The sequence below is a fragment of the Triticum urartu genome, chromosome 5A (assembly GCF_056163025.1).
Source record: "Triticum urartu cultivar PI428250 chromosome 5A, HENAU_Tu73, whole genome shotgun sequence".
Classification (NCBI taxonomy): domain Eukaryota; kingdom Viridiplantae; phylum Streptophyta; class Magnoliopsida; order Poales; family Poaceae; genus Triticum; species Triticum urartu.
The window spans coordinates 177,025,087-177,097,175 of record NC_141877.1 but is presented as its reverse complement, the minus strand read 5'-3'; the positions used below and the strand labels follow the sequence as shown (position 1 = coordinate 177,097,175).

At 46.2% G+C, this 72,089-nt stretch overlaps 1 pseudogene across 1 annotated transcript; it reads left to right on the top strand.

Annotated features, from left to right (window-relative positions):
• The first annotated feature begins 18,861 nt into the window (after positions 1-18,861).
• On the top strand, positions 18,862-67,311 carry LOC125508219 (cyclin-T1-4-like; annotated as a pseudogene). The gene is made up of 11 exons (XR_015603503.1): positions 18,862-19,089; positions 20,536-20,779; positions 40,573-40,666; positions 41,395-41,409; positions 58,096-58,184; positions 59,522-59,714; positions 60,309-60,390; positions 61,182-61,316; positions 62,399-62,574; positions 62,667-62,821; positions 66,169-67,311. The product of XR_015603503.1 is annotated as a cyclin-T1-4-like (transcript).
• Positions 67,312-72,089: the final 4,778 nt, after the last annotated feature.

The window sequence follows — 72,089 nt, the reverse complement described above, 5'->3', positions numbered from 1 at the left end:
TGGTAATTCATAACAACATATAGCTCATTGAGCTAATGCTATTCCAAGATGACTATTTCAGGAAAGCTCAATGATTGGCATGGCATGGATGTGAAAGTGGAACCCTCAAAATGCTAAGGACAAAGGATTGGCTCAAGCTCAAAAGCTCAAGACTCTTCATTTTATATTTTAGTGATCCAAGATCACATTGAGTCTTTAGGAAAAGCCAATACTATCAAGGAGGGATGAGGTGTTGCTTAATGAGCCTCTTGCTTCATGTGCTTAGTGATATGCTCCAAAACCCTCAACTACTTTCCCATATCCACATATGACCTAAACCCTAAGCCAAACTCGGTCCTACCGATTCTTTCTATCCGGCGCCACCGAGTTTCACTTGTCATAAGCCACTGCCAAACCCTAGCAATTCGGTTCTACCGATAGGGATCTCGGTCTCACCGAGATGGGATTGCAAACTCTCTGTTTCCCTTTCGTAACTTTTTGGTCTCACCGAAAGAGCGAATCGGTCCCACCGAGATTGCAATGTAAACTCTCCATTTCCCTTTTGTAACTTTTCGGTCTCACCGAAAGAGCAAATCGGTCCCACCGAGTTTGCCTGACCAACTCTCTGGTTAGCTTATTACCAAACTCGGTCTCACCAAGTTTTTGTAATCGGTCTCACCGAGATTATGTTATGCCCAAACCCTAACCATATCGGTCCTACCGAGTTGCATGTCAGTCCCATCGAAAATCTCTAACGGTCACTAGGTTTACCTTTTCGGTCCGACCGAGTTTGTTGATTCGGTCCCACCGAGATTGGAAAACTGTGTGTAACGGTTGGATTTTGTGTGGAGGCTATATATACCCCTCCACCTCCTCTTCATTCATGGAGAGAGCCATCAGAACACATACACAATTCCAACTCATATGTTCTGAGAGAGAACCACCTACTCATGTGTTGAGACCAAGATATTCCATTCCTACGATATGAATCTTGATCTCTAGCCTTCCCCAAGTTGCTTTCCACTCAAATCTTCTTTCCACAAAATCCAAATCCTATGAGAGAGAGTTGAGTGTTGGGGAGACTATCATTTGAAGCGCAAGAGCAAGGAGTTCATCATCAACACACCATTTGTTACTTCTTGGAGAGTGGTGTCTCCTAGATTGGCTAGGTGTCAGTTGGGAGCCTCCGACAAGATTGTGGAGTTGAACCAAGGAGTTTGTAAGGGCAAGGAGATCGCCTACTTAGTGAAGATCTACCGCTAGTGAGGCAAGTCCTTCGTGGGCGATGGCCATGGTGGGATAGACAAGGTTGCTACTTCGTGGACCCTTCGTGGGTGGAGCCCTCCGTGGACTCGCGCGACCGTTACCCTTCGTGGGTTGAAGTCTCCATCAACGTGGATGTAGGATAGCACCACCTATCCGAACCATGGGAAAAACATCCGTGTCTCCAATTGCGTTTGAATTCTCCAAACCCTTCCCTTTACATTCTTGCAAGTTGCATGCTTTACTTTCCGCTGCCAATATACTCTTTGCATGCTTGCTTGAATTGTGTGATGATTGCTTGACTTGTCCTACAATAGCTAAAATCTGCCAAGAACTAAAATTGGGAAAAGGTTAAGTTTTTATTTGGTCAAGTAGTCTAATCACCCCCCCTCTAGACATACTTTCGATCCTACACCACTGTTGATGCCATTGTGATCAACTACGTCGTCGACGACCCTTCTTCCCTTTCAGCGGAGCTTCCAGGCAAGCCCCCCTTTGATCATCCCGATATCGCCCATTCCATTCTCTCATGCTTGCATTAGATTTTGCTACTATAATTGATTGCTCCTATTCTGATGCATAGCCTGCTTCTGTAACCTTCTATCGTACCTTACCTGCTTATCCTAAACTGCTTAGATAGGTTGGTTAGTGATCCATCAGTGACCCACCTTGTCCTTGCTGCCCCTACTTCATCATGGATGACTCGATCAACGTGATCGGCGACCAGAGCCCGACACCTCACATCACATCACGCCCCTTTTGTTGCTCAACTCTATAGAGCTACTATCGAGTACCGAGGGTGATACCTCATAACACACTCCTGATGATTGTCGGTGTTCTGGGAACGGGGGTCCCCAGACTTGCCTGCTTGCGGCCTGCGACATGGCTCAAAGGGGGCCCAGCACGGCCCGTCTTCACCAACACAAACCCAAGACCCTCGCGAGGGGCCAAGCCTCGCGGGGCGGACAACGCGGAGCTTCCTCAGGCACGGCCTCGTCAGGCTGGCTCACAAGGAGGCGGAGAGATCAAGGTGGGGTACCTCGCGAGGTGCCCGTGACGCAAGCCATGACGACTCAGGGCGCCAGGCGGGTGCCAGCCCGCGCAGCGTCCTCCTTTCCTCTTTGGTGCGAAGGGGGCAAGCGCAGCCGCGGAGTACCGAGGCATCAGGCAAAGGTTGCCATTTCGGTGCAATGAGACCACGACCAGGAGGACTACGAGATGGAGGTCATCATGGAGCCCAAGACGGCGTCATCACCAGAGCTTTGCACAGGGGAAGACTACTTCTGTCAGGATAGCTGATACTTGCTGTCCCCCTTCAAATTAGCCCGCCATTGTTGGCTCCCTTCCCGCTCGATATTTGGGAAGAGGACCAGGGCCTCTATAAATAGGACCAGCCACCCACATAGCAAGGGGGTTCGGTCGGTTGGAGGAAGCAGAGAAAGAGAGAGAGAGAGAGAGAGAGAGAGAGAGAGAGAAAGGTGACTGAACTCCGCCGAGCAGTTCATCACCCTAGCCAAGAACAGACCTTCGCGAGGCTGTTCTTCCTTGTATTGTTCATCATCATCAGCCCAAGAGGCAATCCACCACACCACACAATGGAGTAGGGTATTACACCACAACGGTGGCCCGAACCAGTATAAACCCTGTGTCTCTTGTGTTGTTCTTTCCGTAGTTTTAGATCCTAGCATGGCGGAGGGGTGCAGGTAGGTAGGAGGCGACATCTCCGCACGCACCCCAGTGTTCGAACCTCAAGGGTCTGCCGGAACCCGAAATCCGACATTTGGCGCGCCAGGTAGGGGTGCGCCGGAATTCGTCTTCCACCACCCCGTTCTCCTCCGACCATCACGCCCATGTCTGACGCTCGTCGGGCCTGCGCCGAGCGCCGGGCCGCACTCGCTTCCCACGTCGCCCAGATGGCCCCTGTCGGCGGGCATCCACACCGTTCCCCGTCACCTGCCGTCAACGCCGCCACCGGCCCGGCGGGGGACGAACAGCAAGCATCGTCTCAGCATCCGTCCGTGCGGCAAGACGGCCGCACCGCAACTCCCTCGCTCACCCCAGCTGGTTCTTCGTCCAGCACGCTCCGCGCGCCCATGGAGCCCCGCAACCTCTCCCCCACCTATCGCGCTGCACCAACACCCCCGGTCATCGCGACCCTCTTGGGTGGCTCGCAGGCGCCGCCTACAAGTCACCACGTCAAGCCGTTCAGCCGCCGGGTCAGCGCCGCTTCCACGCGGCAGGGGGCTCCCCTGGATCGGGCGGCGCCCGAGACCGGCCTGACCTTCAGTTCGGAGGACCACCCCTCCAACTCGGCCTGCTCGGGTGCGCTCCCCATGCTGTGCACCCCCACCATCTGCCAGGTGGCCTTCACCAAAACCCTCATTGATGGCGGCGCGGGCCTCAGCATGCTCTTGGTCGAGGCCTTCAATCTCCTCTGCATACCCCAGGAACGGCTGTGACCCAGCCGGCCCTTCTCAGGCGTTGGGGGCGGATCGTCCAGCTCCTTGGGACAGATCCGGCTCCCAGTAACCTTTGGCACCTACGACAACTTCCGCACGGAGCTGGTCGACTTCGACATCGCCCCCATCGGCCTCCCCTACAACGCCATCCTCGGCTACCTAGCGCTGGCCCAGTTCATGGCAGCGACGCACCCGGCGTACAACCTCATGAAGATGCCCGGGAGCAGCGGTGTCCTCACCGTGCACGGGGACACCGGGGACGCTCTGCAGGTGCTCAAGCTCATCTTCAAGACAGCGGTGTCGGCACAGCCCGCCGACTTGGAGGCCCCCGAGCCCAAGGGAGCTATGCCCGCCAAGAAGAAGTAGTTGTTCACCCAAGACAAGGCAGAAACCAAGCAAATACCCGTCGATGAGGACGGGTCCACCAACGCCACTTTCACCATAGGCGCCCACCTCAAACCCGAGCAGGAAGAGGCCCTGGTCGGGTTCCTGCGCGCAAACAAGAAGGTATTCGCTTGGGAGCCAGACCAGTTGGCAGGGATCCCCAGGAGTGTAATCGAGCATCACCTCAACGTGTGCCCCAACGTGCGCCCTATGAAGCAGAAGGCCAGGCGGTAGTCCACAAAAAAGCAGGCCTTCATCGTCCAAGAGACCCGCAAATTAGAGGCCGCTGGGGTCATTCACGAGGTCCGATACCCAGATTGGTTGGCCAACCCTGTCATTGTGCCAAAGAAGGGAGGGAAGGAGCGCATGTGTGTCGACTTCACCAACCTCAACAAAGCGTGCCCGCAAGATCCCTTCCCGCTCCCCCGCATCGACCAGATCGTCGATTCCACTGCGGAATGCGACCTGTTATGCTTCCTGGATGCCTTCTCTGGGTATCACCAGATCAAGATGGCAGTAGAAGACGTCGTGAAGACATCCTTCCTAACCCCGTGTGGGGTGTACTGCTACACATGCATGCCATTCGGGCTGCGTAACGTAGGGGCGACCTTTCAGCGGCTGATGCACATCACCCTGGGCCTGCAGCTCGGGAAGAATGTCGAAGCTTACGTCGATGACATCGTGGTAAAATCTCGGGAGGCCAGGACCTTGATACAAGACCTGGAGGAAACCTTCGCGAGCCTCAACGTAGTGAACCTACGGCTCAACCTAGAAAAGTGTGTGTTCGGAGTCCCCTCGGGCAAGCTCTTGGGTTTCCTCGTGTCCCACCGAGGCATCGAGGCTAACCCGGAGAAGGTCAAGGCAGTGGAAGACATGAGCCCGCCAAAGACCCTCAGAGAAATGCAGAAGCTCACGGGGCGCGTGACCGCGCTAGGGCGCTTCATCTCCAAGTTAGGGGAGCAAGCGCTACCCTTCCTCCAGCTAATGAAGAAAAAGGGGCCCTTCGAGTGGACTGAAGAGGCCGACAAGGCGTTCCAGGATCTCAAGAGGTACCTGACCAGTCCACCGGTCATGGTGGCTCCGCGCCCTCAAGAGCCCCTGGTGCTTTACCTTGCCGCCACTCCCTACTCCGCCAGCGCGGCCTTGGTGGCAGTCAGAGAGGAGCGTTGAATCAAAACCGTAGCAGCGGCCCGGGACGAGGCGGAACAGGAACGGGGAAGGCCCACAGAAACCGCTATAGTGGCTGAGGAGGATCAGCCGTCGCAGAGGGGCGCACCGGAAGCAGAAGAAGCCCCACTCCCAGATGGCCAGTCTCAGGAATCCTCATTGCCTCAAGAGGCGCCAAGGTCTCCGAAGGGATCCACCAGCACTGACGCACTCCACCTTGTTGAGCACCCAGTGTACTTCGTCAGCACGGTGTTGTGGGATGCAAGGGCACGGTACCCCATGCCTCAGAAACTTCTCCTCGCGCTACTGGTGGCCTCGCGCAAGCTACGGCACTATTTTCAGGGTCACCCCATCAAGGTCGTCTCGTCATACCCCCTGGAGAGAGTGCTCAGGAGCCCCAATTCAGCTGGGAGGGTCGCTGAGTGGAACATAGAGCTGCAAGCGTTTCAGCTCGAATTCAGCACGACCAGAGTCATCAAGGGAGCAGCGTTGGCGGATTTCGTGGCAGAATGGACAGAGGCGCCAGGCCTCAAGGCCGATGAGGATCGGTCCCTGTCCCCGGGAAGCGAGGCGCCAGAAGGCTGGGTCATGTACTTCGATGGGGCGTTCTCCAGGCACGGCGCTGGGGCTGGGGCGGTGCTTATATCGCCAACTCAGGACAAGCTCTATTACGCCGTGCAGCTCTGTTTCCAGCAAGGTGAAAAGGTCTCCAACAACATAGCGGAGTATGAAGGTTTAATAGCAGGCTTGAAGGCCGCAGCTGCCCTGGGGGTGAAATGCCTCACCATCAAGGGCGATTCGCAGCTCCTTGTCAACTTCTCCAACAAGGTGTACGAGCCGAAGGATGAGCACATGGAAGCCTACCTTGCGGAGGTCCGCAGGATGGAGAAGCAGTTATGGGGGTTGGAGTTGCAGCATGTGCCCCGTGGCACCAACCAGGAAGCCGATGACATCGCCAAACGCGCGTCTAGGCGGTTACCTCAGGAGCCTGGCATTTTCGAGGAGCGGCTCTTCAAGCCTTCAGCCCTGCCGTCATTATCAAACACGGCTCAGCCCCAGGAGGAGCTCCCCCAGCGACCTGCCTCAGGAGCTCCGGCCTGTGGCCCGGCCTCGGGAGCACGCCTGCTCTTAACGATGGAACCTCAGGAGGGATGTTGGATCGCGGAGCTCCGGAGCTACTTAATGCAAGGGACCCTACCAGAGAAGGAGGAGGAAGCAGAGCGAGTGGCACACCAGGCCACGGCATACTGCATCAAAGATGGAGAGCTCTACCGGAAGTGACCAAACAATGTATCCCTGCACTGCATCTCCAGGGAGCAAGGGAAGGAACTACTGGAAGATATACACGGCAGAGATTGCGGACATCATTCATCATCACGGACCCTCGTCGGCAAGGCGTTCCTCAGTGGGTTTTATTGGCCCACCGCGCTCAATGACTCCGTGGAACTAGTGAAAGCTTGTGAAGCCTGCCAGTTCCACGCCAAGCAGATCCATCAGCCAGCAGGAGGCTTGCAGACTATCCCCCTTTCGTGGCCATTCGCAGTCTGGGGGCTGGACATCTTGGGCCCGTTTCTTCGGGCGCCAGGGGGCTACCGCTACCTTTACATTGTCGTGGACAAGTTCACCAAGTGGGCTGAAGTAGAGGCTGTTCGCACCATTCCCGCGGGTTCCGCAGTCAAGTTCATCAAGGGCATTGTGAGCCGGTTCGGGGTGCCGAATTGCGTCATCACGGACAACGGTTCGCAGTTCACCAGTAACCTATTCAAAACATACTGTACTAACCTTGGAACGCAGATATGCCATGCTTCAGTGGCGCACCCCCGAAGCAACGGCCAGGCCGAGCAGGCAAACGCGGAGGTCCTGAGGGGACTCAAGACCAGGACATTCAAGAAGAAGCTGGAGGCCTGCGGCAAAGGTTGGTACGACGAGCTTCAGTCCGTGCTGTGGTCCATCCGCACCACCGCGACCAAGCCGACTGGAGAGACCCCGTTCTTCCTGGTCTACGGAGCGGAAGCGGTCCTCCCTCATGAGGTGTGACGTCGCTCGGCGCGGGTCCTGGCGTTCGACGAGGCGTAGCAGGACGCCACGCGGGGGATGGACCTCGTGCTGGGGGAGGAACATCGCCGAGAAGCCGCACTGCGAGTGGCAAGGTACCAACAAGCGTTGCGGCGATATCACTGTCGCAACATCCGCCCCAGGACTCTTGAGGTAGGAGACCTCGTGCTCAGGCGGGTTCTCTCCAGGGAGGGACTGCACAAGCTCTCTCCCATGTGGGAGGGCCCGTTCAAGGTTGTTCATGTTTCCAGGCCCGGCTCCGCGCGCTTGGAGACTCAGGAGGGAGTGCCGGTCCAGAATGCATGGAACATCCAGCACCTCCAGAGGTTCTACCCCTAAAAAGGCCCAGAGCCTGTGAAGCAAGGCGAGTGCCTGTGAAGCTATCGCGTTTTGGAAAAGGCCCAGAGCCTGTGAAGCAAGGCGAGTGCCTGTGAAGCTATCGCGTTTTGGAAAAGGCCCAGAGCCTGTGAAGCAAGGCGAGTGCCTGTGAAGCTATCGTGTTTTGGAAAAGGCCCAGAGCCTGTGAAGCAAGGCGGGTGCCTGTGAAGCTATCGCATTTTGGAAAAGGCCTAGAGCCTATGAAGCAAGGCGAGTGCCTGTGAAGCTATCGCGTTTTGGAAAAGGCCCAGAGCCTGTGAAGCAAGGCGAGTGCCTGTGAAGCTATCGCATTTTGTAAAAGGCCCGGAGCCTGGGAAGAAGGCCAACGCCTGTGAAGCTCGCCGCCCGTGACACTCTCACATAATAATGAGTTGGGGATGTACATGCCCCAAAGTCTCAGGAGCGCCGGCCTCAAGCCCTGGGGCTCCCTCCCACGCCCAGTGGCAGCACTTAGCTCTGCGCTGGTGAGAAGACGTCGAAGACTAGACTAGGTGCCGGACGCGGCTTTTCATTTGCTTTCCGCAGTTGGCTTGTTCCTTCTCATTCGAAGTTTTATTGAAGTTGTTGCCGTCTTTGGCTTGTGGTTCTTCAGCTTTTCATTCTCATGCCTCGATTTCTCTTGAGCAAGGCCTCGCGAGGGAGGCAGCCCAGCGCCCTCGCGAATGTTCCTATCCTAGTCATTCAAAGGGTTCGCGACCTGGGCCCCTTGCAGGAGCACCCCTCCAGTCCGTGCCCCTCGGGCACCGCGACACAGACACGGGGCCTGGGTCGGTCACCCCCACGGCTGGGGCCGGGAACCATCCACGCATGGGCACGTAGCCAGAAGGTACGATAAAGAAAGCAAAACGATGATTAACAGCAATAACCCATACATGCCCCCGTGGGGCTCCACACTATTGTCCTTTTACGCAGGAAAAAGGGAAAAGGAAGAACAAATCTGGTGCAGCTCGCCTCGCACCGGCCCGCAGGGAAGCCCGAGCTGCCTCCGGAGCTCAGGCGGACTCCCTCCCGCGCTTCACCAGGGCGCGACGGTGGGCGGACACGCTACCACCTCCCAAGCAGATACGACGGCGTGGAGGCTGACCACAGCCACCGCTAGAAGAGTCGCCGCCTGAAGAAGAACCGGAGAAGCTTGAAGAACCCTGAGCGTCGCCTGCCGCGTGAGCACTGCCCTCTCCGTCATCGCTGGAGCCGGGTTCCCAGCCGCGGTCGTCACCCTCGGGGCAACACCTTGCGCGGCGACCATCTTCCCCAAACACCCTCACGTAGAGGGTGGCATCACCGTCGAACTTGAAGTGTAGGGTGCACCAACGGCCCAGACCACGCGCGCGGGCAAACGACTGCCAACCGCGGGCTAGGGCCAGGCTCCCGGCTGCGGAGACCTCCAGTGAAACCCATGAGGCCCGGCTGCAGCAGCCGTCGGCCTGAAGCCAGAGGCCGCCCGGGGCGCCGGCCGGGAGTTCGCCAAGGAGGAAGCGAGGAAGAGGAAGACGGGTGCTAGTCGGCTCCGCCTACCACACGACAAACTCCGGCAGCACCTCGGCAGCACGGAAGCATGGCATGGGGGGACGCGTAGCCGGAGCGCATCCCCCGGTCGCAGCAATCCGCCCGCCACCGCGCTGGGAAGCGTCTCCGCGGCCGTGGGAAGCTGCCATGGTGGCCACAGGATGTTTGCGGGGGCGCCCTCGGCCGCGCTTGGGCGGAGGGGAGGCACGCCCAACCTGGCAAGCCTTCCCCTTCTCCGCGGCCGAAAACCTCCTCGACGGGGCCATGAAGAAGAAGGAGAAGCGAGGGGAGATAAACTGGAAGGGCGCGCGTCGATCAGTACTTATAGCTGGCGAGGACCAACCGACGGCCCCCACGATCGCAGGTAATCATGACCCGCTTTGCATGCAGGGACTTGTCTAATCCGTGCAGTTGCCGAGGCGCCATGGGGAAGTGGAGACGCCCACGTCCAATCAACCGCCACGCGGCGCCCAAGGCCGCAGGCTGTTAGGGCCCGCGGCGCTTCGCTCTTGCCCTTTCGCCTCCCTGCATGGCCAAGTCCGGGCGCGCCTTGGGCCCGGGGGCTACTGTCGGTGTTCTGGGAATGGGGGTCCCCAGACTTGCCTGCCTGCGGCCTGCGACGTGGCTCAAAGGGGGCCCAGCACGGCCCGTCTTCACCAACACAAACCCAAGACCCTCGCGAGGGGCCAAGCCTCGCGGGGCGGACGACACGGAGCTTCCTCGGGCACGGCCTCGTCAGGCTGGCTCACGAGGAGGCGGAGAGATCAAGGCGGGGTACCTCGGGAGGTGCCCGTGATGCAAGCCATGACGACTCAGGGCGCCAGGCGGGTGCCAGCCCGCGCAGTGTCCTCCTTTCCTCTTTGGTGCAAAGGGGGCAAGCGCAGCCGCGGAGTACCGAGGCATCAGGCAAAGGTTGCCATTTCGGTGCAACGAGACCAAGACCAGGAGGACTACGAGATGGAGGTCATCATGGAGCCCAAGACGGCGTCATCACCAGAGCTTTGCGCAGGCGAAGACTACTTTTGTCAGGATAGCTGATACTTGTTGTCCCCCTTCAAATTAGCCTGCCATTGTTGGCTCCCTTCCCGCTCAATATTTGGGAAGAGGACCAGGGCCTCTATAAATAGGACCAGCCACCCACATAGCAAGGGGGTTCGGTCGGTTGGAGGAAGCAGAGAAAGAGAGAGAGAGAGAGAGAGAGAGAGAGAGAGAGAGAAAGGTGACTGAACTCCGCCGAGCAGTTCATCGCCCTAGCCAAGAACAGACCCTCGCGAGGCTATTCTTCCTTGTATTGTTCATCATCATCCGCCCAAGAGGCAATCCACCACACCACACACTGGAGTAGGGTATTACACCACAACGGTGGCCCGAACCAGTATAAACCGTGTGTCTCTTGTGTTGTTCTTTCCGTAGTTTTATATCCTAGCATGGCGGAGGGGTGCAGGTAGGTAGGAGGCGAAATCTTCGCGCGCACCCCAGTGTTCGAACCTCAAGGGTCTGCCGGAACCCGAAATCCGACAATGATAATTCTGTAGTGTAGCTATTCGGTCGTGGTCATCGAGGGTGATTCCTCTTTCACCATTCCCGATACGACTCTGTCGTGCAACCCCTCAAGTGTGGACCTTGAGGGTGATTCCTCCTACGTTCACCTTGATGATTACATCGAGTGGAATCCACCGAGGGTGATTCCTCGGGTTTTCCCCCTTGATGTTTTTGGCACACGGTTACCCGGACTTTACTTGAGACCATTAATGAAGTCGGGTCGGCCATGAGGGGTACCCGCAAGTTGATGTGAAAGTCGGGCGGGCCCGGGGAGCACCCGCGAGATAATTACATGGCACGACCGGGCATTCTGGGCCCTCATCGTAAGTCCACGAGACAGGGCGACGGGGTCACATCGATCGTGAGTCTCTACTCGTCTTCGCGAGCTCCTAATACACTAACGATTTGGGTATTTTTTCTAAGTTGGCATCTGGCCTTTGCGCACTAACCACCAAACGAGAATAGTTATGGGTCTTGACGTCACAGCATCAGCCGAAGCTTTGTCAGACATCCAGTTCAGCATTATGGCATGGCCTGGTCGGCGCCCCAGTGGAGGTGGCCTGGATCGCCCTGCGCGCAAGGACCCGGAGTGCAACGGGCGATGGGCCCAAGACCCCGGAGTGCTTAGGATGTAGACCGGCGGGGACCTCTCTACTAAGCTTAGGTAGGGCTGTGACGTGTTGATCTTCTAAGGTCGGGCATTGACTCAGAAAAGTGTGTCCGGCCAGAGTAATCAAGCATGTTGGGTAACGTGGTGCACCCCTGCAGGGAAGTTATCTATTTGAATACCATGTCCACGGAAATGGATGTTCATACTTGTATCCTGATCTATTACAACTAGAACTGGTTACTTGAGACATGTAATGGATATGTGGCTTTGGGATTACTTTCTTGGAGGGAGATGAGGAAGGATCGCTGGGCGTTATTATTACGACATGCTTGTTAAATATAAAATGCTATGCTTTACTCTTGTACATGCCGCAAGATGCTTGGATTTGCTTGAAAATGCTAGTCTTCGATACGCTAGGCCTTCCCTCTATTATTGCATCATGTAGTTCAGTCCACAGATACTTACCTTCCTTTGATACCAATGCATACTTAGTATAGATCTGATGCTTGCGAGTACTTTGGATGAGTACTCACGGTTGCTTTGCTACCCCTTTTTCCCCTTCTTCCTTCTTTCCGGTTGTTACAACCAGATGGTGGATCCCTGGAGCCAGATGCCACCGCCGATGGATGCTACTACGTGGAGACCGCCGACGACCAGGAGTAGTTAGGAGGTCCCAGGCATGATGCCTTGCCTCTTTGATCGTTGTTGCTTTTCCGCTAGCCTTCTTAAGGCATTCTTGTTTAACTTATGTCTGTTCTTACATATTGTTGCTTCCGCTGACTCTATGTATCTAGCTTTTGTATTCGAGCCCTTGAGGGCCCTGGCTTCTAATAAAAATATTGTATTATTTTATTTGTGTCTAGAGTTGTGTTGTGATATCTTCCCATGAGTCCCTGATCTTGATGGTACACATTTGCGTGTATGATTAGTGTGCGGTCGAATCGGGGGCATCACAGACACTTGATTGCATTTCATAAACCGATGATTGTTCATCGGGTGTCACCTTGCTGATGTCTACTACACAACCTTCTTCTTGTAGACGTTGTTGGGCCTCCAAGTGCGGAGGTTTGTAGGACAATAGAAAATTTCCCTCAAGTGGATGACCTAAGGTTTATCAATCCGTGGGAGGCATAGGATGAAGATGGTCTCTCTCAAACAACCCTGCAACCAAATAACAAAGAGTCTCTTGTGTCCCCAACACACCCAATACAATGGTAAATTGTATAGGTGCACTAGTTCGGCGAAGAGATGGTGATACAAGTGCAATATGCACTACAGGAATCAGCTACTTTGTCGTCCTCCAAGGCAGACGGCAAAAGCATGGATGGCGGACGGCAAAGGCCTTTGCCGTCTGCCGCGGACAGAAAAAGGCTCCGGCAAAGATTGGATCGGTAAAGACCTTCTTTGTCATCTGCTTTCTGAAGCATACGGCAAAGAGGCCTTTGCCATCAGCGGCTGACGGCAAAGAAAGCTGACGGCAATAAATTCGATGTTAGTCCGTTAGGTGGCTAATGGCAGTCTTTGTCGTCTGCCAGCTAACGGCAACAAGCATCAGGCCTTTGTCGTCTGCCAAATGATGTCATCTGCATGTCACTGCCCACCAAAGCTTTGTCGTCTGCCACTGTAGGCAAAGGCGGTGATCTTTGCCGTCTGCCACTGTAAGCAAAGGCTTTGTCGTCCCCCACTGTAGGCAAACTGACCAAATGGGTCAGCTCCCAGGAAGCACAGGTGGCTGCCACGTGGCTTCTTTGCCGTCCGCTACTGACGGCAAAGAGCCCGTTGTCGCCGGTGGCAGATGGCAAAGAGCCTGCATTGCCTCTTTTTCTGTTTTTTTAATCCAACAATTTTCACAGCAAATATATATGACATATATATATATATATATATATTTCACAGGGCTATTTAACAGCAAACATATGACATATCCAGCACATAAGTTTCATCGTACATACATATATAGTTCCATCCATTCATACAAAGCAAGTTGCACATACACATTGTTCCATCCATACATATTACAATGCAAAGTTTCATCAAGATAGCAAGTTTGATCATAGCAAGCTAGAAGAATACTAGAAGAGAATAAAAGAAAAAACAAGCACTCCATCATAGCAAGCTAGCTTCCGTGAAGTGAATGAAATCTGCAAAATGGCAAATAAGAAAGTTAGAAAAAGGTGACTAGAAGAAGAAAGACTAGAAGAAGAAGTATATGTCATTTATGAGCTAACTTAGGTGAAATGGATAACTTAGGTGAAATGGATCATTTATGAGCTAACTTAGTTGAAATGGATCGTTTATGAGCTAACTAAGGTGAAATGGATCATTTATGAGCTAACTTAGTTGAAATGGATCGTTTATGAGCTAACTAAGGTGAAATGGATCATTTATGAGCTAACTTAGGTGAAATGGATTGTTTATGAGCTAACTTAGGTGAAATGGATCGTTTATGAGCTAATTTAGGTGAAATGGATTGTTTGTGAGCTAACTTAGGTGAAATGGATTATTTATGAGCTAACGTAGGTGAAATGGATCGTTTATGAGCTAACTTAGGTAAAAATGCATCATTTTAGAGCTAACCTAGGTAAGATGGGTCATTTTGGAGCTAACCTAGTTAAAATGGATCGTTTGTGAGCTAACTTAGGTGAAATGGATCGTTTATGAGCTAACCTAGGTGAAATGGATCATTTATGAGCTAACTTAGGTAAAATGCATCATTTTAGAGCTAACCTAGGTAATATGGGTCATTTTGGAGCTAACCTAGTTAAAATGGATCGTTTGTGAGCCAACTTAGGTGAAATGGATCGTTTATGAGCTAATCTAGGTGAAATGGATCATTTATGAGCTAACTTAGGTAAAATGCGGTCTAATGGATCCCCCCACCACCCCCACCCCCTGGCGCTAGGCTCTCCGGTGATCTTCCATCTCAACCACTAAACCCCTCATCCAATCCACCCATCTTCTCCGGCGTCTTCCCCCCATCAAGGAGATTCCCATCTTTGATGGATTCTCCGTCTGGATCCACCCTTGTCTTGGACTTCTCCAAGGGTTTGGCTTTTGCAGATGCGATCTACAACTCTTTTGGTGTTACGGTCACCCCGTGGAGGATTCTGGTCATTTCATCATGGTTGTCTCATTTAGTAGGCATGATTTTTGCCTCTCTGTTGATTCGGTGGCCGCGGCTTTGGAAGCTGCCCTTGGGGGTTCAGCTATTGAGTTCTTGGTTTCACATATTCAAGGCAAGGTATTCTCCTTCCACGTCTCATGCAAAAAAGTTGGTCTTCAAATTTTAGCACTTCGATCTTTTGCGTGTTCGCATTTCAAGTGTTATTACCATATTTGGGGACATGGTGGCCCTAATTGGAGAAATGAAGTTTTAATCTGGAGAAAAGAATGTGATGTCGAATGGATTTTTGTTAGTCCCACAAAACATAGATATATGTTGGGCATGCTGGCCATGCATAAACCACCAGTCAAATCTGCTCTCAAATCTTCTGGTCAGTCTAGAAAGAAGATCTCGTTTGCTACATTCCAAACTTATCCTGTGTGCAAGGGATATAGATATCTGGCTACGGGGAATTGCATTCTGACAGCTCTTGATGGGGGTTACTCGGTTTCTTCTCATGAACGTGTCATCATTCATACGCCGTCGTCGTCGGAATTGCAATGGATGGCGGCGGTCCCTCCGATCACTTTCGATTCAGTGGATCCATCGTTTTCGCATGCCAAGTCTATTCATGTGGTATCTTCGGCACCTTCTTTGGGCAGGTCTAGTGTGATTTCAAATGCTTCTCCATCTGGCCCGTCATTTAGCTCTAGGCCTCCTCTTGGTTCCATAGGCCTAGGGCCTATACTAGAGCCCATTTGGGACACCCCAATTCCCCCCTATGTTTTATTCCCCGAGCAAGATATTGGGACGAACAACCTGCAAGACCCTAATGTGAGTCCAACTACCGAGCCTGGATTTCCTGAGGATGATCTAGAGGGATTTCATTCTATGGTTGAAGATATGGCGTTCCGTTATTGGAAATGTCAAAATTGTTTTTCTATGTCTCATCCTACGGCTGTGTGCACCAATCAAACGAGATGTAGACGATGCTTTAAGCAGGGCCATAGGGCTAAATCTTGCACCGGATTTGCGCCAGCTGAGGGTTTTAGATGGGTCCCACGCGTCAATGAGGCTACGACTGCCAACCCACCACCATTTTCCTCGCCCGGCGCCTCGATTTCCCTCCAAGTCTCTGCTCCATGCTCATTGAGCAGTCCCATCGAGCGTGCCCCTCCTGCAACTACTTCCTCACAATCGCCACCCCCGCCTCTGCAATCTCTACCAACGCCGCCACCATTGCATACACCACCTCCGCCTCCACCACCTGAACCGCGACCAAAAACCCCACCACCGCCGCCACCATTGCATACACCGCCGCCACCTGCATCGATGGCCAACTTTCCGCTCAATCCCTGGGAGTATGTTCCGCCGGGCTTCGACATCATCGACGGCGGCCCTCTTTGTTTGCCGCGCACTTTCTATGCTCCTGCCACCGCTCCGGATCGGAGGCATGAAGAGTATGCTATGGCCATCGTTGAGCCAGAGCCACTGCCTAAAGAAATCCAGCTGTACCGCAATATGGTGAGTGATTTCGTTGTCAATCAGCTAGGCAGAGATGTGCTAGATGTGCAGCCTTGGATTCAGGGGATGGGACTGTTCCGTTTTCGTTGTGTTGCATCCCTCTATGTCATGGTGGATCATCCTCCCTTTGATCTAGGCAATGATCGTTTTGTTCAATTTATTCCGCATGACGAGGGCACCAATTACAGAGCTACTCAGGGTTTCCGTAGAGGTTGGGTCATGCTTCTGGGTGTTCCTTTGGATTATCATCGCACGCAGTACATTGCGGATGTTGTCAGTACCTTTGGACGTTTTCATGTTTGGCATCAGGATGATCAGATGATGGTTCGTACTCTGGCATATGTTTCTTTTCCTGCGCCATCACTTGTCCCTCGTGGAGTGGTTTACCGTGAGTATGGAGATTTCGAAGCTGTTAGAGTGTCCTGGTCTGCCCATGTTTATGTTCTGTTAGCAGATTTTGCGGATGTTCTTCCTGGTGATGAGGATCTGATGCCTTTCAATGGCAATCTGCACCCTCTTCCTGGTCAGATGCAGTTAAATAATCACAATTGGGTTATGCCTGAGTATCCGGAGCTTGGTTGGAATGATGTTCCTCCGCCTGCTGAGAATTTTCATGCGCCTGCTGAGAACAATCATGCGCCTATAGATGCTGATATTCCTGACGAGCCCGCCGAAGAGGATGCACAATCGCAGGAGTCAATGATCTTGCAAGGTTCTGATGGCTCGTTCAACAATGTTGAAGATTTTGACCTTAATGAGGTGCCTGCTGACCTACCTGAAGATGATGTGGTGTTGTTTCAACCTCCTGTTGTTGCTCCTCAAGTTCAACAAGCTCCAGTTCAACAAGTTCTTCACATTGGTCAAGTGCTCACTGTCTTTGGACTAGTTCTCCCACCTGAGATGCAATGGACACGTACATTTTCCAGTATGATGCAGTGTTTTGACACCATTACAATCCCTAAGCCCATGATGCAGCCTTATCTGAAGTTTCTCATGCTCTCCAACCAATCCTGGGATTTCATTTTGCCTGACGGCCTGCTTGGATGTCGCTCCTTGTCTGCTCCTTCTGTTAGTCAGGCTACAATATGTTTTTCTCCTGTCAAGAGGCCGGTGGCTCGTGCTCTTTGTTTCGATACCATCTTTGACCCTGTCACTACAATATGTTTTTCTCCTGTCAAGAGGCCGGTGGCTCGTGCTCTTTGTTTCGATACCATCTCTGACCATGTCAATGAATCTTTTTAGTTCACTGCCACCGCTAAGATCTCCAAGAAAAGAACCCGCAAGTCTTCTGCTACCCAAGTGTTGGTTGAATCTGAATTTCGTCGCAGTGCGAGGCTCAGTGCTCTCCGAGATGGTTTTCGTCAAGTCCAACATAAGACAGTTGCTCTGCCCCAGGGTTCTCGGGTCAAGAAACAGAAGAGAGCTCTTCCTGCTGAATCTACTCCACCTCCAGCTGCGACAGATAATCTTGAAGCTGAAGTGCCACCACCCACATCTATCTCTGATCTCCAGCGTATTGGAGCGCACCTACAGATTGCACCAGATAAGATCTCTGTGGAGAAACTTGTAGTTGATCCGTCCAAGTCTCACACCAGCAGCAACTCCGATGATAAGTGACAACCTCGGCTGCTTGGGCCCATGGCGTACCTTAATAATCGTCATTTTTATTTTCTTTGTTTCATTTGTGTTGAATTATCGTGTGGACTTGGCTTTTGGGTCGGGTAGATCACTGTGTGGTCTCCTTCATGCTGAACTTATTTTGGGTTGTAATGAATTGCAACGCGTTTAGAGACTGGAAGGTTCTATGTTGGAATGTACGTGGCCTTAACTTTGAAGCCCGTCAGTTAGCAGTCAAGCAAAAAATTGATGAATCTGGGTGTTCGATTATTTTCCTTCAGGAAACCAAATGCATGCATATTGATCAGCCGTTCCTTAGGAAATTTTGTCCATGGCGCTTTGATAACTTTGTGTATGTACCATCTGCCGGTGCATCTGCTGGAATTGTGGTTATTTGGAATTCCTCTTTCTTTGCTGGAAATTCAGTTCAAGCTAAACCCTATGGTATCATCGTGGAGTTTCATTCCATGCACACGTCTGAAGTTTGGACCTTGGTTTCTGTTTATGGTCCTTGTCAGAACCCGGCTAGTGATGAATTTGTGCAATAGTTATACAATTTGGATATTCAGTTCGATGACAACTGGTTGTTGGTTGGCGATTTTAACTTTATGCGCTCGTTGGATAATCACAATTTGCAAGGGGGTAATGTCAATGATATTTTCCTCTTTAATGAAATTATTGGCCATCTGGGCCTTGTTGAGCTGCCAATTAAAGGTCGTCAGTATACGTGGTCCAACATGCAGTCCATTCCTTTGCTAGAGCAGATCGATTGGTTCTTCACATCTGTATCTTGGACTAATAATCACCCTAATACTTTGGTCTTGCCGTTGGCGCGCACTACTTCAGATCACATTCCGTGTGTAGTAAATGTTGCAACCTGCATTCCAAAGGCTAAGTTGTTCCGTTTTGAGAATTATTGGGTGAATCTTCCAGGGTTTATGGAATGTGTTCAGGATGTTTGGAATATGCCTTCCAGGAAATCTTCTGCCACTGGTTCTATCTCTGCCAAGTTTAAAGCTCTCAAAGTTGCTCTTAAAAAATGGCATGTGAATCTTTCCAAGATTAAAGCACTCATTGCAGATTGTAACACGGTCATTTTATTTTTTGATGGCCTTGAGGAACTGCGTACTCTAACCTGGCCAGAGTTGAATTTCTGCCGAATTGTGAAGCTGCATTTAGAGGAAATTCTTCATTTAAAGTTTATTTACTGGAAACAGCGTTGCACCATCCGTTTCATCAAGATTGGTGAAGAGAACTCAAATTTTTTTCAGGCCATGGCCATAGAAAGGTACCGGAAAATCACCATCTCCTCTATTAAAAATGTTGCTGGAGATGTGGTGACTGATCATCAACAACTTGCTGGAATGTTTTGGTCTGAATTCAAAAACCGCATGGGTCATGCTCAAGGTATTCAGATGGGTTTTGATTTGGAGAATCTCCTAGCTAGACTTGATGGGCTGGAGGATTTATCTAAACCTTTCTCTGAGGTCGAAGTGGATGAGGTTATCAAGCATTTACCTCTTGATCGTGCTCCTGGTCCGGATGGCTTTACGGGACTTTTCTTAAAGAAATGCTGGCATATCCTCAAAGCTGATTTTTTGGATTTGGTCAAAGAGTTTTATGAGGGCAAATGTAACTTGGAATGTTTAAATACATCCTTCATAACTCTTATACCCAAGAAGCTAAGCCCGGAGTTTGTTGGTGATTTTCGGCCCATCTCTCTCACAAACACTTGTTTAAAATTTCTCACGAAGCTCCTGGCCAATCGTTTGCAAAAGATTATTCTTACCTGCATCCACCAAAATCAGTATGGTTTCCTCAAATGCCGTTCCATTTAGGATTGTCTCGCCTGGTGTTTTGAATATATTCACCAATGTAAAGCTTCAAAGAGACCTATAGTTCTGCTAAAACTTGACTTCACAAAGGCCTTTGATACTCTTGAACATGCAGCTATCCTTAGAATTTTGAAATGCAAGGGTTTTGATGATCGTTGGAGGGGGTGGGTTGATAGTTTGCTATCTTCTGGGTCATCTTCAGTTTTGTTGAATGGGGTTCTTGGCCAGCATTTCAAGTGTCGATCTGGAGTTTGTCAGGGTGATCCTTTGTTGCCACTATTATTTGTCATTGCCGTTGACTTGCTACAGTCAGTAGTTAATGATATGTGTCAACGCAACATACTCACTTTGCCAATACCCACCAAGTCCAATGAGTTTCCAATTGTGCAGTACGCCGATGACACTCTTATTATTCTACCTGCTGTTGACTCCCAACTAATTGCCCTTAAGGAGATGCTTGAAGTTTTTGCTGTCTCAACTGGTTTGAAAGTCAACTTCAGTAAGTCTTCGATGATCCCTTTAAATATGTCTGATGAGGAGGGCTCTGGACTTGCCAGCTTGCTTGGATGCACTGCTGGTACACTTCCCTTTACCTACCTTGGTTTGCCTATGGGAACAATGAGACCTACAATATCTGATTTGATGCCTTTGGTCGATCATATTGAGAGAAGGTTATTAGCTTCTTCTTGCCTCCTCAATCAGGGCAGTAGACTCCAGTTGCTCCAATCGGTCCTCACTTCAATGCCAATATACTTTCTTTGCACTTTGTCGATCCCGCAAGGTATTCTTAAACAGATCGAGAGAATTGAACGTCAATGTCTTTGGAGAGGTAATTCGGACACGCCTCGACAGCCTTTAGCAGCTTGGGAGTTGGTTAGCAGACCAAAGAAATATGGTGGTCTGGGAGTTCTTGATCTGAGTGTGCAGAATGATGCTCTTCTGATTAAACATCTTTTCAAGTTCTTTAATAAGATGGATATTCCGTGGGTAAATTTAATATGGGACTCTTATTATCAATCCTCGGCTCCACAAGCTACCCAAATGTGTGGTTCCTTCTGGTGGCGTGACGTGCTTAAGCTATATGATAAATTTTGTAAACTGGAAATGCCGCAGGTTCATGCTGGCGACTCTATAGTCTTCTGGCTGGATAAATGGGAAGTAAGTGGCAATCTTGTTGTTCTTAAGGATCGGTTTCCAAGACTCCATTCCTTTGTGATTGATGACCTGGCCACTGTTAAGGATGTCCTCGAGCTGCGTAATTTGACTGATAGCTTCCATCTACCTCTGTCTCTGGAGGCTTTCCAAGAGTTTGATCAACTTCAGTCTATGCTCCTTCCTATTGATCTTGATCCTAACAGTAAGGACATTTGGAGATGGCCATCTAAGTCTGGTCAATTCCAGACCAAGATATATTATGACTATACTTTCTCTGGCATTGTGGTTGATCCTATTTTCAAATGGATATGGAAATGCTCTTGCACTCTCAAGATCAGAGTTTTTGGATGGCTTCTTCTTATGGATCACCTTAACACAAGGGATATAATGCAGCGCAGGCACTGGATCATCCAGGATGATTATCATGTGCTTTGCCAATCTCAAATTCATGAAGATAGAATTCATCTCTTCTTCACATGCAATTTCATCCAGAGAGTTTGGAACTATCTTGGGATTTCTTGGCAGGTTCAGCCTCATCAGTCAACCTACTCCATGGCTTCTTCGGCTAGAGATGAGTTTGGTTTGCCCTTCTTCACATAAGTGGTTTTTACTGCCACCTGGAACATTTGGACTCAAAGGAATGGCAAAATCTTCAGAAATGAGACACCAAGTTTCAGAGCCTGGAGAAGGAACTTTGTACATTATTTAACTCTGTTAACTCATAGGATCAAATGTAAATATAGAGATAAGCTTCTAGACTGGTTAACCTCTTTACCCTAGATAGTTAGTTGTTCTTTTCTCTTGTTTTGTACCTTGGACTTTTTATGTTGAGTTTTAATAAAGCACTGTGAGGCTGTTGCCTTGCAGTATATAGTCAAAAAAACTTAGGTAAAATGCATCATTTTAGAGCTAACCTAGGTAAGATGGGTCATTTTGGAGCTAACTTAGGTAAAATGGATCGTTTATGAGCTAACTAAGCTAATTATGCCATTTTTTACATAAGCAAGCTAAGTACATGTCATTATTGAGCAAACCTAGTTAACTAAGCATATTATAGCTAACTTAGGTCATTTTGGAGGAAACAAAGCTAAGTATAGATCATTTTAGAGCTAACTTAGGTAAAATGGATGGTTTTGGAGGCCGGTAAGCTTATTAAGTCATTTTGGAGGAAAAGAAGCTAACTCTAGGTCATTATGGTAAGCATATTGGAGGAAATAAAGCTAAGTCTATGTCTTTATGCATTTATTAAGCAAAACACTAGACAAACTTACCGTGATCATGGAGGTGTAGGAGCGGGCTGGCTCGTGCCGGTAGTTGGAGAAGGATCGTGCGATGCTTGTCTGGAGTTACGCTGCACCAAAGATCATTTCCAATGTCTCGTTAGCATGATGACACTCAAATGTTAAGACTAGCAAGTAATGTCCATTCAAATTAAACTCACCGTGGTCCCAGGAGCAATCTTTGGCATTGGCGGAGCGGTCTGACCGGCCTTCTCGCACACAGACTGCACATTTGGTTTTGACGACTCAGTCATACTAGTTAGTAATGAGACAAACACTCTACATGAATGTTTTGGCTAATCTGCAGAAGAAACTTACCACAAGGAGCTCGTACATGGCCCTTACCTGCATGTCATTTTGTGCCCTCTCCTCCTCCAACGTCTTTGTCGTCCTCTCATCCAACTCCCGCTGCCTCTCCGCCGCCTCCGCCAGAAGTTTCGCCGTTCTATCTCTCTCACTCTGTATAGCAGCCTGCAACACCACTCCTCATTAGCATTTGTAATAATTGATGGAAGCACACACAATGTAATGGAGAAAGATAGCTGAGTACAAATAACTAACCTTGAAGGCGAGTTGGACTGGCCGTTCACGAGGCCTTATCTCAGGAGCAGAGCTCGACTGGCACGCATTGATCTGCGAGAGAGTGCTAGGACAACGGATAAGTCCATATCCAATGGCTATCGAGCCATGGGACCTCCCGCCACCAGCTATGATCACCAGCTCTGGATCAATGGGACCCTGGCTCGGGTTAAAGTCCTCCCCTTTCCTCGCCTTCCCCTAATCTCTATATTTCACGAGCTTGTCGTGGGAGGAGATGTTGGTGAAGTTGTTTGGATCATCGAGGTCAGACGGAGAGAATGCCTTGACTTTCTTGTAAGAGGCAGTATGGGCCATGGCATAGAGGTCATACACCTCTGGCACCTTATCCACTGCTACCTCTTGAGCACTGCGTTGGTTTTCCCTTGAAGAGGAAAGGGTGATGCGGCAAAGTAGCGTAAGTATTTCCCGCAGTTTTTGAGAACCAAGGTATCAATCCAGTAGGAGATCACGCTCAAGTCCCATGCACCTACACAAACAAATAAGAACCTCGCAACCAACGCGATAAAGGGGTTGTCAAGCCCTTCACGGTCACTTATGAGAGTGAGATCTGAGATATGATAAGATAATATTTTTGGTATGTTATAATAAAGAGAAATAAAGATGCAAAGTAAAATAAATGGCAAAGGAAACAACTAAGTATTGGAAGATTAATATGATGAAAGATAGACCCCGGGGCCATAGGTTTCACTAGTGGCTTCTCTCAAGAGCATAAGTATTACAGTGGGTAAACAAATTACTGTCAAGCAATTGATAGAATTGAGCATACTTATGAGAATATCTAGGTATGATCATGTATATAGGCATCACGTCCGAGACAAGTAGACCGAAATGATTCTGCATCTACTACTATTACTCCACACATCGACTGAGTATTAAGTTCATAAGAACAGAGTAATGCTTTACGGAAGATGACATGATGTAGAGGGATAAACTCATGCAATATGATATAAACCCCATCTTTTTATCCTTGATGGCAACAATACAATACGTGTCGGTTCCCTTTCTGTCACTAGGGTCGAGCATCACAAGATTGAACCCAAAGCTAAGCACTTCTCCCATTGCAAGAAAGATCAATATAGTTGGCCAAACCAAACTGATAATTCGAAGAGACTTGCAAAGATAAACCAATCATACATAAAAGAATTCAAAGGAGAATCAAATATTGTTCATAGATAATCTGGATCATAAACCCACAATTCATCGAATCTCGACAAACACACCACAAAAGAATATTACATCGAATAGATCTCCAAGAGAATCGAGGAGAACTTTGTATTGAGATCCAAAGAGAGAGAAAAAGGCATCTAGCTAATAACTATGGACCCGTAGGTCTAAAGTAAACTACTCACACATTACCAGAGAGGCCATGGAGTTGATGTAGAGGCCCTCTGTGATCAATGCCCCCTCCGATGGAGCTCCGGAAAAGGCCCCGAGATGGGATCTCTCGAGTACATAAGGTTGTGGCGGTGGAATTAGGTTTTCGTGGTGCTCCTGCATGTTTGGGGGGTATGTGGATATATATAGGAGGAAGAAGTACGTTGGTGGAGCAATGAAGGGCCCACGAGGGTGGAGGGCACGCCCAGGGGGTTAGGCGCGCCCCCCTGCCTCGTGCCTTCCTCCCTTGTTTCTTGACAGCCACTCCAAGTCTCCTGGATCATGTTTGTTGAGAAAATCATGTTCCCGGAGGTTTCAATCCATTTGGACTCCATTTGATATTCCTTTTCTTCGAAACCCTAAAATAGGCAAAAAAACAGCAATTTGGGCTGGGCCTCCGGTTAGTAGGTTAGTCCCAAAAATGATATAAAAGTGTAAAATAAAGCCCATTAACATCCAAAATAGATAATATAATAGCATGGAGCAATCAAAAATTATAGATACGTTGGAGACATATCAAGCATCCCCAAGCTTAATTCCTGCTCGTCCTCGAGTAGGTAAATGATAAAAGAAGAATTTTTGATGTGGAATGCTTTCTAACATATTTCTCAATGTAATTTTTCTTTATTGTGGCATGAATGTTCAGATCCGAAAGATTCAAGATAAAAGTTTAATATTAACATAAAAATAATAATACTTCAAGCATACTAACTAAGCAATCATGTCTTCTCAAAATAACATGGCCAAAGAAAGTTATCCCTACAAAATCATATAGTATGGCTATGCTCTATCTTCACCACACAAAATATTTAAATCATGCACAACCCCGATGACAAGCCAAGCAATTGTTTCATACTTTTGATGTTCTCAAACTTTTTCAATCTTCACGCAATATATGAGTGTGAGCCATGGATATAGCACTATGGTGGAATAGAATGGTGGTTGTGGAGAAGACAAAAAGGAGAAGATAGTCTCACATCAACTAGGCATATCAACGGGCTATGGAGATGCCCATTAATAGATATCAATGTGAGTGAGTAGGGATTGCCATGCAACGGATGCACTAGAGCTATAAGTATATGAAAGCTCAACAAAAGAAACTAAGTGGGTGTGCATCCAACTTGCTTGCTCACGAAGACCTAGGGCATTTTGAGGAAACCCATCATTGGAATATACAAGCCAAGTTCTATAATGAAAAATTCCCACTAGTATATGAAAGTGATAACGTAGGAGACTCTCTATATGAAGAACATGGTGCTACTTTAAAGCACAAGTGTGGAAAAAGGATAGTAACATTGTCCCTTCTCTCTTTTTCTCTCATTTTTAGGCCTTCTTTCTCTTTTTTGGCCTCTTTTTTATTTTTTATTTTTCGTCCGGAGTCTCATCCCGACTTGTGGGGGAATCATAGTCTCCATCATTCTTTCCTCACTTGGGACAATGCTCTAATAATGATGATCATCACACTTTATTTACTTACAACTCAAGAATTACAACTCAATACTTAGAACAAAATATGACTCTATGTGAATGCCTCCGGCGGTGTACCGGGATGTGCAATGATGCATGAGTGACATGTATGAAGAATTATGAACGGTGGCTTTGCCATAAATACGATGTCAACTACATGATCATGCAAGCAATATGACAATGATGAAGCATGTCATAATAACGGCACGGTGGAAAGCTGCATGGCAATATATCTCAGAATGGCTATGGAAATGCCATAATATGTAGGTATGGTGGCTGTTTTGAGGAAGGTATATGGTGGGTTTATGGTATCGGCGAAAGTTGCGCGATACTAGAGAGGCTAGCAATGGTGGAAGGGTGAGAGTGCGTATAATCCATGGACTCAACATTAGTCATAAAGAACTCACGTACTTATTGCAAAAATCTATTAGTTATCGAAACAAAGTATTACGCACATGCTCCTAGGGGGATAGATTGGTAGGAAAAGACCATCGCTCGTCCCCGACCACCACTCATAAGGAAGACAATCAATAAATAAATCATGCTCCAACTTCATCACATAACGGTTCACCATACGTGCATGCTACGGGAATCACAAACTTTAACACAAGTGTTTCTCAAATTCACAACTACTCAAGTAGCATGACTCTAATATCACCATCTCCATATCTCAAAACAATTATCAAGTATCAAACTTCTCATAGTATTCAATGCACTTGTATGAAAGTTTTTATATTATTGCCATGTTTTTCTTAAGGACTCTCAAAATAATAAAAGTGAAGCATGAGAGAACAATAGTTTCCATAAAACAAATCCACCACCGTGCTCTAAAAGATATAAGTGAAGCACTAGAGCAAAAACTATATAGCTCAAAAGATATAAGTGAAGCACATAGAGTATTCTAATAAATTTCAATTCATGTGAGTCTCTCTCAAAAGGTGTGTACAGCAAGGATGATTGTGGTAAACTAAAAATAAAGGACTCAAATCATACAAGACGCTCCAAGCAAAACACATATCATGTGGTGAATAAAAATATCGCTCCAAGTAAAGTTACCGATAGACGAAGACGAAAGAGGGGATGCCTTCAGGGGCATCCCCAAGCTTAGGCTTTTTGGTGTCCTTGAATTTTACCTTGGGGTGCCATGGGCATCCCCAAGCTTGGGCTCTTGCCACTCTTTGTTCCATAATCCATCAAATCTTTACCCAAAACTTGAAAACTTCACAACACAAAACTCAAAATAGAAAATCTCATGAGCTCCGTTAGTGAAAGAAAAGAAAACACCACTTCAAGGTACTGTAATTAACTCATTCTTTATTTATATTGGTGTTAAACCTACTGTATTCCAAATTCTCTATGGTTTATAAACTCTTTTACTATCCATAGATTCATCAAAATAAGCAAACAACACAAGAAAAACAGGATCTGTCAAAACAAGAACAGTCTGTAGTAATCTGTAGCTAACGCAAGTTCTGGAACCTCAAAAATTCTAAAATAAATTGCTGGACGTGAGTAATTTATCTAATCATCTGCAAAAAGAATTAACTAAATATCACTTTCCAAATAAAAATGGCAGCAATTCTCGTGAGCACTAAAGTTTCTGTTTTTTACAGCAAGATCAAAAAGACTTTCCCCAAGTCTTCCCAACGGTTCTACTTGGCACAAACACTAATTAAAGAAAAAAAACACAACCAAAACAGAGGCTAGGTAAATTATTTATTACTAAACAGGAGAAAAAAAGCAAGGAATAAAAATAAAATTGGGTTGCCTCCCAACAAACGCTATCGTTTAACACAAAGCATAGCACTCATGATCTTTAATTTTAATTTTTATTGTTGGTTCCCGCTCATCATAAAGTTTTCTAGGGGTAAAAACTTCCAACTCAAGTTTTTCTTCATAAGATTGCATCAAAGCATCAACGATATGTTTAGTAAAATCTTTATTTTGACTATAAGCATGAGGAGAATTTAGCACGGATTGCAACAAGGAAATACAATCTATCAAAGAGCAATTATCATAATTAAATTCCTTGAAATACAAAATAGTGGGTTCATTGATATTTAAAGTTTTAACCTCTTCAATCCCACTTTTAACAATTTTAGCATCAAGATCTAAAAACTTCGAATTTTTGGAACGCCTTCTAGGTAAAGGTGGCGAATCTTCAGTCCCATCATTATCAAGATTCATATTGCAAAACAAAGATTTAATAGGGGACACATCAATAACTTTTAGATCTTCATCTTTATTATCATGAAAACTAGAAGAACACGCTTTTATAAAGCAATCTTTCTTAGCACGCATCCTAGCAGTTCTTTCTTTCCACTCATCAATGGAGATTCTCATGGCTTTGAGAGACTCATTGATATCATGCTTAGGTGGAATAGATCTAAGTTTCAGAGAATCAACATCAAGAGAAATTCTATCAACGTTCCTAGCCAACTCATCAATCTTAAGCAATTTTTCTTCGATCAAAGCATTGAAACTCTTTTGTGAAGTAATAAATTCTTTAATATTAGATTCAAAATCAGAGGGCATCTTATTATAATTTCCATAGGAATTGTTCTAGGAATTACCATAATTATTAGAGGAATTACTAGGAAACGGCCTAGAATTAAAATTACCTCTATACGCGTTATTACCAAAATTGTTCCTACCAACAAAATTCACATCCATAGATTCATTATTATTCTCAATCAACGTAGACAAAGGCATATCATTAGGATCAGTAGGAGCACTCTTATTAGCAAAAAAAATTCATAAGTTCATCCATCTTTCCACTCAAAACATTAATCTCTTCAATTGCATGCACTTTTTTAGTAGATATTTCGGTGTGCCATTGAGAATAATTAACCATAATATTATCTAGGAGTTTAGTAGCTTCTCCTAAAGTGATTTCCATAAAAGTGCCTCCCGCGGGCGAATCTAAAAGATTTCTAGAAGCAAAATTCAATCTGGCATAAAAGTTTTGTATAATCATCCAAAGATTCAAACCATGTGTAGGGCAATTACGTATCATTAATTTCATCCTCTCCCAAGATTGTGCAAAATGTTCATGATCAAGTTGCTTAAAATTCATAATATCGTTTCTAAGAGAGATGATCTTAGCAGGAGGAAAATACTTAGAGATAAAAGCATCTTTGCACTTATTCCATTAATCAATACTATTTTTAGGCAAAGACGAAAACCAAGCTTTAGCACGATCTCTAAGCAAAAATGGAAATAGCTTCAATTTAACAATATCATTATCCACATCTTTCTTCTTTTGCATATCACACAAATCAACAAAGTTGTTTAGATGGGTAGTGGCATCTTCACTAGGAAGGCCGGCGAATTGATCTTCCGTGACAAGATTCAACAAAGCAGCATTAATTTCACAAGATTCAGCATCGGTAAGGGGAGCAATCGGAGTGCTAAGAAAATCATTGTTGTTGGTATTGGCAAAGTCACACAATTCAGTATTATCTTGAGCCATCGTGACAAGCAAGCAATCCAACACACAAGAAAACAAGAAACGGGCAAAAAGAGGCAAATAGGGAAAGAGAAGGGGGCGGAGAGAGAGAGAGGGCAAATAAAATGGCAAGGGTGAAGTGGGGGAGAGGAAAACGAGAGGCAAATGGCAAATAATGTAATGCGAGGGATAAGAGTTTGTGATGGGTACTTGGTATATTTTGACTTGGTAATGGCACTAGAAATGACTCGTTGTGGGAGAAAATCTTGACTTGACTTGCCGCGAATCTCCCCGGCAACGGTGCCAGAAATCCTTCTTGCTACCTCTTGAGCACTGCATTGGTTTTCCCTTGAAGAGGAAAGGGTGATGCAGCAAAGTAGTGTAAGTATTTCCCTCCGTTTTTTAGAACCAAGGTATCAATCCAGTAGGAGATCACGCTCAAGTCCCACGCACCTACACAAACAAATAAGAACCTCGCAACCAACACGATAAAGGGGTTGTCAAGCCCTTCACGGTCACTTACAAGAGTGAGATCTGATAGATATGATAAGATAATATTTTTGGTATTTTTATAATAAAGAGAAATAAAGATGCAAAGTAAATTAAACGGCAAAGGAAACAACTAATTATTGGAAGATTAATATGATGAAAGATAGACCCGGGGGCCATAGGTTTCACTAGTGGCTTCTCTCAAGAGCATAAGTATTATGGTGGGTAAACGATTACTGTCGAGCAATTGATAGAATTGAGCATAGTTATGAGAATATCTAGGTATGATCATGTATATAGGCATCACGTCCGAGAAAGTATACCGAAACGATTCTGCATCTACTACTATTACTCCACACATCGACCGCTATCCAGCATGCATCTAGAGTATTAAGTTCATAAGAACAGAGTAATGCTTTAAGGAAGATGACATGATGTAGAGGGATAAACTCATGCAGTATGATATAAACTCCATCTTTTTATCCTCGATAGCAACAATATAATATGTGTCGGTTCCCTTTCTGTCACTGGGATCGAGCACCGCAAGATTGAACCCAAAGCTAAGCACTTCTCCCATTGCAAGAAAGATCAATCTAGTAGGCCAAACCAAACTGATAATTCGAAGAGACTTGCAAAGATAAACCAATCATACATAAAAGAATTCAGAGGAGAATCAAATATTGTTCATAGATAATATGGATCATAAACCCACAATTCATCGGATATCGACAAACACAATGCAAAACAAGATTACATCGAATAGATCTCCAAGAGAATCAAAGAGAACTTTGTATTGAGATCCAAAGAGAGAGAAGAAGCCATCTAGCTAATAACTATGGACCCGTAGGTCTGAAGTAAACTACTCACACATCACCGGAGAGGCCATGGAGTTGATGTAGAGGCCCTCCGTGATCAATGCCCCCTCCGGCGGAGCTCTAGAAAAGGCCCCGAGATGGGATCTCTCGAGTATAGAAGGTTGCAGCGGTGGAATTAGGTTTTCGTGGTGCTCCTGGATGTTTGGGGGTACGTGGATATATATAGGAGGAAGAAGTACGTCGGTGGAGCAACGGAGGGCCCACGAGGGTGGAGGGAACGCCCAGGGGGGTAGGCGTGCCCCCTGCCTCGTGCCTTCCTCCCTTGTTTCTTGATGGCCACTCCAAGTCTCCTGGATCACGTTTGTTGAGAAAATCACGTTCCTGAAGGTTTCATTCCATTTGGACTCCGTTTGATATTCCTTTTCTTCGAAACCCTAAAATAGGCAACAAAAACAACAATTTGGGTTGGGCCTCCGGTTAGTAGGTTAGTCCCAAAAATGATATAAAAGTGTAAAATAAAGCCCATTAACATCCAAAATAGATAATATAATAGCATGGAGCAATCAAAAATTATAGATACGTTGGAGATGTATCATCCGCCTTATTGTAGCGTGCCTGAAAGAGAGAAACAAAGTAAATTAGTAATTAAAGGGCTCAAGCTAGCATGATGAATGAATTGCATGAATCATGAAGCAAACCACATACCCAGTTCCGACCGAACTGATATAAGTTGGAGCTGCCTTGATGGTGTGGCACACCTTCCATTTCGGCACGTTTGTCCTTGGCCTCATTGTGGACGGCTTGCCATTCTTTTGAGCACCAATCATCGGCCAACACCTCCCAACAATCCATCTGATCCGCACACCATCTCGGAGGCGCCTAAGTTAGCAAATAGAAACTTGAGCGCTACGGCTATGAATTACTAAATGAAGGAAGAAAGTACAAGGCCTTAAGAATTACCTTCATGTACTGCTCCTTACTCAGGAACTTCTCGCGGCACGCCGGCTTGGTCTTCTTGATACCACGCAAGGCGTAGTAGTCTCGAACAGCCTACACCCGAGCCTCGTGCTATAAGTTCTGTAGTAGGCGCTTGCAGACGTTATCGATAACATTTGTCGCGTTCTCCTTGTATCCCTCCTCACACATGTAGAATGTCTGTAATCAAATGAGACAATATTGATTAGTACAATTAATAACTAGCTAGTTGAAGATTTTTAATTGTGTAAAGGATAAATTACCCAGAACTTTCTGATCACCATGTCTGTCCTCGTGTCGCACAATACACCGTCGATAATCTCACCCGACGGGGCCGGGGCAGCCAAGTAGTGCTCCCAGCTCAATCCAAGCTCTGGAAGCCGACCCTCACCAGGCAACGTGATAAACCCCAGGAAGTTTTGTCGGCAAAGCACTCCAAGGACGGAGTTGGGCCGGCGGACATTCTGATGGTGGTCCCAACCCCTGCAGCATGACAAGGCCAACGCATTAGATATTTGAAGAAACGTGAATGCAGAAAGTACAAAAATATTAAATGCACTTGCCTCTCCCCATAAGGGAAAATCAACCACCTCTGCTCGCGAGTCGCCGGCACTTCCGGGAGCCGTGTACAACCACGCTGGTAGACGGTGCCCCCCTCCTCCTCAATATCAGTCGGCTCCCCGCCATCATCAGCATGGCCACTCGGCCCCTCGGGCTGATCCGGCCAGATACCCCATCCAAACGTGTGCTCCTCCAGGGTCTCATGGGCCCAACTCTCGTGGGCCGAAGGCCCGTCGACCCGAGGCTCGTGGACCGGAGTCCGTGTAGCCTCCTCCTCGGACGAGTCCACCCTAGCAGTCACGTGCTCGGGTGAAACAGCTGGGGGTGGCAGCGAGGAAGGCACCCTAGCAGTCACCCTACCTCCTCTCCCGCGACCACGTGCTCCAACTCCTCTCTTCTTCCCTCCCTTACCTCGTCCCCTGCTGGGCACCGCGGTCGACGAAGAAGGGGCCTCCCTTACTGGTGTCGCCAAACTGTCCAGCAACGCTCGGCGGAGAGGTGCGTGTGGAATGGAAGACTTCCCACCACGCGCCGACAAAGAAGGGGCCTCGGAGCGCTCCCGACCAGCGCCCACCATCTTTCAACACCTGCCATGACAAAGAGTAAACGAAATTACTACAACATAAAAAAATACTAACATGAATAATAATATGTATATCACTTAAGTGTATCATCATCAAGTACAACATAAAAAAATTGAATACCTGACATGAACTACTAATAATCTCGATCACTATCATCAATAAACGCATAATCATCATCATCACTATCATCAATGACGTGCTCATAGGGTTCAGCGGCATCAACATGTGGAAGTCCACCTTGACGTAATCCGTCAAGCATTGACAGGTCATCCGCAACAGTAACCTCTTCTTGTTTTGGCTCTTCTTGTTCCTCCTCTGGGGTGATGCCAGATTCACTATCGCTGTCTACTTCAATGTTTTGGGGTGAAGTATAGCGATTCTGGTGTCGTTTTTTGGAAAGACGTGTCTCTTGGAAGAATTCTCCTTCATATGTGTCTGGGTTAATGTGAGGTTCATAATCCTCTTCCTTTGGGGGAGATAGTCTAGCACGTGGCGACACTTCATAAACAACATCCCAACCTTTCAGATTTGGATTAGTTTGGCAGGCCCACGGTAGATAGAATACTTGGGTCGCCTGTTGAGCCGTAGTATAGACATCAGGAACATCTAAATGGGTGCCTTGTTTGATTTCAACTAGCCCTATATGTTCATGAGTCCTTCTAGTCTCCTTCGGCTGAAACCAATAACATTTGAAGACTACGACATTTGGTGGGTTTTCACCATAGAATAGAAGTTCATAAATTGCCTCAACTCTCCCATAATACTCGGTACCTCCTTCGCCGATAGCAGATACACAACAATTTGTAGACTTTCGGTCGGCCATAGATAGCTCTTTGCCATAGGTACGAAAGCGATACCCGTTGATGTCGTATTTGTCAAATGAACGGACCTTATAGTCAAAACTATTAGCGACTTGTCTCAATTCGGTGTCCATAAACTCTGAATTAGCCTACAAGTTTAATACGAAAGGATTGTTGCATATATTAGGTACAAATTAGCAAATGAAATGAAATGGTCTAATAGAACTTACCGTTTGTTTGAACCAAGAGATAAAACCGGGATAGCTGCCTCCTTGCTTTGCGAGAAGCTCATACTCTTCGACGAAATCCTTTTGGATCACTGCTCCATATGAGAATATGGCGACGTATCGACTGTATGAAATATCCAGGAATAAGAGCAGTTCAAAGGAAATAGAAGTTGCGAAACAATGTACCGAGAACTTACTCGATGCATGGCCGCACTTCTGTCAGGTTGTTGAAGAAATACAATGAAATGGTCCGCCATTCTTCGTTATCCAAAGATACTGGTTTCGAACCACTGGCTGGTGCGAGATTCCCTTTGAATAGGCTGAGTTTGGATCCACCCTTTTTAGGGTCATCACCATTGTACCGAGTCTTCGGATTATGCAAATGGCGATTTTTGGCTTCGTAGTGTGCTGTCACGAAGTTTGCCGCCTCCTCAGTGATGAATGCATCAGCCATCGATGCTTCAATTCTATGTTTATTTTTACATTTTTCTCGAAGTATCTTCTGCATCCTCTTAGTTGGGTAGCACCAACGATTTTGCACGCCCCCCCCCAATCTTGCCTAGATGTAAAATCAAATGCTACATTAGATTAAAGAAGCCCGGTGGAAAGATCTTCTCTAACTTGCAGATCAACTCCGGCGCCAACTCTTCCATTTCTTCTAGCACGCCAGGCAATAGTTCTTTCGCACAAAGAACACGGAGGAAATAGCTGAGTTCTGCCAGTACTAGCCATTCATCCTCAGGGATGAAGCCACGCAACATCACCGGCATTACCCGCTCAATCCATATGTGCCAATCATGACTCTTGAGACCAAATATCTTCAATTTATCAAGACTGCTCCCATCTTTAGATTCGCTGCATACCCATCGGGGAACATCAACTGCATTTTCACCCACAAGATAATTTCCCTCATAGTTGACCTTCCAAGATTGAACCATGCCGTTGGCTTCATCCAGTTCTGCTTTCCTTTCGGTTCTTTCATGTTTTGTAACGGCCTATCACATGGCGCCTCCAGATCGACTCTAGCCTTATTATCATCCTTTGACTTCCCATCTATGCCGAACAATGTACTAAAAAGTGCCTCGGCGATATTCTTCTCACTGTGCATCACGTCAATGTTGTGTGGGCAAAGGAGGTCTTTGAAGTAAGGCAGATCCCATAAGCATGTCTTGTGAGTCCAGGCGTGTTTAGAATTATACCCCTTGAAGTACCCTGGACGCTCTGGATCTAGCTCGAGAGAGTTTAACTCATCCAGGGTCTGTTGGCCTGTCAAAGCAGGTGGTGCAGAGTTTTTGACAACTCTACCTCTGATGAAGTTCTTCTTGTCTTTCCTGAACTTATGGCGAGGATCCAGGAACTTTCTATGCATGTCAAAGCAAGAAAACTTACGACCGGCCTAAAGCCAACAAAACTCAAGAGCTCCCTTGCATGTGGGGCACGGGAACCTTCCATGCACACACCAGCCAACGAATTGCGCATACGCCGGCAAGTCATGCGTTGAGTACATGTACCAGACACGCATTATGAAGTTTCGTTTGCTATAGGCATCTTATGTCTTGAACCCATTATCCCAGGCTTCTTGCAATTCGTCCTTAAGCGGCTACATGTACACATTCATATTTTCCCCGGATAGTTGGGCCCTGGAATTATCAATGTTGGGACAATGTTCTTTCTTTGCATAATCTGTCTGGGAGGAGATTGAGTGGAAAGACAAATATGGGCCAACAACTGTATTGGGTTGCCGTCAGACCAAACACACTGAACCCGTCCGTGCTGATGCCGACTCGAGGATGCCTCGAATCTGCCGCTTTGTCATCATGTAATTCATCAAACTTTTTCCACGCAACACCATCCTATGTGTGTACCATCATCAGATTCCCATCTGCATCTAGTTTGGTTCTTTTGCCCATTTTGTGCCATGTCATTTGTCTGGCCGTCTCTTCGACCATGAAAAGATGTTGAAGTCTTGGTACGATTGGCATATACCGAAGAACACTAACGAGGATTTTGGTCTGTGTCTTCTCACCCATACCGTTGTCTACCACAACATACCTGGAAGACTTGCAAATGGGACAATAGTTCAAGTTCGCATAGTCAAGCCTAAATAAGGCACATCCTTTCTCACAGGCATGTATCTTCTCATAGGGCATCTTCAGTGCATGAAGGATTTTGTCCAACTGGTACAGGTTTGCAGTCATTACATGGCCTTTGGGTAGAAAGCATCCAAATACTGTCATCATTGTGTCGTAGCATTCTCTTCCCAAGTTAAACTGAGCCTTCAGAGCCATTACTTGTGAGGTGGCATCCAACTGACAAAGCTCAGTGTGCTCGTGGAGCGGACGTTTTGAAGACTCCAACATTTCATTGAAGGCCTTTGCAGATTCCTCCATCTCCTTGTCCGAATTCCGAGCATCATCCAAGTCTTACACCATGTTTTCCATCCCGGTACCATGCTCGTCAGTGCGACGATGAACCACCTCAGCTCAGTCACGTTGCGTAGACTCACCATGAAATGTCCACACCGTATAATCGGGCGTAAAACCACTCTTCTATAGGTGTTTGCGCATTTCAGCCTCTGTCCTCTTTTCCCAATTGTCGCACCAGAAACAGGGGCACCATGTTTTTCTCTGGCCATTTGCAAATGCGGATTGCACAAACCCCTTGGTTTTTGTGAACCATTCAGTGCTCCATTTGTTCTGACCAGTGTGACCGGTGTACATCCATGCACGATCACTCATCTTGACTTTCAGAGCTACTGGACACACAACAAATATATATATATATATATATATAATTCACCATGTATATATTCATTAGTTGATCTAGTTTGTCAATTTTATTACGTCCATGCAACCTACACTCTTATAGGTAATGATAGGTCCTAATCCCACCCGAGTATGTGTAGATTGGGTTCATTTTCCCATGCTATGCTCCGGATCCGACGCAAAATTTCGGCAGCACCTCCCCGTTGTTCTCCTGATACATGTCTCTGCAACAAACAGAGAGGATGTGTACCCAGAGAACAACAGGGGAGGCACTAACGAAATTTATGCGTCGGATCCGAAGCAAAGCATATGGGAAAACGAACCCAATCTACACATACTCGGGCTGTCCATGGATAGCATTGGACAATTCGAAAGAATCATGGTTATAAATATGCAAATGCATGCATATTTATAACTATAACCCTTTCGAACGGGTGACACATATTGGTTACGCATACTGATGATTCAAGACACATAACTAGCTAGCAAGTTTCATTGGCACGAACACCGGAACAGAGCAAATAATTAAGGGGGAGGAGTACATGTCATTTGTGCTCACCCACGAACGAAGGGGCAGAGCTCATCAAATGCACATGGAGGTCGTCGAACACCAAACCTCGCAGCGACGAAACAACTACACATTTAAATCTACCCAATCAACACAATTATATATGATGTTTTTCATAACAAAATCGAAAATTATATGACCTAACTCATAATTCACAAATATATGACCCCGTCGGCCTTTGGAAGGCCAAAGAGCACCTTTTCGGGAGGTGTCGGGGGTCGGGGTGTCGTGTCGGTGTTGGGGTGCCGTGTCGGGGTCGGGGTGCTATTTCGGTGTCAGGGTGTCGTGTCGGGGTCGGGGTGTCGGGGTGTGGTGTCGGGGTCCGGGTGTCAGGGTCAGGGGGTCGGGGTGTCGGGGTGTGCTGTCGGTGTCGGGGTCAGGGGGTCGGGGTGTTTCCTTCTATCCTTCTTCTTCTTTCCTTCTCTTCTTCTTCTTCTTTCCTTTCTTCTTCTTCTTCTTTCCTTCTCTTCTTCTTCTTCTTCTTCTTCTTCTTTTATTTCTTCCTTATTTTCCTTTTTCCTCTTCTTCTTCTCATCTTCTCCTCTTTTTCTTCTTCTTCTTCTTCTTATTCTCCCCTCTTCTTCTTCTTCTTCTTCCCCTTCTACATATTCTTTTCTTCTTCTTCTTCTTCTTCTTCTTCTTCTTCTTCTTCTTCTTCTTTTTTCATCTTTTTCTACTTCTTTTAATAAATATGACTAATTATCTAAAACCCATGCATTAAATCTAACACTAACACATATCTAGCACTAAATCTAACACCAACAATTAAACAGCAAAAAAGGAAAAAACAGAAGAAAAAAATAACTCACCGGAGCCGATGGGGGCCGGGGTTTCGCAGCGGCAGGGTGGCGGTGGCGACGGGGGCCGCAAGGGGGCGGTGGAGCTCAGGGGGCGCTGAGCCGCGGCGCCGAGCCGGCAGGGAGGCGGGGGCGATGGGGCCGCGGTGGCGCCGGGGGCGGTCTCGCGGCGCCGGGGTGGTGGGCGGGTGGTGGAGGTGGCGGGGCGCCGGGGCGGTGGGGTGGTCGGGCAGCGACGTGGTGGGGCGCCGGGGTGGTGGGGCGACGGGGCGTCGACGGGTGGGGGCGGCGGGATGGTGGGGCAACGGGGCAAGCGGCGGCGGGTGGTGGGGGCGGCGGCGGTGTGGGGCTCGGCCGTTAGTTAGGTTAGTTCTTTGCCGTCCGGCCCCATGTTTGTCATCCACTTTTTTTTCTCGTTGTCGTCTGCTAGCTGACGGCAAAGAACTGGCTGATGGGGGCCACCTTCCTCTTTGCCGTATGCCAGCTGACGGCAAAGAACTGGCTGATGGCAAAGACCTTCTTTGCCATCAGCCAGTTCTTTGTCATCTGCTAGCTTACAGAAAACGGACGGCAAAGACCTTCTTTCTCGTCAGCCAGCAGACGGCAAAGAACTGGCAGACAGCAAATAAGCTAATTCCAGTAGTGATGGATGGTATATAAAGGGTTTTGTAATCTAAAAATATAAAAACAGTAAGGTAACTAATGATAAAAGTGAGCCAAAACGGTATTGCAATGCTAGGAAACAAGGCCTAGGGTTCATACTTTCACTAGTGCAAGTTCTCTCAACAATAATAACATAATTGGATCATATAACTATCCCTCAACATGCAACAAAGAGTCACTCCAAAGTCACTAATAGCGGAGAACAAACAAAGAGATTATTGTAGGGTACGAAACCACCTCAAAGTTATCCTTTCTAATCGATCTATTCAAGAGTCCGTAGTAAATAACACGAAGCTATTCTTTCCGTTCAATCTATCCTAGAGTCCATACTATAATAACACCTTAAGACACAAATCAACCAAAACCCTAATGTCACCTAGATACTCCAATGTCACCTCAAGTATCCGTGGGTATGATTATACGATACGCATCACACAATCTCAGATTCATCTATTCAACCAACACAAAGAACTTCAAAGAGTGCCCCAAAGTTTCTACCGGAGAGTCAAGACGAAAATGTGTGCCAACCCCTATGCATAAGTTCACGAGGTCACAGAACTCGCAAGTTGATCACCAAAACTTACATCAAGTGGATCATGCGATATCCCATTGTCACCACAGATAAGCACATGCAAGACATACACCAAGTGTTCTCAAATCCTTAAAGACTCAATCCGATAAGATAGCTTCAAAGGGAAAACTCAATTCATCACAAGAGAGTAGAGGGGGAGAAACATCATCAGATCCAACTATAATAATAAAGCTCGCAATACATCAAGATCGTGCCGAATCAAGAACACGAGAGAGAGAGAGAGAGATCAAAGACATAGCTACTGGTACATACCCTCGGCCCCGAGGGTGAACTACTCCCTCCTCGTCATGGAGAGCACCGGGATGATGAAGATGGACACCGGAGAGGGATTCCCCCCTCCGACAGGGTGCCAGAACGGGTCTAGATTGGTTTTCGGTGGCTACAGAGGCTTGCGGCAGCGGGACTCCCGATCTAGGTTTCTTTTCAGGGGTTTGTGTATTTATAGGAATTTTTGGCGTCGGTCTCATGTCAGGGGGGTCTCCGAGTCATCCACGAGATAGGGGGGCGAGCCCAGGGGGTAGGGCGCGCCCTCCACCCTCGTGGATGGCTCGGGACTCTTCTGTCTCAACTCTTTTACTTCGGGGGCTTCTTTTGGTCCATAAAAAATCATCAAAAATTGGCACGTCAATTGGACTTTGATTGGTATTTCTTTTCTGTAAAACTCAAAAACAAGGAAAAAACAAAAACTGGCACTAGGCTCTAGGTTAATAGGTTAGTCCCAAAAATCATATAAAATAGCATATAAATGCATATAAAACATCCAAGATGGATAATATAATAGCATGGAACAATCAAAAATTATAGATACGTTGGAGACGTATCACTTGCCTCGTTCATGTACATTGAAAAATCCTGATATAATGAAAGAGATTTTTGAAATTAGGTATGGTTGGAGATGCTGAGAGATATAAGAATTATTATAAGATCACAAAACAGACAATTTATGGGGCGTATCCATGTGCATTTTTTGCGTTAATGATACATAAGTCAGTTACCTGTGCGATGTTTCCTAATAAAGCAAGCGTACCATTGACCGAAAAAATCAACTACACGTGTACATTTTTTTGGAGATGGGATCTGCCAATTTTCTCTTTTCTCGCATACGAGTATTTTACGCGCTTCGTCTGTGTTGTATGTTTCCCCCGCCCAAGTTTCAAGTTTCGCAACGAAGTTTTCATTAGGCACGCGATTTCAGAATTTATTCCTCCCACCATGTCCCCACCCATCAAATTTCCTTAGTATCCTCCTACCGGCAGCTCAAACCGCCGCGCCACAACCACAACTTCAACCACATCTATGTTCAGCCCGAGCATCGTCGATCCAGTCAGGTAACCCACCGATCTCTATCACGGCCTCGGCCTGATTGCTTAAATGGCGCCTGCGAAACATTCTCATGCCTCCAAATCCCACCCCTACCTCCAGAGCATCGCCGCGCAAGCCCAACCACATATCACATGGAGGTCGAGGAGCTGATGGCGGTCGATGACGCGATGGCCACTATGCGTGTTGACCCGGAGGAGCACCTCGCCTCCGCCGCTGCCGACTTGGTGCAGGCTCTAGCCCAGATGAAGTGCCCCAGTGACTACCCTTAGGACTTACGAGGTATGATCTGACCAGCTCAATCTTACCAATACCACTTGCAATGGCTATGTTTTGTATGATTGATGTATTAAGCATGTTCGTGCCTTGTTTATTTCAGTATTGCACATTGTGTGATGTTCAAGTATTAACTGTCCAGCCCAATTTCACCAATACCAGGAACAAACTTACAATACATGACTCAGGATATCATTAGAGATGCTACCCATTTGCTATTTTTGGTGGATGCTAACCCTGTTGTACTTAACATGCATGTCCATGTAGTTACGCAGGGTCATAAAGGGTGATGTTGTTGTTTGACGTCGAGGTTAGCTACATCCCATATCTTACAGTATTTCACATCATTTGTGCAATTGCAGTTTAATTTCTAACATTTACTGGTTGCCTGTAGGTACACATGTTAGCGTCACTGATCCACGCTCTGACCTGGAGGAACAGCTCAGCTCCGCCGCCGCTGACTTTGGACGGGCTCTGGCCAAGATGAAGTGCCTCAGCAACTACCTCTCAGGACTTACCAAGTATGAACTCACCAGTTCAATCTTACCAATACCAGTTGCAATCAATGGCTATGTTTTGTACAGTTGATGTAGTAAGCATGTTGTAGTAAACACGCCTAGCCCGTTTTATCTATTTTCCCTACCTTTTTATGGACAACGAGGCCATTCTCTGCTCTAGTAGCACCTGCCTTGCGATATTTAACTCTGACAATTTCATTTCTATCAGTACCAGTTTCAATGGCTATACTAGGTTGTCTGTTGTAGTAAACAATTCTACCAATTTTTTAATCTATACCTTTGCTACTATGCTACCCTTTTGCAATGAAGGTATCACTACATATGCTGCTGTTTTATTACCATTTGCTATTTTTGGTGGATGTTAACCCTGTTGTAGTTAACATTGGCTTTCCATGTACTTACACAGGACTACAATGGACGATGTTGTTGTTTGCCGTTGAGGTTAGCTGCATCCCATGTCTTATACACCATCTGTTCCTAAATATAAGTATTTTTAGATATTCCAATATAGAGTAGATACAGAGCAAAATGAGTGAATCTAGATTCTGATCTAAACTATGTCTATAATTCTATATACATCTCTATGTAGTTCATATTGAAATCTCTAAAAATACTTGTACTTAGGAACATAGGTAGTTGTATTTTACATCATTTGTGGAATCTCAGTTTAACTTCTAACACTTACTGTCTGCTTGTAGGTACATATATGAGCGGTACTGATCCACGCTTCAATTCCTTTTGCGTATGGGGCAATGAGATATTCACGAACACACATCAAGTGAGGAAACTAAGAGAGATTGTTAAGCGAAAGAAACGGGTGATGGGAATTAAGCTCTTTATTTACACTTTGTCCAAGACAACAGTGAACTTTAGGATGGTAAATAATGTGTTGCCTTTTCTCCTTGCCCACAACAAGTTACTCTATTAGACCCGAGTATCTGAATTTTTTTTCTCTTTTTAGTGGTTTTCGAAGCTATTTACTGATGATTACCTTTCAAACTACATAACCAGAGTGAAGGCAACTAAGATTAAAGTACATAATTAATGCTACCATGATAATGCTTTAGAGGTCTTCCTGAAGGCGGTGAAGAATGGGCGGGCGATTGACACAAGGGGTTGGACAAAAGTTGTCCGTGCCTATGGCATGCAGGAGGGCACATATGGGCATTCCGCTTCTTCAACACCATTAGCGGCCAAAATGATTTACACTTGTCTCTTCACCTTTACCGCCTTTAAATATTGTGGTTCATCATAGTTAATTGATGTCTAATCCTATAATTACTGAACAAATTGTACTAGAAATTTTGTTTATGGATTGGTTATTGAACCATTGTGCTGAGAATTTCAATTTCATGTTTCATATTTTCAAATTCCAATTCGAGTAATAAATTACAAGAAAAAATAAAATTATACAGGAGCGAATAAAATAATGTGCACACGGTTAGAAAGAAAACAACGTGTGCGATAAAAAATAGAGAACAAACGGTTTTTTACGTGAAACGTTTGCGATGCCCGACGGACGCACACACAGTTTCGTCTCATATGCGTGTGGGATTCAGGGTAATACGACAAACATTTCAAACCTGTGTGCGTGTGTGTGATGGGAATACCTATGACACACAGTTATGAAAATGAACACCTTGGCGTTAGTAGGGGCACCGCACACATTTTACATTCTTGAAATGTGTACAATAACGTACCTATCGCAAACACATCAGTAGATTAAATGTTGATGTCCACTTTTTCACATGACTATAGCAGCATAATCATTTGGGATGTCTCTCGGATCAGAAACGTAACGTCGAGACGTAACATGTGGGACTAGAGTGACTTCTCGTACGTTTATTCTATGGCAATCGCTAGTAGCCGCTCGCCTATCCCCGACGTTTTTGGGGTCGTGTGGGAAGGACCCCCTATCGCAATCACTCACTTGGCGACGGTTCAGAATGTCGTCGCGAAAAGCATTAAAAACCATTTGTATAGCACGTTACAGTACTGGTGATGTCCAAAAGTTGCATCAACATTCATTTGACGTAGCCATTTGATGGGTTGCATCACCCTTCTCTCTCCACTGATGCCTTTGGATCGCATTCAATATTGAAGTTTGATGCGAGTACTCAAAAAGACCGTGCAATACTCTTTGCGCCTTGAACCTACTCTTTGTGCACGAGCTTTCTCCTTTCTCACCAAAGATACCAGGAACATACTCCCGTCATCTCGTGGAAATTACAAATACCCAGATCAGCCAATTCAGGTGACCACTTGTTAATTCAATATAGTTGGATGCCAATAACTGGCTGTCGTTCCCCACCGGGGGGGAGGGTCGGTAGAGAACCCCCTCCAGGGCGAACCAGACCCTAGGCAGCCCATTTACTATGCCTCCCAGCCCGTTAACCATTTTTGGAAAAGTCCAGACCTTTGCCATTTTAAAAAATAGGAGGAAAGTTTGCCATGCCAAATCATAGCAAACAAACTTGCATGCTAAATGTAGAAAAACACACAAATTTTCCACGGTACAATTACAACACAAATGTTGCCTAAAAGGTGCATAATTTAGACATGAGAAAAAAAATGAAAAAATGCATGGATGTAAAAATAAAAAATCACAAAAATGGAAATGCCATGACATGGAAAATTGTTGGGAAATTATGTAAATGATCACATGTCAACTTGTTGGAAAAATAATAATTTGTCAAATGGTAAAAAAATTGCAGTCGTCGTATTGGATAAAAATTATCTACAATTTGCGTGGGGACATTTCAAAACATTTCTACAAATTGCCATAGGAATAATTATTTAGGCCTCCTTTGGTTCATAGGATAGGAATGTTATAGGAATAGGAAGATCATAGGAAGTGAGATGACATGTATCTCAATTCCTATAGAGAAAGAGATGTCATTTGATGCATAGGATAGGAATTTTTCAATTGAGTCTTAGCTAATGTTTTTTTCCTCCAAAATGTGAAGGATTGATTCCTATCCTACATATGAATAGGAATCCATTCCTACAAACCAAAGGGCTTTAAAGGAAAATTTCCTATGCAAATCCTATCCTATAGAAATCCTATGAGATTCCTACAAACCAAAGGAGGCCTTACAGTTTTCCATGAGTAATTATTTTGGGAAACATTACCATGTGTACAAGAACACATAATCTTGAAAGTTGCCATGAACCATATGGAACATTTGCAACAGACACTTTTTCTTTTATTTTTGCCATGGATCAATACAAAATGCTACGTGACAGTACAAAAAATGACAAACTAACACAAGTCTAGAATGGCCATATATGTCAAAATGAAAATAGTTATAAGACAAAGAAGCTTGGCCACGATATAATTAATAAAATCTCATGCTGTAAAGAATAAAAATTGACATGCTACCTAAATTAAGTTGCCATGTCATACTTAATAGAAATGTCATAATTAATAAAATTATCATGCTCAAAAGAATAAAAATGCCACACTACCTAAATTGAAATTAGCACGGTCCACCTATAAAAAATGCCATAGTATCATTATTTAAATTTCCATGCTCGAAATAATAAAACTGACATGCTCTTAATAATAAAAATGCCACGCTCTTAAAAAATGCCACGTTCTAAAAAGGAAAATTGTCACTATTTAAATAATAAAAATGGCATAGACTATGTAACAAAAATGTCATGCTAACTACACTAAAGCTACCATGGTCTAATTAATAAAAATATTATGGTCTAACAAGATAAAAGTGCCATGCTAGCTTAGCCATATAAACATATCGAGTTTGGGGTACTTTGTTCTTTTGGAAAGAGATGACAAATTTTAGAGAAACCATACCAACTTGTTTGACATGGTAATTGGATTTTTTTTTGAAAAATCTAAGTTTTGCCATGAGAGTATATTATACAAAGATGGCAAAGAATATATAATTTTTTTCATGTGAGTGCATGTAAATAAAAATATATTTAATTCCATGCACACTCCTATGGTCAAAAATTTGCGATGGTATAAATGAGAAAAATGCCATGGTCTAAAATAAGAAATATGCCATCGTTTAAACAATAAAAACAACATAGTTTAAAAAATAATAAAAATGTCATGCTATCTACATTGAAACTATCATGGTCTAGTTAATAAAAATACCATTGTCTGCAAAACAGAAGTACATGCTAGTTTAGTAATATAAAACAAGTTAAAATTTAGGAATTTTGGTTCTTTTCAAAAAATATGGCAAATCTAGACATGGCAAAAATTGCAAAATATAATTATCATGACATGGCAGATTCACATTCATGTGTTCTCTAAAGATTTTCAAAAATAATTAGACAAAAAAGTCAGGCAACTACTACCTCTGTACACAAATGTAAGACATTCTAGGTCGGTGCGTGTGACCTAAAACATCTTACATTTGCTTACAGAGGGTATAGTTTTCTAAATCATGACATGGCAGATTCACATTCATAAGTTTCTCCACAAATTGTCATGCTTATGGATTGGTGAAACCAGACATCTAGGTAAACACAATTCAGAGTTGCCACATGCTTTTCTTTTAGCTAGGTATAAATTGCTATGGAAAATTTAGAGAAACCATGGCAACTAGTCTTTGACATGGCAAAAAGTGCAAAATATACTTGTCATGACATGGCAGATTCACATTCATATGTTTTTATAGATTATCAAAATAATTATATGAGAAATGCTATGCAACTAGTTTTCTAACCCATGACATGGCAGATTCATATTCATAAGTTTGCCACGGTTTTAGAACATTTTCACTTTAATTCTGCCATGCTAAACAATATAAAATTGCCATGATATATAAGATAGAAACGCAATATTTTCAACAAATTTTGCCATGGCATCTTTATGTGTAGTAATCTAACTGTGAACATACTAGAATCCTTTCGGTTGTCATTTGGTTTAAAATTTGTTAGCAAATGTCATAGAACCATAAATTGAAACTTCCTACACGTCAACATCGTGGTCTTTTATTCCAAAGAACATCATGGTCTCTTAGGACGACACTACTAATGCTAGATTGTGCATACTAATTGAGTATCAACGGCTTATCTATCTGAAATGCTAGATTTGGTATTGGATACACACGCACAATTATTGCTCCAAGTCTAGTGCACCGTATATAGTATGTATACTTTTGTTGCCTTCTACCATGTGTGGCTGCTTATAAGCCACCGAGCTTGTGATGCTAACTTGATAGAGTAACCAAGCTCGACATGGCGGACCTTGTGCAAAAGCTCATGCTAGATACGTTTGTGCGAGCATGGTTTTTGTTCCTGCTAGATCAACAGGGCAGTGCCTTCCTACTTCGCCGCAAGCGCTGCCCATCATCGAGCACCTGCAACTTGTCGGCACCCTTCCGCATGTCTCCTTCCACGGCCTCGCCAAGAAGCACACCCCCGACGTGATGCTCCTTCGCCTGGGCGCCCTACAGACCCTCGTCGTGTCCTCGTCACGCGGCGCCGACACTCGATTGTCTCTGATATCATCATGTATGGCTTCTCCGACATTCCTTCCAGGTCGTACGGTGTCACCACCACACCCGCCTCCTCCTTTGCATGATGCTGAACGTGGCAGGGGTAGCTGATGAAGCTATGTACCCAGGGTAGGGTCATGGACCTGTCCAACATACCCTCCCCAAGGACATCTATACAAAGAATCAGAAGCAGTCGAAGAGAAACCATCATCCACTCGACCACGAAGATGTGCTCACTCGACCACCTTGAAGACACTCGACCACCAGGAGATGAGAAACCTTTCACTCTGCAACGGTCAGGGTTTAAACCATAGTTTTATGAGCATTTACAGCACTTTACTTCAGACGTTACCTGTAACGTTCCCCCTTTATGGGCATTGAACCCTGAGTAACGGAGGGGAGCTGGGGTCCTGGCGCACTCTATATAAGCCACCCCCCTCCTCTGGGACAGGGGTTCGCACTTTCTGTAATTCACACACATATATTCAGCTGACCGCCTCTAGGCTCCGAGATGTAGGGCTGTTACTTCCTCCGAGAAGGGCCTGAACTCGTAAACTCGTGTGTACAACTCCTCCATAGCTAGGATCTTGCCTCTACATTCCTACCCCCCTATTCTACTATTAGTCTTAGAACCACGACAGTTGGCGCCCACCGTGGGGCAGGTGTCTTAGCGACTTGTTGGAGAAGTTGCAATTTTTCCGATCCCCTTCATCATGGTTCCAGGCGGAGGTTTGGCTGAGGGCCGCGAGATCCGTCTCGGCGCGCTCGTGTTTGTCGCCGACGACTCCGCTTGGCTTCAGGAGGCACCACTCGACGCCGACGCGCTCCCTGCCCGCGAGGCGACGCACTTTCGCGGGTGCATCCGCGGCGTCCTCCTGCGGCAACCGTCGACCCAGTACTAGTCGACTCCAGCAGCTTTCCCCCTCCTTGCGACCCGCCGGAGCAAATGCACCGGTCGGTCGAGGCTTCAGCGGTGGGTGAATCATGTTGTGGCTCGCCAGTCGGCCACCCCTCAAGTCGCGGCAATCGAGCCCGACGAATCTCTCTACGGCCTGTTCGATCTGTCGACTGGCTCCGTAGAGACCGCATCCAAGTGCGACAGCAGCGACCCAGCGGCGGAAGTCCTGATGGTCAATGGACCACGCAGTCCTCCTGGCTTCAATCGTGAAGACGAAGGTGATGGGAACGGCGATCCGTCGCGCGTTCACGAGGAGTACCGCCCCGAACCCCTCTCCTCGCAGCAGAGGGAGGAACTTCGTCGCCGGAACATGGATGCCCTGCATACTCCTATAGTTGGAGAGACCCCTGAGGCCCAGGCCTTGGAGTAGGCGCTCTTGGCCAACCTGGCTGAGCGCACTCGACTGGAGAACCTCCAGCGCGCACTCGACGATCGCGCTCGACAACATGCTCCTGAGTCCAACTGACGTCAACCTTTTCCACCTCCAACTCAGGTATATCGAACCCCCATCCAGAATCTAGCAGTTGCTGCCCGGATAGCAGAGTCAATCCAACCTTCCCAATCAGAAGCTGGCCAAGGTCTGGTGCAGATCAGAGCCTTGCTCCGGGCAGCGGGCAGCAGAATACGGTTGTATCTCAGTCGCGGAATAGGATTCATAGCAGGTCCGTGGTTGCAGACATAGTTCAGTCGGCCCATAGCCCAAGATCGCCCCCGAGGCGTGAGGGATGTGGAGATCGACGTGATCAGTACAGAAACCGAGAGCAGTATGATCACCGTGCCGATCGTGATGATCGCCGTTGAGTGCCCACGCCTCCTCCAAGGAGTGGGTCATACGTGCCTCAGCCACATGAAGACAGACGCCCTCACAGTGTCGGAAGAGGTATTCCAATCGACCCTAGGGAGCCAGTCTTTGATGCGAGATCTATTCTCGTGCAGGGCTTGGTCGACAGAAACAGAGCTCACCGAGATGACCCTGACAGAGATCCGCAAACCAGCAACAGAGTTCATGTCTCTGGTCCAGAGTGCTTCAACAGAGCTATCAGAGCTGCGATGATTCCCCCCAACTTCAGGTTGGCAACTGGAGTCAGTAAGTTCACCGGAGAGTCCAAGCCTGGCACTTGGCTTGTAGACTACCGAGTGGCTGTCCAGATTGGTGGCGGCAATGATGAAGTGGCCATGAAACACCTTCCTCTGATGTTGGAGGGCTCAGCTAGAGCATGGTTGAATCAGTTGGCGCCTGGCAGCATCTATACTTGGGAAGATCTCGCCCGAGTGTTTGTCAGAACATTCGAGGGTACTTGCAAACGGCCAGCAGGTTTGATAGAATTACAGTGTTGCGTCCAGAAACCGAATGAAACTTTGAGAGATTATATCCAGAGATGGATCACCCTGCACCACACGGTAGAAGATGTGTCTGATCATCAGGAAATTTGTGCTTTCAAGGAAGGCGTCAGGTATCGGGAGTTGAATCTGAAATTCGGTCGGACAGGAAACATGACTCTGACTCGGATGATGGAAATTGCCACCAAGTATTCCAATGGTGAAGAGGAAGAGCGACTCCGGAGTGGCAAGCACAAAGCAGTCGCCCATGAAGCCAGAGGAGGAAACTCCAGTCGGAAACAGAAGCGCAAAGCCGAGCCAGCTGCTCCTGGTGAAGCCTTGGCTGTGGTTCAAGGAAAGTTCAAGGGGAAGCCCAAGGGGTCGTGGAACCCCAAGAAAGTAAAAGATCAAGATGGAAATGATGTGTTGGATCTACCGTGCCATATCCACACCAAAAAAGATGAAGAAGGTAATTTCATTTACCCGAAGCACACCACTCGGCAGTGTCGACTCCTAATCCAGCAGTTCCGAGAGAAACAGCCCAAGGAAAAGGAGAAGGAGGCAGACAAGGGTGAGGATGAGGGAGAGGATGATGATGGTTATCCCCACGTGAATTCCACTCTGATGATTTTTGCTGACGTTGAGAGCAAAAGTCAATTGAAGGTCATCAACAGGGAAGTGAACATGGTCGCTCCGGTGACACCCAGTTACTTGAAGTGGTCGCAGACTGCCATTACATTCGACCAGTCTGATCATCCAGCGCACATTGCCACCCCTAGGAGGCAAGCACTGGTGGTCGACCCGGTGGTCGAAGGCACTCGACTAACAAAGGTCCTGATGGACGGTGGCAGTGGCCTGAACATACTATATGCAGAAACATTGAAAGGAATGGGCATTCCGATGTCCAGACTCAGCGAAAGCCATATGAGTTTCCATGGTGTCATTCCAGGCAAGAAGGCTGCATCCCTCGGTCAGATTGCACTCGACGTGGTTTTCGGTGATTCCAAAAATTACCGCAAAGAAAAGTTGACATTTGAAGTTGTGGACTTCCAGAGTGTTTATCATGCAATTTTAGGCAGGCCAGCTTATGCACGGTTTATGGCTCGACCATGTTACGTGTACCTCAAATTGAAGATGCCTGGTCCCAGAGGAGTGATCACTATCTCTGGTAATCGGAAGAAGGCAGAAGAGTGCTTCCAAAAGGGATCAAAGATTGCCGATGCCCAGATGGCCATGGTAGAATTGCAAGAATACCAGAAAAATGCGGATCCGAGTGACTTGCTGTGAGCCAAGAAGCTAGCCACAGATTCAGCATTCCAGTCGTCTGGTGAAACGAAGTCGATTCACATTCACCCGACGGATCCAAATGCAGCTCCGACTCACATTTCAACCACACTCGACTCCAAATAGGAAGAAGCGCTCATCCAGTTCCTCCGTGAGAACTGGGACATCGTTGCATGGAAGCCTTATGACATGCCGGGTGTTCCTAGGGGACTGGCTGAGCATCGTTTGCGAGTCGACCCGAAGGTGAAACCAGTCAAAGAGCATCTTCGACGGTCCGCCGTCCAGAAAAGAAAAGCAATCGGTGAAGAGGTGGCTCGGCTTTTGGCAGCTGAGTTTATCCGAGAGATTTACCACTCCGAGTGGTTAGCCAATGTTGTCATGGTCCCAAAGAAAGACGATTCGCTTCGCATGTGTATTGATTTCAAGCATATCAATCGGGCCTGCCCGAAAGATCACTTCCCTCTCCCTCGCATCGATCAGATAGTCGACTCGACTGCAGGGTGCGAGCGTTTGTCCTTTTTGGACGCCTACTCCGGGTACCACCAGATACGTCTATACGGACCCGACGAAATAAAGACAACTTTTATCACCCCGTTTGGGTGCTTCTGTTATGTCACAATGCCATTCGGCTTGAAGAACGCCAAAGCCACATTCATGTGGATGATTCAGAAGTGTCTGCTCACTCAGATCAGTCGGAATGTGGAAGCATACATGGATGACATTATGGTCAAGTCACGTAAAGGTTCCGACCTACTGACTGACCTTGCTGAAACCTTTGCCAACCTCAGAAGGTATGATATCAAGCTCAGTCCATCAAAGTGCACGTTTGGAGTTCCGGGCGGAAAGTTACTCGGTTTCCTTGTTTCTGAACGAGGAATCGATGCTAACGCAGAGAAAGTGGGCGTTATACTCCGAATGAAACGCCCTGTGCGTGTGCATGATGTCCAGAAGCTTACTGGTTGCTTGGCCGCCTTAAGTCGATTCATTTCTCGCCTCGGTGAAAAGGCGCTACCTCTTTACTGACTGATGAAGAAATCAGATAAGTCGAGTGGACCCCAGAAGCTGATACAACATTTGCAGAGCTAAAAGCCCTGCTTTCCACCCAGCGGGTGATTGCTGCTCCAATCAGCAAAGAGCCTCTACTGCTTTATATAGCAGCCACTGGACAAGTCGTCAGTACAGTACTTACAGTCGAGCGGGAAGAAGAAGGAAAAGCTTATAAGGTTCAACGCCCAGTTTATTATATTTCTGAAGTCCAGTACTCGCCTAAGATCTCTCACTAGGAGACTTAGCTGCAGTCCAGTACTCGCCTAAGTTCGAAACATACTCCTATCTGCAAGGACGACGAGGTGCAGGTCGACTGCAACCTTCTCCTTCGGAGCTACGGCACAAGTACAACGTCCGATCCATCCCTATCCGTGAGGACGATGAGGTGCAGGTCGACTGCAACCTTCTCCTTCGGAGCTACAACACAAGTACAACGTCCGCTCCATCCCTATCCGCAAGGACGACGAGGTGCAGGTCGACTGCAACCTTCTCCTTCGGAGCTACGACACAAGTACAACATCCGCTTCATCCCTATCCGCGAGGACAACGAGGTGCAGGTCGACTGCAACCCTCTCCTTCAGAGCTACGGCACAAGTACAACGTCCGCTCCATCCCTATCCGCAAGGACGATGAGGTGCAGGTCGACTGCAACCCTCTCCTTCGGAGCTATGGCACAAGTACAACGTCCGCTCCATCCCTATCCGCAGGGACGACGAAGCGCAGGTCGACTAGAGCCGCCACCTCAGAGCCGCGTCTCCAGCGCAAGGACTATTCCAAGCAGTGAGCGAAGTCCATTCGAAGGCAAACGCAAGCGTATCCGGAAATAAACCAAATTCAGATAAAACATAAAAATTCCAAGCAGCAAATCAAAAGTACTCGGGCATCAAGCCCGAAGGAGTTCAACGGTTACAATAATCACTCGGCATTCCGAGGCAAATTTAAAGCAGATTCAAGTTTCATAAGTTTGTTCACTCGGCCGGAGGAGGGCTGGCAGGCTCCACGAATGAGTCCAGGTCGATCCCATCAGGAATCCGAGTGGCGACAGCAATGAAAGTCTCCATGAAGGACTAGAAGTCATACTTTTCGGTGTTAGCGACTTTGATCGCAGCCAGCTTGTCTTCACGAGCCTCCTTGCAATGGACTCGCACCAAGGACAGCGCCACGTCAGCTCCACACCGGGCAGAGGATTTCTTCCATTCTTGCACTTGGTCAGGGATCTCGTTCAGTCGAGTCATCAGGGATTCCAGGTCATTCTGAAGCATCGCTCCCGGCCAGAGCGATGAGTCGATTCGAGAGACTACCTCCTTCAGGCGCACGAGGTAGCTTGTGGCGCTGGCGATACGAGACTCCAGTCGGAGCACTTTCATCGCAGTTTCGTTGCAGACTGGAGAAGCGATAGGGTCCAGACCCGTCTCGACCCTTCCATTTTCCTCGTCAAAGTCTTGGCAGAATTCTGCAGCCAAAAAATTAGTTAATCGACCGAGCAAGATCCGATCGCAAACATCAACACAGTCGGATTAAAAGAAATACCTTCCAGCATGGGATAAAGCTTCTTGGCAAGAGTCCTCAGATAAGCTTCCGTGTCATTCCTCTTGCGGATTGCAGACTCCAACTTTTCATTCAGGATGACCTTGTCCTTCTTCAGACTGGTCACTTTGCGGTTAGCTTCATTAAGACAAGATTTCAGTTTGTTCACCTCTCCTTCCAGCGTTCCGATTGAAGCAAGCTTCTGGTCTGCGAGAGTAGTTGTATCTTGGGCTGCTTTTTGCGCGGTGGCGAGGTCCGAGTCCTTCTTCTCCAGATCCAACTTCATTTTCTCTGCAAAGAAACAATCGAATCAAAGAAGAGATCAAAGAAATATATTGAAAGTCAGTCGACAGTCAGTTACCTTCCATACCAGCGGCTTCGTCTCGAGCTTTCTTCAGGTTCTGCTGGGCTAATTCCAAGTCGAGGTTGAGTTGCCTCTGCTTCTCCTCAAGTTCAGCAAACTTAGAAATAAGAGTACAAGACTTCTGCAGAAGGCAAAAGACGGATCAGTCGATAAGATCAAAGGTTGTTTACTTCCGAGTGAATAAAACCTAAAGAAATTCGCTTAGACCCCAGCCGACTGCACACAGTCGACTGCGGTCTCAGGGGCTACACCCAACGGGTGCACTTGGCGTGCCCCCGCTGACTAAGACTCAACTCGACCGGTCCGCGCGGACCAGTAAAAGAAAGTTGTTCAGACCCCAGTCGACTGCCAGCAGTCGACCGCGGTCTCGGGGAATACACCCAGTGGGTGCACTTGGCGTGCCCCCACCGGTTCGAATCCTACTCGACCGGCCCGCCGGAGTCGAGTGTAAGGAGTAAAGAAGAAAAGAAAGAAGAACTCAGACCTCAGTCGACTGCCAGCAGTCGACCGCGGTCTCGGGGACTACACCCAGTGGGTGCACTTAGCGTGCCCCCACCGGTTCAGATCCCACTCGCCCAGACCGAGCGGAAGATCGAAATTACCGAAAACAACAAAACACCCAGCGGGTGCTCTAATTCGATGCGAACAGCAGGAGATTGTGTAGAAGAAGATTTTTCGGGTAACATATCCCCATAGAGCAAAAGCAGTCGGAAAGTCTACTCACCTGGACATTGGCCCGAAGAGCAGCGCTGGCGTCGTAGGCAGCCTGGCTGTTCTCATGCACTATCTTCACCCGCTCCATCATCATGTCAGCTTGTTGGATGGCTTCCGCAGCCGCTTCCGATTGGTTGTCCGGGATGGGGTAGCTTGTGAAAAAGTGAGCAGATGACCCAGGTGCGGCGGATTGGAGCTCCGTGGCGTGGAGTTGGACGGCTGAAGGAATCACAGGTGTAGTCGACGGTGCGGGGCGCTCACTCAACAAGGGTGCAGTGAAGGTCACAGAAGCCCTGCCCGCGTCCTCAGGTTGATAGATGAGAGGTGTTGTAGTTGGTTCTTGCCGACACATCCTGCCAGCTGCTACCTTCTTGCTCTTCTTGGGCTTAAGAGCCACATCTTCATCGTCATCTGGAAGATCTATGATGTTGGTTGGAGCTGCAAGGCAGATCATTCGACCCCAAGTGAACCACTCGAACGCAATCGACCAAAGAATCAAGAACAAAATCGCAAGAGTTTATACCTGGGTTGGAGGTTACCGCATCTTCCATTTCCTCGTCCCGGTACTGGAAAGAAGAGGTTCCTGACATAGCAGCACTGCAAAGGCCCACATTCAATCGGTTACATCCAGTAATCGAGTCGACGAAAAAGACAAGTCAGATGGTTACCCATAGATAGTAGGAACGGTCACTTTGATCCTGGGAAAAGCTTTTGGCAGTTTGGAGGAGGTGACTTTTGACGCTTTCGGCGCGGGAGGCGGCGCAACTTTGGACTGCTTTGGAGCCTTCTCAGTCGGCGTTGGGGAAGACGTCCTGGGACGCTTCGAAGACTGACCAATCGGCACGGCCGCCAAGTCCGGAGCGCTCGCCGGGTCGTGAGCGTGTTTGGATCTCCTCTCCCTGTGAGGAGGCGAGTCGACTTCTTCGTCATCAGTCGATTCGTCGCTCTCCTCGTCCTCCTTGGCATCCGAATGCTCCTCGCCGCTCTCGCCCCCGCTCGCTTCTTCCTCGGCGTCTTGGTCCTGCACTCCGTTCGGCATTGAGTACATGTCGATGAGGGCCTGAAAGGACAACGATCAAAGGAAATTCAGTTGACCATAAGCAAGATATCACACGGTGAATCGGAAAGATACTTGACAAAACAAAATTATACCTGCTCCGGCTGGTGCGAGTTGTCGAATGGAATCACCCTCCTAGACCCCCGGGGGTTGTCTTTGTTGCTGGTGATCCCCATCAACCACTTCTCCAAGGTATCCTCGCTGACATCCTTCGGGTGGATCCGAGTGGAATCCTCGAGCCCAGAGTACATCCACCTCGGATGATCACGCGCGTGAAGCGGTTGGATGCGTCGACCGAGAAAGACCTCCAGCAGGTCCATCCCGGTCACCCCGTCGCGGAAAAGTTGGACGACCCGCTCGACCAGCACCTTGACCTGCGCCTTCTCTTCTGGAACTACCTTCAGGGGGGTAAACTTCTCCACTCGAGCCAAGGAAAAGGGAGGAAGTCCAGTCGACTGACCCGGGGTCGGCTGATCCTTGCAGTAGAACCAAGTCGACTGCCAGCCCCGGACCGAGTCGAGAAGGATCATGGCTGGGAAGGTACTCTTGCTCCTCATCTGGATCCCCAGACCCCCGCACATCTGGATCACTTGTGTCTTCTCGTCACTCGACTTGGCCTTTTTGACCGACTGGGAGAGGCAGGTGAAGATGTGTTTGAAAAGACCCCAGTGCGGTCGACAGCCCAAGAAATTTTCACACATCGACACGAAAGCAGCCAGATAGACTATGGTGTTTGGAGTGAAATGATGGAGCTGAGCCCCAAAGAAGTTCAAAAAACCCTGGAAGAAAGGATGGGGAGGCAGTGAGAATCCGCGATCTACGTGGGTGGCGAGGAGAACACACTCACCCTCCCTTGGCTGCGGCCCGGTCTCGTTCCCCGGGAGCCATGCCGACTTGTGGGGGATCAGTCCCCCCTCCACCAGGTCGTCGAGGTCGTCCTAGGTGATTGCCGAGTGGATCCAGTCGCCCTGGATCCAGCCCGCCGGCAGGCCGGATCTCGACGAGGATCCGCCCCGGCTGGTCCGCTTGCCCTTCGCCTTCGCGGTCGCCTTCCTCGCACGTTCCAGCGCCACCGTCTTCTCCTTCCCCATGGCGACGGGGCGAGCTCGAGCAAAGGTCTGGCGACGAGGGCGGAAGCGAGCGTGGCAGAGAGATCGGGGGAAGAAGAAGAGAGAATGAGAGTGCTCAGGGCAGAGGCCTAGTCTGGTGCCTTTTATAAGGCCGTTCCCCGAGTGACTGACCGGTGGACCCAGACGATCTAAACAAATCCCGCAACAGTCGTGCGCGCAGTACGTGGTGAAAAAGGTGGCGCAGAGATCGGGGAGACTTGCCTAATCCGTCCCGATAACCACGGTTCCGCCCGCCTGGCGCGCTTCCCAAAATTCGAATCCCGCGGAATCCGCGGAGGACAGAGCCACTTGCCAGACTGAAGACAAACATCCTCTACGTTATCATTCGGAATTCTATCGTGAAAATTCATTCGACAACAACCAAGAATGGATCAAGGCGACTGAGAAAGGAGTCGACCTCGTCCCCTCAACTCACTGTTCCAGAACAAGATATACTCATAGCACAAAGATTGGGTCGTAAGTGTTCCCAACTCCTTCCTCACTCAAACCCTGATCCATTCGGGGGCTAATGATGAAGCTATGTACCCAGTGTAGGGTCATGGACCTGTCCAACATACCCTCCCCAAGGACATCTATACAAAGAATCAGAAGCAGTCGAAGAGAAACCATCATCCACTCGACCACGAAGATGTGCTCACTCGACCACCTTGAAGACACTCGACCACCAGGAGATGAGAAACCTTTCACTCTGCAACGGTCAGGGTTTAAACCATAGTTTTATGAGCATTTACAGCACTTTACTTCAGACGTTACCTGTAACGTTCCCCCTTTATGGGCATTGAACCCTGAGTAACGGAGGGGAGCTGGGGTCCTGGCGCACTCTATATAAGCCACCCCCTCCTCTGGGACAGGGGTTCGCACTTTCTGTAATTCACACACATATATTCAGTCGACCGCCTCTGGGCTCCGAGACGTAGGGCTGTTACTTCCTCCGAGAAGGGCCTGAACTCGTAAACTCGTGTGTACAACTCCTCCATAGCTAGGATCTTGCCTCTACATTCCTACCCCCTATTCTACTGTCAGTCTTAGAACCACGACAGTAGCCACCGCTCCCCTCCTCCGCCTCTTCTCGACGGATCCAGCGAGGGCCACTCGCCGAGGACCTCGATGGAGGCAATGGTGGCGTTGCACACCTCCTTCCACACCTCGACTGTGGCGCCACTCACGCAACACGCCCTGTCAGTTGCGCTGGCCCACCGCCGCGCAACATGCCTCTATCTTTGTCTTCGTCTGCGGCCTATATCTAGTCGGTGGCGCCACCTGCCTCATCTCCGTCGTCGCCCGCCTCTACATCGTTGGTGGTGCCGCCCACCTCGTCTTCGTCGTCGCACGCATCATCGCCGAAATCAAAACACACCTGAGTTAGGGAATGAGGCGCTAGTGAGAGAAAAAGCAAAGATGGGAAAGAAATGCGGTCTGCTGGGCGTTCACGACGACCTATGAATGATTCTTTTTGCTCACGTGTTTCTCTCTTTGCTTTAAGATGTGTGCATTATAATCTGACGGTGACAAATATGTTCGTTGGGAAATCTTAAAAAGTCTGACAAACACCAAATAACGTTTCACGTATATAGTTTGCTTAAATTTGCAGAGGCCATCCTTATCAATCTCTACCTAATAATAAAGCACGTAGGGTTTCTGCCTGTCCGTCGCGCCAATTTACAAAAAAGTCCCTGCATTTTCATGAAATCAACCCGCGGTCTAGATTTAGGTCACACCGAACCGTTATTTTACAGTTTTTCAAAACCCCCCTGACTTTTTAGATATTCCATCAAGTCAAACAAATACTTTTCTAAACCATCCATATCTTTTACCATAACTCCGATTTAAACATGTTATATATGAAATTTGATTAGAAAAATATGTAGAATATAAGATTATTTTAACCTGTTAAGTATTTATAAATATTATTTTGGAAGATATTCAATTCAAACAAATGATTTTCTAAACTATACGTATCTTTTAAACCGTAACTCCGTTTTTAATATGTTATATATGAAATCTGATTAGAAAAATGTGTGAAATCTATACATGATGTTAATTTTACCTGTTAAATATTTTTTAAATATTGTTTTGGAAGCAAACTTATAACTATAGCGCACGAACTATTTTTTTCATACAGGCGACGATTTGGATTGCAAATAAACACCCACTATAATCATATAGGGAAAAGAAAATATCGAGAACTACACATGCATACGTTTGAATACGTCGCAGCGGAAAACAAATAGATTTCTCATCGCGAGTGTGAGAGAAAGCGAGAGAGAGGGAGAGGGAGGAGAGGAAGAGAGAGACGTCTTAGAATTAACCACATTCTAACACGTTTGATTTGTGTGAACACTAAGGTCACCGCCGGCGAGGGTGAGAATAAGGATAAGCGGCAACACAAATATGACGCGTTGCTAAAATAAAGGAACTATGATCCTGAGTGATGGTTGTTTGGTTAAGAGTGTGTTTTTTTTCCTTCCGTTACATCCCCTCTGATTTAACACCAACCCCCCCCCCCCCCCCCCCCCCCCCCCCCCCCCGCGCCGCATGCCGAGCCTTGGGCAGCATCCAGCCTGCGAGGCGCTCCCGCTTCCGCTGGCTTCGTCGTAGTCCGCAGCTGCGGAGGTCAGTCCATTCTTTTATTGCCAATCCATGTTTCTTCTCCCTAGATCAGTCCTTCATTTCTTGGGTCTTGCATTACCCGCAGTATTGTTCTGATTTGCCAACTGAGGAAGTGAAAGATCGATCAATGGGAGGTTGGAATTTCGGAACCGTAGGGCGTGGTCGTTTGATGCTGTTGGTTGATACCGCGATGAGACGGAATACTTTGATTTTAGGTGTCATGTATGGGTTCAAATTGTGATCTTGCGCGTCTAATGGTCCTGACTTCGGTTTTGCGAGATCTCTTAGGTCTGGGTCATTGTTTTGTTGGATATGATAGATTCAGATTACGGTTTGGAGGGCTTACTGCATGCTTCAGTTTGGCTAAAATAACAACTTGCTGGGCTTTGGGGCTTTTGATACCACAATAGCAGATGTCCAATGGTTATTGGCAGGGGTGTAAATTCTGCAAATATTGCCTACCTGTCCACGAACACTTGGTCAGTGATTCTGGTGTCCTGTAGGATTCTAAGCTCGAAACAGGGTCAGGGTTTGGAACGATCTGTGAATGTCAGTTTCTGCAAATGCGTTTGACCAGAAAAAATGGAGTCACACAGATAGTCAGTGGCATGTTGGAATAAAGGAAGCAAGAAAATCAAGAGGCAATGGTTATTTGTGTGTAAACAGGTCATTCACGGATTCACCAGATCACAGACTTACTATAGGTCAATAATTAATTCCGGGCTGTCCATATTAACCAGTGGATACCCTTGGCTGGTAGATATCAGCATGATTAAAAAAAAATACCATAGGGGTTTCCCCTACTGTTTGCCCGTAAAAAAAATAGCAGCATGATTGTTATCCTAGACATTGGGATTGATCACACCTATATTGTTCATATAGTAATTGTTTTTAGCAATTTCTGCTTTTAATGCTATTTGCACCTAGGAAGTTAACAGTGTGGATTATTTATACTTGTGTAATTTTGACTTGCAGAAACTTCTAAACTGCTTATTTTCTGAATGTTAGTTGTCGTAGCCCATCGAATTACATTCGAGTACATCTCTTCCCTGCATACATTCGTAACGGCATGTTCTACTAGACAAATTCTTACCAACAGTTCAGTTATTGGGCGTGCTGACTTATTTGTTGCAAGCAGGCCCTGCTATCTGCCAGCTATATTTGATCTTTACTATTTAGCTTGGCAACAGGACTATGCTTATCAGTATCATGTTATCATGTATCTTTTTTCTCAGTAACTGTCCTAAAACTCATGACTACCTTCGTCACTGTGTGCTGAACGTAGTTGGGAGCTTACATGGCTATGCTGCCAAGTGATTTGTCACATCATGGAATTGTAGAAAATAGCCCCTACAGAATTACAAAGAGCGGGAATAAGGAAGCTGGCAAACTTAGTGCTTCATGGTATTTCAGTAGAAAGGAAATAGAAGAGAATTCTCCGTCCAAGAGGGATGGCATTGATTTAAAGAAAGAGACTTACCTTCGGAAATCGTATTGCACTTATCTACAAGATTTGGGGATGCGACTCAAAGTGTAAGATATTTTATGTCCTTCTATGCATTTATTGATACTGTAGCCTGTTGGCTGACTGTCCCTTATCCAAAAAAATAGTGCTGCTACTTACCCAACCAGATGTTAAATATTTCAAAATGTGTGTTTGTATTGTCATTGTATCATAATTGCTTCTCCTGATGTGTTTTTGTTTTATACCAGCATATATTTGGTCCAGAGATATTCAATTGTTTGTCTGATAAGATAATATTTTACTTCTTTATGGAGCACTCTTATGGCAAGCACATTTTTTCTGAATGAACTGCTGGCTGGGTTTTTTTCTTCATAAATACGATAAATTATCATATCACATGAAATGTCAAGATATACTGAAAATATGCCCTGTACGATGGTGGTCTGGCATTTTAGAATTGTTTTGGGCAATGCATGTTTGTATGCATTTTTTCTTTTGGCCCTTGAAGGCATCCATGCTATGCATCACATCTTTAATAGTTTGCAATTGCAATAAAAATTGCTGTGCTCGTATCTTTAGTTTTTATGACACGTGGAGATAATGCCACAACGCTTCCTGGAATTATGCTATCAACTTATGCTGAATTTTTTCTTTGTATGTAGGCCACAAGTGACAATTGCTACATCTATTGTGTTCTGTCACCGTTTTTACCTTCGTCAATCTCATGCAAAAAATGATAGACGAGTAAGTGTTAGTCAATGACTAACTATAGTCCAATTTTTAAATATTTGATGAAGTGCAGCTTCTAACTTTATAACATGTAGATACTTTATTTGAGTTTATATAATATTCTGTTCTTTGCCTCATAGTTTAGTTTGAATAAAAATAACAAATAGTTTCTATCTCCATGGTTTTCCAGTTTGGTGATTGTTCTCTCCATACAGAGGAATTAATAGCTAATAATACACTTCGTACTTCTCCAGTCCAATAGAAGTTGGTGCTGAAGCTAGCAGCAGACTCTGTAGATGTCAAAACAACTTGTACTTTAGTGAACTGTAGGGGGTGGTTATAAAGAGTAGGTATTTTCTATGAGGATAAGATGCACAGATGTACATCCTCTTGGTGCGATGTGGGGATTTTTAGTTTAGAAGAGCCTGAGACCTTGTTAATAAATAGCAGTTCACAGGTGGGCACACCATTTGGTCAATTATGCGGGGTTGAGGGTTTATCATGAATATTTTGCCTGGTACCGCTCTCAAACACCCAGCACAGTTGATTTAGGCCCTGGTACTCTTAAATTATTGAACGTGAAAGCATTTGAAATCACCCTATCCATGAAGTAGTACCAAGCGTGTTTACTGAAATAGGAGTACATGTGATTTCTTGTGTTCTTATCTGCAGCAGAAGTGGTAATGGTGTGATTTTCCTCGATATGTGTTGACAGAATATTAGTATTCTATACTATTTGTTATGCAGTTATTCTTATTTTTTCATGGCGAATGGGCAAATGAAGTCTGAATCTAACATCTATACAGACAATTGCTACTGTTTGCATGTTCTTGGCTGGAAAAGTCGAAGAAACACCTAGGCCTTTGAAGGATGTCATCCTGGTTTCTTACGAGCTTATACATAAAAAGGATCCTGCTGCTGGTCAGAAAATCAAGCAGAGGGTAATGTAATGGATCCAATTGGATGCTTCTTTTGCTATGGATTGTTCTTTGGTGAACCTTTTTCCCTTTACAAAAGTTGTAGCATGACCTGATTTCACCCTATAAATCTTGTTGTTCTCATACAATAACAGAAATAACTTCTGAAACATAGCCAGTAGAAGGCTGGCTGTTTCTATCAGAATCCTAACCTTTTCTCATCAGTATATCATTTATTTTGGAATTGTTTTGATTGCATCATCATCTGCTGAAGTTTACCAGCTATATATTTTACAATCAGCACCCGGCTAATGTTTGGTTCTTCTCTTGTTTTTGGAGGAGTGCTGAATCATAGGATTTATATCCTCGTATGATCTTGCCGTTCTCTAATTTAGCTGATACAAGGAAAAATAACAGATGTCCTTTCCTGTAAGCAAGTAATTTCGCTCTATGATGGGTTGGGTGCAAACCGAGTATAAAATAATTTTGCTCTATGATGTGCACACAAAGTATTTTCTGGTAGATGCTGTATACTGTATTCTTTTCCTATTACGATTGAATCATAATCATTGATGTATGTGTACTTCTCAGTTTTGTAATGCATGCCTCTGAGATCCATTTTGCGTTGGTTTTTGTGACTTTTGAGGTCTGCATGCTACAAATGTTGGTTCCTAATTATTTCTGGTGACGATGATGATTTTTCTTGTGAAAAAGTTAATAAACAAAATGAGGATGGCCATAAATAGTTGCCATTGCATGCTTCCATTTTCAGTTTGTGCTTGTTCGAAAAATTAACATCTGCTGTGTTAACTTGGGTGAGTGAATGCACTGTATCTGCCACATATTTGTGAAGGTTCCATTCAACTGTATCGGTACATATTTGTGTAGGTTCCGTTCAACTGTATCGGTACACTTCGCCTATCGATGCAGATCTTTTTCTATTGTAATTACCACTGTATCTGCCACATATTTGTGAAGGTTCCATTTTGTTGGTACACTTCATATTCTGTCGATGTAGATCTTCTCTGCACCAGTTCATAGTTAGTTCAAAATGATTTCCTCTGGGAATAATGCTTGAACAAACTGTCTACTACTGTCTTATGCAGGAAGTATATGATCGGCAAAAAGAACTCATTTTACTTGGGGAGCGAGTTGTACTTGCAACACTTGGTTTTGACCTTAATGTGCACCATCCTTACAAGCCCTTGGTTGAAACGATAAAGAAATTCAAGATTACTCATAATGCGCTTCCTCAGATTGCCTGGAATTTTGTCAATGATGGGTATGCTAATGCTACCCTTGTTCTTTTTAGCCATACCAGTATTCAGTTTATATGTCTACTAGACCTCCTTTAAAAGGGTGTATACTGTACAGGCTGCGCACTTCACTCTGTCTGCAATTCAAGCCCCATCATATTGCAGCAGGTGCTCTCTTTTTGGCTGGTAAGTTTCTCAAAGTGAAATTTCTTCCAGATGACGGTGAGAAGGCTTGGTATCAGGAGTTTGATGTGACACCAAGACAGCTGGAAGGTTGGTTCCTCTATGCAAAGTCAGTAATTCGAAATTTCCTTCTGCTTTGTTTGGTTTGTTCCTTCTGTATTTCTAGCTTCCTTGCTGTACAGTGACTACTGTTGTGGTTTAGTATATTTTACCACTGGGACTCACCTTTTTATGTGTTCCTGTGGCATCTGGGTTTTAGGGATACAAAGAAAGAACTAAAGTAACTAAGTAAGTGTACAATGACTTGGACATTTGTGAAAATACTTCAAAGTGTGAAACTGATCTTTTTGCAAGTACTATTCTTGTTGAGTAGCTAAAAATAAGGATATGTACAAAACTTTCTTGTTAAACAATCATTTGGATGTGTCTTTGCTTCATTCTAGCTAAGGAAATGATTCTGCACTCCTGGGCGTGCGTACTCCTGCGCTTCATGTACCACATAGATCAGTCCATTATACTACCCCTTTATCATTTTAATATGCTTTATTAATAATTACCAGATAGCGCAAAGTGAGTTAAATAAAAAATTCCATTTGAGTCAATGTGTTCCAGATCATTTGCTCGTAGACTGCCTTTTCGTACGTAAAATTGTTAGATTTTATAAACTAAGGGTTCTGATGATGTTCTTTTTATGAAACTTGTATTGAGGTATCTTAGATAATTAATAAGGTATATTGAGAATGATAGAGAAGTATATTAATGTGAGAGTACATATTCCCATGAGCGCAGAAAATCAGTCCTATATATATTACTTATAAATTTGAGTTGGTGGTGGTGGTGCTCGGTTCACCCCCCACTCCATCCAAATCCTCCTCACCCATGCAGGATACGTTGGATCCTCCTTGGTTTGTAAAAAATAATAATCATAAACAAACAGTCACAAGTAATGCAATCGTGGAGTCTCGAACCCCACTGGACCCTCTTTGGTTTGAAAAAAATACATCAATAAAACAGTTACAAGTAATGCTTTGAGTCCTGACCCCCACCGGACGCTCCTATGGTTTATGCAAAAAAACAGTCACAAGTAATGCAGCTGTGGAGTCTCGAACGCCACTTGACCCTCTTTAGTTTGTAAAAAATACATCACAGAAAAATTACAGGTAATGCGTCGAGTCTCGACCCCCAGCGGACCCTCTTAGGCCTCCTTTGGTTTGTAGGATCTTTGTAGGAATTCTATATGGTAGGATTTGCAAAGGAAAAATTCCTTTGAAGCCCTTTGGTTTGTAGGAATGGATTTCTATTCCTATGTAGGATAGGAATCAATCCTTCAGGCCTCCTTTGGTTTAGAGGAATTTCATAGGAATTCTAGAGGATAGGATTCTTATAGGATTTTTTCCTTTAGAGCCCTTTGGTTCATAGGAATGGATTCCTATTCCTATATAGGATTGGTTCCTATCCTCCACATTTCATAGGAAAATAAAAAAGAGCCTAGACTCAATGGAAAAATTCCTTTGATGTCAACCAAATGACATCTTGTTTCCTATTCCTACTCATAGGATTTGAGATACATGTCATCTCATTTCCTACAAGATTCCTATTCCTATGATAATCCTATCCTATGAACCAAAAGAGGCCTCAAATTTTGGAGGAAAAAAACCATTAGCCTAGACTCAATGGAAAAAAAAAATCCTATCCTATGCACCAAATGGCATCTCTTTCTCTATAGGAATTGACATGCATGTCATCTCACTTCCTATGATTTTCCTATTCCTATAAAATTCCTATCCTATGAACCAAAGAAGGCCTTATGGTTTGCGAAAAATGATCATAAACAAAACAGTAACAAGTAATGCAATTGTGGACTCTCGAACCCCTCACTTGCCGCTATACACAGCTTAATCAAACTAGCAAGTCACCACCTCACTCATGTTTTGAATGGGAAAGTATTTGATCAATACTAGTACATGGCAGTACACAATTTCTTTTACTGCGACACCAACCAGCCAGTCAATCCGGCAATGATATTTTACCCAGCCACCCCTCCTCCCCATTCCCCGCCCTCTGGCCACCCCTCCTCCGTAATTCTCATCATCCTAACTTTTAAATTTTAAAATCCAGCCATGACATGTACTATGGCCACTATGGTGTTATTACCCTTTTATGATTATGGTGTACTACCCCCTCCTCAAAATATAAGGCACGCGTTGACTTTTCTTGTCTTCATCCCACAACTTTGACTATGATTTTCACTGATTATATATGCCTACAAAATTATTATAAAGACATGAAGTAGAATTGTTTTGCAAAACAAATACGATGATACTATTGATACATGTTCAATCCATGTATTATGGTATATATTAATGGTCAAAGTCATGCATCAAGGACCGTGCAAAGTCAAGCATGCCTTATATTTTGGGGAGGGACTACTTTTTATGATGTCAAGTAACAAGTGTATTGGTTGTTGTATGCTACTAATCAAATACAACTGCAATCAGTTTTTGGTTCTGTAGCAACGCGATCATTATGCTAGTGGTGGGTATAAAGCCGAAGTCTAATTATATATGGTGTAGTTGCTGTACACAGTTTTATGAATTATTTACTTTACTATCATGCGTTCCAGCTCTGACTTTTTCTAGTGACTATTGCTTCATATGGGACTAGTTAAGCCAGTTCAGTGGTTCATAGATCTGGCAAGACACTTTTAGTCTCCTCTGTACCTGCCAAATAGAATATCCATAATAAAGATTATAAGGGCATGTACAATGGGGGTGATTTCAGCCTTTTCCTTGCCTCAACTAAGAGATGATTTCATCCTCAAAAACCCCTAAGAGATGATCTCTTAGCGCTTGAGATAAGATATTATTCTCCATTGTAGTGGATGCCATCTCTTACACATGTTTTCTAATTTTATCACTACATTGTTTTATATGCATGCAAAAATTAACCACTAGAGATAACATTACAAGATAATACACTGTATAACATGTTTTGTAGTCATCTCTAGATAGCTAAGAAAAGGCCACCTTCTCAATCTAAGAGCACCCGACTGTTTACAAACAGGAAACAAAGTGCATGATTTTCAGTCAGTTGCTTGAAGATTTGATGGTTCCAGAAAATCCTTTGGTCTTGTAGAATCTGGTCTGTTTCAATGGTGCTCCATAGTAGTCCTTGTTCATGGCTTTGATTCATCTTCTACTCCCTCCTTTCATAAAATATAACATGTTCTAACTTCTTTGTGAACCGGATGTATATAGACACGTTTTAGTGTGTTTGTTCACTCATTTCAGTCCGTATGTAGTCCGTATTAAAATATCCAAAACATCTTATATTTGTGAACAGAGGGAGTAGCAGTTAATTTGTAGTTGAGCTTTGGTAACATGGCGTGATAAATTCACGTCTAATACTAATGCATTTCTTTTATTCATTGATTGCAGAGGTTAGCAATCAAATGTTAGAGCTGTATGAGCAAAACCGCGTTGTACAGTCGCAACCAACAAATGAGAATGAAGCTGAAGGGAGCTCAGCTGGTGTGCCTAATGAAAGGATCTCCGTAAAAGCAGAAGCCAACTCCGAGGAACCTCCTGTTGTGCATCATCCAGCATCCAAACAGTCAGATTCCAATCCTTCTACATCAACAGGTGTTCCAATTCACAATGGTGCTGAGCACTCAAAGCCACACAAGCAGATTGGTAGCCAGAAAAGTCTTCAAAATGACAATGGTGGCCATGAAAACAACAAAACAAGCTGTCAGAGTGGAGGTAGAGTTGATACTAGTACAAAGGATGGTTTGCATGATGGCACAAAGTCCTTGCCGAGAAGTTCCAGGCCCAGCGACAAATCTGGTATTCCAACAGAAGAGAAACCTCTTCCATCGCATGCTAGTTCCAGTGAATCGAGAGATGGTAATCTCAGTAACAGTGGTGATCCCAGTGTCTCATCCTCCATGATGGATGCCATGAATAAAATTGACAAGGACAAGGTAAAGGCAGCTTTGGAGAAGCGAAGAAAATTGAAAGGTGATGTTGCTAGGAAGGTACATGTGATGGATGATGACGACCTACTTGAGAGGGAATTAGAACATGATGTAGAGTTGGCTGTTGAGGATGAGAAGATCAAGCAGGAGAGGAACGATTGTAGTATGCATCAAGAGGATCACCGTAATGCTGATGGCGTTGCAGAAAATGGGGACAACAATGGTGATCAGAATGTTCCAGAGACTGAAAGAGGCTGAAGTTCTGGCGGACATTGAAGATGAGCATTCTCTAACCAAGAGAAATGATCGTTTCGAGCACAAGCCGCAGCACCCTAGTGATGCACCAAAGCACAGCGTGAGCCACCATGATGCTCAGCTTGGTGGTAGACATGAAGAACATAAAATGCCTCGACCCGAAGATTGATGGGTCAGAATTGATGTAGAACATACACTTGGTAGAATTCTCGGTATGAACATAGGCACGTGTGACTGGAGATGTAGCTGCTCTGGACTGTTGATAAGACATCCAGGTCTTAATGTTTGTACCCAGATGTTTTTGGAACCCATCAACTGATTGCAACGGAGATTTGTTTGTGGGTCTCTACCGGGGCGAGTTTTTGTTTTGAGGAATCTCCTGATAGAAGCATCTGATGTTTTGATTTTATGCGCTGTGGCAAAGTTTCTAATTCCAGTAGCCCAATTCTTCACTTGCGGAATTTAAGACTTGATTGGATCTAAAAAGCCCCATAATTGTACACATTTTTTGTTCCCAGCTTTTCATTCTTCTCAGTCAAGATCTCATCCAATTTTCAATCCGTGTTTCAAAATTTTAAAAGGCTATATTTGTGGTCGCACTGATCTTCTACCAATGAATCTAGTGCCACAACGGAGGGTGCAGTTGTGTTCGTAGTAGCAATTCATGCAATGAAAGGTTTGAACACGCTGAGAATTTCCCAAGGCCAAATGCTTTCACAACCTTGGCACAACCGCACAAGGTTCTCCAACTGAGTATGGCTGATTCATTTACTGCTGCTCAACTCCAAACTCTATTACTGCTTAGTTAAGGCAACTCTTTTGTCTCCGTTTCAAATAAGTAAATAAATACTGCTGATATATTTGCCTTGACGTCAGGCTTTCCACATTTCCCACGTTCAACTTGAGTAACAACAGAATGCACAAGGGAACCGTTTGTAGACGGTGCGCCGGCCGAGCGTTCGGCCGGTCGCACGCGATCCACAGGATCCGTCACGCGTCCCTTTCCTTCCTCCCCCACTTGCTCAGCTACGGAGCTCCCCCTCCGCGTACCACGGCATCCTCACAGTTGCGACCGCCCATCCTGCACCACCGGTCGCCGCCGCAATCCCTCCTCTCCCTAGATCTCCTTCCCTGTGCTTCAACCAGAGATTGAAAATCTTCAGCCAGCCACTACAAAAGTTTCAATCGCTTTTTAGGAACACATGAAAAGTTGCAACCGTTTTTTAAAAAAAGCTTCATCCCGCAGATGAAAAAGCTTCTACCAGAGATCGGGAAAGCTTTAACCAAAATGCTGAAACCTGCGACGATGTCATTTTTGCTGGAACCAACGGCGTCGTTTGTTACAACCAGCGATTCAATTTGTTGGGCGAGCTACAACCGGCGACGGCTACGGCGACAGCGACCAAGAGTGACGAGCGCGGCGACCAGGAGCGATGAGCGCAACGAGCACGGCGGCGAGCGATGAGCGCGGCGACCAGAAGCCACGAGCGCGGCGGCAAGCGACGAGCACAGGGGCGGGCGACGAGCGCGACGAACGCGGGGTGTGGCGCGGTTCTCCAACAAGAGGTGAGGCTCGGCGCGCGCGAGGAAGAAGAAAATAGGGGTAGCGACGAACCGTTTTTTTGGATCGAACGACCCCGGCTCGCATCCAACATCTATTGTGCGACCGGCCCAAATTTGGGTCGGCGCACATGCACAGCCGGTCACCGTGTGCAGGTAATATGTACTAAGATTGACCATTTCTTTTTTTGATTGCTTACGACAGCGGTCAGCTACAGCGGTGTAGTTTAAGACCGATTAGATCACCATGCCCGTATCCTGTGCAATAAGAACAATCGCGCACCATTCGGCATTATGGAGGGTGAGCAATATTAAAAACAATGTGCATCCAACTGGACCAGAGTGCCAATCCCCTGCGCAGACAGAAATGCATGCATCTCTTATCACAGATGATCCAGAGGTTATATGTAACAACGCGGGAGAATATCCAGTGATACCCATTTCAAAAGAATCAGTTTAAAATATCTCCAAAAATTCTGAAAAAATCATGAATGTTCACAAGGAATGTGTCTACAACCCCTAAATATTTCAGTTTCAAATTCGAAATGCACATTGAGAAACAAAAAAGGACAAATCCAGATGCTGAATTTGTCTTTTAGGGGTTACATACATTGTGAACATTCACAAAAAATTTCAGAATTTTTTGGAACATTAAATATTAATTTTTCAAAGTTGGTATCATGCGCGCATTGAAGGTGTGGTATAACCTGACAACATATCTGTAGAGCGCGACGAAACTGAAATGTAGTCGTGTCTACCTTGTCATTCAGGTACAAATAAATGAATTGCAACCACAAATTGGTGGATCATGCACATCCTTTGTTGGTTTAGTCATAAAGGATTCCTGCGACAACAACAAAAGGTGTACATGATCCACCTTGGCTGTTCGATGTTGTCGGGTCTACCGTGGTGTTTGTGCGCGTCTTGTGCACGATCGGTGTTGTTCACCACCATATGCCGCTGGTCCTACAAGTCTGTTTCGGGTCGGTGCATCATCGGACCAGAATCGATTTTAGTCTCGCCCTTTTCTCTGCCACGTGTGAGACATCGGCCGTTCTTTCGCTGCTAATGGCCCCGTGTGGACATGTATGAACCCATATATGGGTTTAGTTTTTTTCTTGCGTGCGTAGTGTAATTTCTCTCATGTCCTTTTCTTACTGCGACATGGTTTTCCTCTATGTTTCCTGCTTTATGTCGTTCGCTGCACGCCACACAGAGTTGTTTGGCTCGTGCTTCGCTTTGCAACGCCTGGTTCGTCGAGCTTCGCTGCCGGTGCTGTTGTTTGTGTGCGTCCTCCTTGCTTCGTCGTCATGTGTGCCATTTGTTCTTCCAATCAGTTTAGGTTTGGATCCTCGATTCGCTTTTGCAGTGTTGTTGTTGGTGATGTCGATGTAAAAACCGGCAGATCTCGGGTAGGGGGTCCCAAGCTTGGTGATCAGTGCTAGATGGTAACAGGAGAGGTAGGGACACGATGTTTTAGCCAGGTTCGTTCCCTCTTGATGAGGTAAAACCCTACGCCCTGCTTCTTATATATTGATTGTGATGGGGCACAAAGTACAAATTGATCTACCTCAAGATCATATGGAGTTGTTCTAAGCTCTAAACCTTGCGAATGAGTATGCATACCCTCTATTGGACTAAACCCACGACTTATAGACATCGGAGGTACCTAGGGTTTACACATGGTCGGTTACAATTTAGGAATAAACACACTATTCTTTCACATATGCTTGAAGTGTACGCCAAGCCTTCAGGAGATCTTCATCTTGATTACGCTGAGGGCCAAGGCCAACATGGCCCATTCATCAGTCTTTGATGGGTCGTCGACCCGACCATAACTAACCGACGGGTCGATGTGGCAAGCACCCTGATGCGGAGCATCCCACAGTCACCCCCATGGACCTACCTTCGTTTCCTCAAGTGCCAAGTGGACCGATGACACGAGCACGTGCAAGAGCTCTCGAGACCGAGGTGACATCTCTCCTCTCGCAACTCCCTTTCGAATCACATGAGACATGGCTACTACCTCAAGCGGAGACACTTTGCATACTCAGGTACCAAGGAACCATCTATGGAGAAGCTAAGGAGCAAGTCCGATCGAGCGAGGAAAGCAAACGCGAAGACAGAGCGCAAATGAGGCAAATCAGCGGCTGCCCGGACGATCCAGACAAAGTCTCAGACGATCTAGACCAAGCTCGGATGATCCGTACCCCCCCGGACGATCCAGACCACGCACCCGAAGAGTACAACAGTCGCCTCGATGAAGCTGGATCATGTGGGACTTCACCCAGATCATCCGAAGCTAGCCGGACGTTCGAACCAGGTCCTGGACATCCCGGCCAGCCACGACCACATCGACGCTGCCAGACGATCCAGACCGCCATCTAGATCATCCGGACCCCGCCTGTGTGCATGACTTGGGCCGAGGCCCATATACCTCTATCCCCCTAGACTATATATACTCCTCCACCTACGTTTTAGGGTTAGCATTGTAATAGCTCAAGATAGACATTTGCTCATCCACTTACCCCCTTACTCCCATGGAGATCAAGGCCTCCATGTGAGAGATCGCCCTAGTCGATTCAAGACCCCTTCATGGGAAGATCCTCCTAGGATTCAAGACCTCTCTCCTTCAAGGATGGGGATGAACTAGCTACCTATGTACCCTCTTGTGTTGACTTTGGATCTTTGTATCTCCTCTTGTGTATGTGGATTTAGCACATGTGTGATTTGGATCTTGTTGATTGAGTGTTTCCCCCCTCGTGTTCTTCGTGGGAACCCCCTCCCATTCATGAAAGATTGGCCCTTTGGGTTCCACCCTACATCATCTTGGTATCATGAGCCATATTGATCATGAATTTGGAGTCCCTACCCCCACTTTCTAGCCTAATTTTGTGTGTTTTTGTTCAATTCCAAAAATCCCCACAAAAATAGCCATACCAATTTTTTTTGTGATTTGTTGGTTTGATGATGTATTGTTGAATTTGATCCTTGGATTCGTTGTGTTGCAAGTGGATCTAGCATTCCCCACCATCTCCAACACGAAATCGCCTCAATTTTTCTTTTTCTACCCGTTTTGGAGTTCTTCCCGATCCCATAGCCGCGCAAATTGACCTGCCCGGATCATCTAGATCGAGTCGTGGATCATCCAGACTAGCCCAGATCAGTCGGGCCCAGACCCGGATCATCCGACTATGACTGTCAAAACTGATTTTTCTTCAGAAAATTTCGGCCACCACCATACTTTCGCATCACCAACTTCGAGCCCCACCATACCACTTCCGCAAACCCATTGACATCAATAGCCTTACCACAACTTTCCGCTACACATTTGACATTTGCCATTGAGATTTTGAGTTGCGGTTTTCCGTTTCCTAACGTGTTTTGGTTACTTAGGAACGGCTGGACACCGACATCACCGCCGATCATTTTTGCCACGAACATCGACAATGACCACTTCACCATTTTACAACCCAACCATAAGCAAGGACGATAACCTCGACGACATCATCGTAGATTCTCCCTTGCCATTGCACTGTTAACCCCAAGCCCATTTTGCGTCACTTT